This window comes from Malania oleifera, chromosome 4, assembly GCF_029873635.1.
Source record: "Malania oleifera isolate guangnan ecotype guangnan chromosome 4, ASM2987363v1, whole genome shotgun sequence".
Lineage (NCBI taxonomy): Eukaryota > Viridiplantae > Streptophyta > Magnoliopsida > Santalales > Ximeniaceae > Malania > Malania oleifera.
This window is the reverse complement of record NC_080420.1, coordinates 18033215-18105303: the sequence shown is the minus strand read 5'-3', so window position 1 is coordinate 18105303 and position 72089 is coordinate 18033215. Positions and strand designations below refer to the sequence as shown.

The following is a 72089-nucleotide window of genomic DNA, read 5'->3' as shown; positions in this document are numbered from 1 at the left end:
TGTTGCGTATTTAGGGTTTAAACTATTATGTGTTGTATTTAAGGTTTTAATGGTATATTTAGGGTTTTGTTCATCATATGCTTTATTTAGGGTTCAATTGGTCTCTTATATTGTCACGATATATTAATGGTAAGGTTTCAAAATTATTTCCATAATTATTGTCGCGTGTGTTATTTGTTAATTCTAGGGTTTAAATTGCTTCCCATAATATTGCTTGTGTAATAGTTTCCATTATTGTATATATTGCATGTATATTATAGGGTTTTAATTTGTTTCCACATTGTTATTGTATATTAATGGTAAGACTTCAATTGTTTCCATAACTATTATTGCATATATCCTATATTTATTCTAGGGATTAATTGTTTCCATAATGACTATTGTATATATCGTTATTTATCTTAGGAATTAATTGTTTCCATATGTGCATATATTGAGGGTTTTGATTATTCATAAGTGAGTATCATTATATTTATAGGATGTTAATATCTTACTATATGCTTGTGTATTATTATTATTATTATTACGTGTGATATATTATTATTATTATTATTATTATTATTATTATTATTATTATTATTATTATTGTTATCGTTATTGTTATAAGTTTAGTATTACATTATCATTCTTATTATTGTGTGTATATCATTACTATCTATTAGGTGGGTTTGTTATTACGATATGTCCTTAGGTATTGTAACAATTTATTATTATATAGTATATATAGCATATGTGTATCTCTATTATTATTACATGTATTATGGTAATTTAATTTCTTAGTTTATTATCTTATTAATATATATATTAAAACCTCCCATACTAAGTATTTTCCTATAAAAATTCTATATACAATTTCAAAATTTTGGGAGTATATTTTCTTACTCATAATCCCTATGATTTTATTGCGGGGGTATGAGCCTTCAGGCATCACGTACCCTAAGCTCTGAGGGAACATATATGTATATATTAGCTTTATTTATTTATTATTTTACTTATTTATTTATTTATTTTTTACATGTATTTATAAATTAATAAAAAGGAGTAATTTAAAGACTTATTAGATTAACTTAGGGATAATTTCAAATTAATTAGGTACCGTTCGTAAGAACGGGCGCGTAGGGGGTGCTCGTACCTTCCCCTCACGTAACCGAACTCCCGACCCCAACTCTGGTAATGTAGACCGATTCTACCCCTAACGGGGTAGTAATCATGTGTTCTAACCGCACTAAAGGTTAGTGGCGACTCCGATGTCCATGTTTTTCCATGAAAATATTAAATTGATTTTTACTTCGCCGCTCGGGCCACACGCACTCCCGGGACGTCGCGAGATCTGTATTTTAGGTTTCTATATATAATACTTTTATTATATATATATATATATATATATATATATATATACACATATATACATATATTCTCTAGTTTTGTGAAACTGTACATACATAATAATAATAACTGAAAACTTCTCTAGATGGATAACTGTATGTCATGATTTAACCCCTCATGACAGGGTTGTGCGGCCCATATGCGGGATCTATCCTGGCTGATCGACTAGGATAAACCACTATCATCTGTCAATTTGATCAGCCCTCCTCAACCCATATATGATGGGGAGTCTGTCCACACGTGGGAATGTGATTGACCTACCTACGACGTATTATCTAAATAGGTGGTTGCACTCTATTCTGTATATAGCAATGGTACCATGCTTTGTAAACTGTATCTGTAATGATCCATCAAGGTTTGATACTATATAATACATCTCTATATACAATTATCTATTTTACCATGATTCTATAATTACTGTATTAACCATGACACTGTAGTAAACTGTATCTATATCAACTATGTTTCTGAAATTAACTGTTAATTGTATAATCATGGTATTCTGTAATTGCTGTAAAATATATTCACTATCTGTATATTCTGTAAAACATAACTCTGAAAAATATTGTAAAGCATGTCTCTGTACTATATCTATATTCTCTAGCCACACAGTAATTTAAAACATATTATACATAATTGATGAACTGTATAAATTTCAACTGTGAATAATAGTCTGGTAAAAACGTATAATTTATACTAAACCATACTATAACCGCCTAGCATAGCATATTTCTCTTACCTGACTCCTAATAAAATCCCCTACTATGACGGGTCTTACACCTGTAGGGTTCTCCACTCAATACCTTGAAAACCATATATCTCATAACAAAATATCATTATTTCTACGTCTATTATATTTCTCACAACTGCTAGAAAGCCAAATTTTGCTTAAAAGACCTTACCTTGAATCTAGGATGAAATTCAACTTTGTTCCACCAACGATCCGCTCCAACAGACTTGGAGAAAACTTCCCCAAGAGCGTCGTGGTGGCCTCAGATCGTCGATCCGGCAACTAACGGGGCTGGAATCGAAGAGAGAAGGAGGAGGAACCGTAGAAGAGAAAAGAGAGAGAGTGTCGGTGAATTTTTCTACATAAAAATCTTTGTTTAACACTATTTATACTGCGAGATTCGTCGACGAGTCACGTCATCTCATCGACGAGGCCAAGAAGGAGGTTCGTCGATGAATGTCATCTTCTCGTCAACGAAATTCAGAGCTTAGGAACAACCTTTCGGCATTTTCTCATCGACGAAACTTGTCTTCGTCGACGAGGCCCTCTTGTATCCTCGTTGACGAATGCCGTGTATTCGTCGATGAGAGCCTTATATTTTCTTGGGTCATTACATTCCAAAGTGCAACATCATTAATGAACGTGAAGCGTTCATTGACAAAGTCTGCTACCTCCTTTTGTTTCTATTTCCATTTCCCTCCCTCTCTATTATTTAAATACCATTATTCTTCGGGTCGTTACATATAATGAATAAACAAAATAAAATAAAATAAATAATTTTGAAAGAACCAAACCAGTTCACCCCGTTTGGGCCAAGTTTAGCCCAATTGGAGGTCTCAATACTACCCTTCTTTTATAGCAGTCAATATTGGCATAGTGCGTAGTTAGTCAGTCCCTCCTCAAAATCACTTTGAACTCATGCATATCCAAAACCATCAGGTTAGCTAATAAAGACCTCCTCTGAATACAAACTGGGCAGTTCCTGAGTACCTTCTTACATATCCCTATAGCCCCAGTTGACGTAGTCACTAACAAACTAACATCCAACTATTGACTTTCTAGCCCACATAACTTAACAAATTCCTAGGCGATAAAGAATGAGTTGCCCCTAAATCAAACACATCGGTAGCTTTATATGATAGTATTAAAACAATACATGTCACAATATCTCTTGCCACCTCCGCATCTCCTGGTGTCAACGCATAAACTCGTGCCAGGGTGGTATTCCACTGTAGTCCGCCTTGAGGTGCTTGGTGACCTCTTATGTAAGGTCTAGGAATAGGCGTGACAGCTGGCGGTGCTCGCAGTCTCTTGCCATATACCCAGACTGATGGCATCGATAACAAACAATCTCCCTGACCCGACACTCCCTCGGGTGTCTCCGGTAACATATGGGACAAAGAGGGGGCATTCGTCTGCCATGTATTGCCCGATCTCCCACTCCCTGTCTCCGTCCTCCTCTGTTATTCTGCCTTCTCCAAAGCCCTTGACTTGACCTTGCCTAAAAATATGAAGGCATGATGTAGTGACCCAGAGGAATTATAGTATTTAAATAATAAAGAGGGAAAAAAGGAAATTAAAAAAGGGGCATAGCAAGTCTTCGTCGATGAAGGCTCCGCGTTCGTCGACGACATGGCATATTGGGCTCTTCAACGAGGGTGTGCTTCGTTGACGAGAAAATATTAAGAGGGGGTTTTGGGTGATTTTGAATTTCGTCGATGAGGAGAGAGTTCGTCTTTGGTTTCTCATCCTTCTCTCTAAGTTTCTGGGTCCATTCTTCATCGAATCGACAATTTGAAGCCACCATGACACTCCTAGGGAAGTTCTCTACATAACTTTTGGAGTGGATCATTGGTGGGGCAAGTTTGAAATTCATCCCAAATTTAGGGTAAAGTTTTTATTTAGTATTTGGCCTTCCCTGCAGTTACAGAAAATGTAGTACACGTAGAAATACTGAATTTCTGTTATGAGAAATATTATTTCCAGGGTGTTGAACAAGGAACCCAGCGGGAGTTGGATTGACTGTTTTAGGGGCTTTTCAAGACTCGGGTTAGGGGGGATAAACTGAGCTAGTTATTTTATGAACATATATGTATGTTATTACAACATCTGATTTCAGGAAAATAAATATATTTATATATGCTTTATGTTTGAGAAATACTGCTGTAAAAGATGATATGTTTAAATATGTATAAAACCTATTTCACGTGGTATGAGTGGAATTTATAATGAAATACTATTTTCTAGGAATATGATAAAAATATGGATTTTTATAATGAAAAAACAGCATACGGGCCGAGCTATGGATATGTTTTGCCGGCGTAGGGGCCAAGTTGTGGATATGTTTTGCTGGCGTACGGGCCGAGTTATGGATATGTTTTGCCAATGTATGGGCCGAACTATGAATATGTTTTGTCGGCGTACGGGCTGAGCTACAATAAAATATGAAATGCCGGCATACGAGCCGATGATTTTCATGATGTATATAAATGCAAAATGATGTGATGATTAACTTGGTAATTGTTAGTATGAAATATCCATGTATCACAGTTTGATTATATGTTATATGTTATCATAACCTGGTTGGCTTGGTCTAGGCTAGCACTTGCACGGTACCGCTGTTATATGTTCATGATCATCATGATATTATGTTAACGCTACTGTACGAAGTGGCGTGAGGACAGATAGTCGATATGGTTTTAAGAAGTGTGGACGCCCTTGGTGTACGTACCAGGTCTGGCAGACCCATCAGATTTACAGACTATACTTTTGACTTGACATTGGTCAGCCAACCATTGTTAGGTCCTGCCTTCGGGCCACACGATCCAGTCATATGGGGGTAATACATGAGAACAACCAGCTAACCAACCAGGGTTGTTTTCGTATTATATTTATATGAGATGAATTATGCTTATGAAAATCCTGTATGTTCTATCATGATATGAGAATATATGTTTCCTAGATATGATACAGACAGTTATACTGATATGTTTATGTATGATTTTGTATAGAACACGGAAATACTCATGTTGTCACACACTAGTATTAGTTTATTTCCCTTACCGAGAGGTGTTTTGCCCCAAAATTTCATAAACATTTCAAGAGCCCAAAATAGGAGAGTGGATAAAGCTCCACTGAGGTAGTTATGGCTAGTCTGCTCTTTCTGAAGGGTATGTATTTTGTGATAAGGTCAGATGGATTTTTGTGGAAAGTGACCCTAGGACTCTTTTGGGTGGTTTATATATGTAAATACAGTGGATATAGTAACTCTGGTGTTGTGATGGATGGTATTCTATATGGTATTATGAGTTATTTATGATTTTATGTTTCCTGCTGCTTAGGCTTCCGTATTGTATTTTTGATATATCCCTGGTACTCGTGGGTTCAAGTAGATTATGATTTGCTGGTTTATTATATGGGTTTTGTGTTTATTTATTTTTTTTTAAAAAAAATTATGGAAAATAAGCAGGTCGTTACACAAAAGCCTCTTTCCTTGGTTCTGTGTTACAGCGCCTCTCAGCAGGCCATTCTCAATCACTGCAGCTTTATCCATTACCTCTACAAAAGTCTGAACTTAGAAGCCTATAACCTGCTCAAACAAACTCTATCTCAAACCCTTCTCGAACTTCCTCGCCTTTTTTTCTTCATCAGGCACCAAGTGCGGGACAAATCGGGACAACTCGATAAATCTAGCTACATACTGCTATATCGTAATTGGCCCCTGCGTCAAGTGCAAAAACTCCGCTGCCGTCGCATTTCTAGCAGTAGCGGGGAAGTATCTTTTGAAAAAAATATCCCTGAAGCGGCTCCACGTCACCGCTACAAGGTCAGGTATCTACTCCTCCAATAATTTCACTGATCTCCACCAACATTTAGCTTCCCCAGCCAATATAAATGTCGCAAATAGTACCTTCTACTCATCTGTACATGGGAGAACTGCCAACATGTCCTCTATATCTTGGACCCAATTCTCAGCCACGAGTGGGTCAGCTCCTCCAGAGAATGACGGGGGGTCTCATACGCGTGAACTACTTAATCGTGTAGCTCCACTCCCCTGAACCTCTAGTCATCTCTGCCATCACTTGCTGGGTGACGCTACGTAGTACTACATTAGGGTCTCCGCCACCTATACTGGAAGGCCCTACATCATCACCTCCAGCATGTACACTACTACTCCCTGGATCCATTATGAAAATAATATAAAACAGTATTAAAATTCTATCATCTCAACATCACTAATATACTCAACAATCTAAACTCATAAAATATTCCTCTACAATCATCCATCTCTAATTTTCTTAATCCCAATTTAAGATCCAGTCCTACCACTTAGAAGTAAGAACTGATGATAGTATCCATAGTTTTCCTGAAATCCTCACCCTAAGAAAATCACAAAAATAACCACGGAACTCCTGCCTTTAGGTCGCAAGATAGAACCTTAAATTCCAATCTCATCCTCTAACAACAACTGATTCATATCGAAATCTACCCATCTCTTATTCTCCTTACAATCTATTCCTATACTCTGGTATTGTATTCCGCTGTTTACTAAAGTTTGCAAGACCTAGCAACCTAGGCTCTGATACGAAACTGTGACGCCCTAATTTTTATACCATTTTTTAAAAATATTATAAATCAATTATACTCAAACACTGGCCACGTTAGAATCTCTGATACCGTATCAACATAACCCGACCCTGAAATAGGTACTGGGTAATCAATCAAACTTACATAAACAACCCTAACAACGAAAGTCAATAATTACAAACCATCCGAAATACAAATACTCAGAGTAATATACATCCATATCTATATATACAGGTCTAACCCATTTCCAAAATAGCAAAACACCCTAGGGGTAACATACATCCCTAACTCAATACACTCACTCTATTTATCAGAGTGTAGGCTCCCCTCTATCTCGGAGCTCTATCTCCTGGTCTATCTTAATTTCCTGAAATATTAGATATTTGGGTGAGACACATTTCAGTAAGACGGAATAAATTATTTACAATGTGTGGCAGTACGAGTTTCGTTATATCGTAATATACTCATTTAAGTGATGATATCATCTGAGAAAATATACAAATTCGTATTCATAATCATAAATATATAAAACACAAACTTTTATAAGCTTTAATTCCTTTTTTCACATCATTCACATGCAATCCATATTTACCAGCGAAAGTTCTCGAGGATAAGGGAGATTACACGCCCATACGTGTAGCTCCCCTTTGTTATGATATCGTTTGTAACCTTGCCCAAATTCTTCGGGTGCAGCTACAACTGATACTTATCAGGGCACTCACCTTACTCAGTAAGCCCTCATATGGAGAGTTCTACTTCACCTTATTTATTTATGTTATTAAACTCATGCTCTTCCTTTTCTTATTTCCATTTCATCATCCAGCACATGAGTATCCTTGGTAACCATTACATGCGCTTTTGTAACTTATGGTTCCCTTGAGGATATTCTCCACGTCATGCTTCCCCCCATGGTTGAGGTTGTGCAGTTCGAAAGCTGGATCTAAACCGCGGTTGGCCTACCCAGTTAGATCAAAATAAACAATCCATATGCCCGTATGGCCTGCCTAACCCTGGTCCGGACTCTAGGGGGCAAAACTACCCTTCTCACTGGCTCATTCAACTATCACACCACACTCTCCATGAGACCATGTGGTTGCACTTATCATTCACTAGCATTGGTACCGTGCTTTCTTTCATAATCCATCCATCAGGGTTCTCATTTGCACATTTACACATTCACATTCCAGTATTCCCATTTCAACATTCACATTTCACAATTCCATATTCACATTGCAGTATTCGTATTGCAATATTTACATTTCAGTATCCACATTCCAACATTCACATTTTCATATTCTCATTTTAATATTCACATTGCAGTATTCACATTACAATATTCACATTTCAATATCCCTAATTTAGTATTCGCTAGGTTCTCATTTCACGTATTTTAACATTTCTCAGTATAAAACATATCATTATTTCATACTGCCACATTTATCATAGAAATCATTTCTATACAAATATTTCATATTCCATCATTTTTCCAGTAAACATATCCATGTTACATATTTCATTATTTTTCAGAAAATACTCTTCGATATGTCACTTTTTCATTGTTTCTCAATAAAATAATTCTCTTATCATTACAGTTCAATATATAAACATCATTGGGTTTCTCTTATATATTCTTTTCTGCACAAAGACATTTCAATATATGTTTATCTTATATTCTCATAATTGACTATGCAGTTCACACAACCCAGTTTCAAACATGTTCTCAGTATAACTCATATGCCATACAGTTTCGTCTATTATTCGTATCAATATATATACAGTTAAAATATCATATCACCACTTCACATATCTATCCAACCCATAATTTCTAAAATACTGTTATAATTTATTCCCATTACCTGGCTTACTGAGAGGTCCACTAACACCCTAAATCCTACGCTCCATGGCGTTTGCAGTTCAAAACCCTGAAATTCACATTTCCCCAAACTAATCAACTCAATTCCCAGAAAAAATCTCATTTAGCACTTCCTAGGTTCTGAATACTTCAAATAGCCTATTAAAACCTAAAATACTTCACTTACCCTGATTTTGGAGTAGTGTCCAAGAATTCCAAATCAACAATCTGCTGCAGTTAAGTTATAAAGAATCTCCCCACGAACCTCGTGGCGGTTCCAAATCGTCAAAACGGGCTTTAACGAAGCCAAAATCGAAGAGAGAGAGAGAGAGAGAGAGAGAGAGAGAGAGAGAGAGAGAAGGAGGGCCAAAACCCTTATGAGAGAGAGAGAGAGAGAGAGAGAAAATGAGAGAAATTACGCTGAAAATGGCCCAGGGTCTATTTATAGGCCATCATTCATCGACGAATTAAAGTGATTCGTCGATGAGCTTATGAAGAAACTTCGTCGACAAGGAGGCTGGTTCGTCAACGAACCTGAAATTCCCTGAAATTTCCTGATTCTCAGTATCTTCTCGCCAACGAGACCTAGAGGGACATTCGTTGATGAAGACCATTGATTCGTCAACGAACCCCTGTTGATCCCCCCATTTTCCTTTTCATTCTCTTTTGTTTCTTTTCTTTTATTACTTTCATTAATTAAATTTTTTGGGTCTCTACACGTACTCTCTATGTAGACACCCTATTTTGTTTGACTTTTATATAGTAAAATTTGGACCCTTTTACCCTATTTCAATTTCTTTTTTAACTTATTTTGTGTGGTCTTTGTGTTGGAGAGCAGGTGTCGTCTAAAATTTTTCCCTAAGCACAGTTCCTCATTTCACTCACCTCACCATATGTTTTTCCAATTGTATGCATTAGTATCTTTGATAAATTATAGAAGAGACCTTCCCCTCCATGTGTCTGTGCGTCTATTTCTTTAATGTTAGATATGTGACAAATTGTTCCTACATTCATTAATATCAAAGAGGGACCCATTTTCAATAAGTGTATAATTAATGAAATAGGTACACAGACACGTGAAGGGGGAGGTCCCCTATTTAATTTCTCAGTATCTTTTTACACTAGTGGGTGTTTCCATTAACACAATCGAGTAATAAAAAGAGGATATAAGTACAAACAACAAAAAGGAAACAAAAAAAACAACAAAATTTTTTCAGCTTCTCGGGATGGCTCCTTTAGCCTTGAACACCTGCACACACAAAAATAAGGGGGTCGAGTTAGTAAAGGCATCATGATGAGAATCATTATACATAAGGAGATTATACCAAAAAAAGAGAAAGAATCATTGTACAATCTAATCAAATCCTCGCAATCATTCCAATAATTAAGACTAACAAAAAATAAAGAGATGGAAATTTTGTAGAAATTGTGAAGAAGCGCATGCACGCATGCACACACATACATATATGACTTCACATTAAAGTCATTGTTTTATGAATGTAAATATTTAAGAAAAATAAAATAGATTGCAATAACTGATGGGTGGAGAGGAAACTCACTCAATCACTGGTTATGATTGAAACTTAGTGAGGATTGCATACAAATACACTCAATTGATTTCAATAATAAACTGGAAATAAATTACAGAGGAAACTCACAATACAAATCTCTCACTCACTGGTTATTCACTCGCTCTACACCACACCTTACATTACACACACACATCTATTTATAGCAAAGGATGAATGGTAGGTAGGATTAAATTCAAACAAGTAGGCTAGTTGGTGAAGTTGGTGGCCGACTCCTACACAAATTCAACAGAGGTGGGTGCCGTCCATCCCCAGTCAAGTTTAATTTTCAACATCTCCCCCTTAAACTTGACTCTCCTGGTTTTGTTATTCCGAGCAATGTCTTCAGTCTTGCAAAAATATTATGCTTGAGTGGCTTCGTGAAAATGTCAGCAATCTGATCATACTTTTGCAAGATATCAACTTCACTTCTTTCTTTTTGACATGCTCCCTGATAAAATGATACCGAGTATCAATATGCTTGCTTCTTTCATGGAATACTAGATTCTTCGCAAGTGCAATTGCTGATTGGTTGTCAATGTAGACTTCCGTGGGGTTATTTTGAAGAAATCCCAGATACTTTAGTACATTCCTAATTCATATACCATGACAAACAGCTGAGCTAGCGGCAACATACTTAGCTTCACATGATGACAACGTTACAATGGGTTGCCTCTTTGATGACCATGTAAACGCTGTATCTCCCATAAAGAATGTGAATCCAATCGTGCTTTTTATTTCATCAAGATATCTTCCCCAATTGCTATCTGAATAACCAATAAGTTTGCAATCACCTCTTGATGAATAAAACATACCATCAATGATGGTACCCTTGACATAGCGAAGTATCCTCTTCGCTGCATTCAGGTGGGACTGGTCAGGGGTCTCCATGTACCCGCTAACAAGTCCAACTCCATAGAGTATGTCTGGTTTAGCGCACGTCAAATACTTTAAGCTTCCAACTAGACTCTTGAAATATGTGGGGTCAATATCTCCTTGCTCATTCTTTCTCAACTCCAATCCCGTTTCAATTGGAGTTGTCACAGGATTGCATTTGTCCATTCCAAACTTCTTCGGTACTTCTTTTGCATAGTGGCTCTGGGAGATGAAGATTCCCTTCTTACTTTGCAAGACTTCTATGCCAAGGAAATGAACCATTTGGCCAATATCTGTCATTTCGAATTCTTTGACCATGCTCATCTTGAAAGTGGCAAACATCTCTGGATTGTTTCCAGTGAAAATTAGATCATCAACATATAGGCACGCTATCAACATGCTTCTGTCTATCTCCATTTTCATGTATAACGCATGCTCGTTGGGACACTTCTCAAATCCATTCTTTTATAAATAATCATCAATCCTCATGTTCTACGCACGAGGTGCCTGCTTCAAGTCATAGAGTGCTTTGTTCAGTTTGTACACTTTATCTTCTTTTCCCTTTTTCATATATCCAGGTGGTTGATAGATATAAATATCTTCTTTTAGAAAACCGTTTAGAAATGTTGATTTTACATCCAACTGGTAAATCTTTCATCTATTTTGTACTAATAGTGAAATTAGTAATCTGATGGTTTTAAGCCTGGAAACTAGGGCAAAGATTTCTCCATAATCAATCCCTTCTTTCTCCTTGTAGCCTTTGGCGACAAGTCTTACTTTGTATCTCTGAACTTCTCCTTGAGCGTTCTTCTTGGTCTCATAGACCCATTTCACACCAATAGTTTTACGGCCCTTCGGGAGATTTGTCAACTCCCAAGTATTGTTCTTCTCGATGGATTGAATCTCCTCATCTATCGCTTTTCCCCATTTGTTTTCTTAGTTAGCCTCATTAAAGCTAACCGAGTTGCTGGTCAACAATAGACAAGATAGTGTAACATACTCTTCTATTGGTTCTGTAGTTTCATACAGGTCAGCTAGATTTTGAGCTCCTCTAGTCCTTATACCTGAGATTTCACGTTCAATTGGTGATGGAGATTCATACCCTTGTGGTGAACCATGTTGAGGTGTCTGCAGCTCGAGAACTTGTGACTCGATAGCCACTTCTCTTGTTTGTGTGGGTTCTTCTCCTTCAAGCATCAATTCCGCATCTTTGGAAGATTCATCTTGGTCCCACTTCTAGGATTCATTTTCTTCAAAAATGACATCCCAACTATGAATAACTTTCTTGTTGATGGCATTGTATAGTTGATATCCCAGGGTGCTGTAGTCGTATCCAACAAGGACATATTTCTCTCTTTTATCTTCCAACTTTGTCCTTCTTGCCTCTCGGATCTTGGCGTAGGCAATGGAACCAAATACTCGAAGATGACTCACACTGAGCTTGTGAGTACTCTAGGATTTATGTGGTGTCTTTGTATCAAGACTCTTCATAGGACATCAGTTGAGCAGATAGACTGCACATGATACTGCTTCTACCCAAAACTCTTGGGCACATTCTTATCTTTTAACATGCTCCTGGCCATGTTAAGGATCGTGTGGTTCTTCCTCTCATTTACACTGTTCAACTGGGGATTGTAGGTCTGTGTGAACTATTTTTGAATCCCTTGTTGCTTAAGGAATTCCAGGAAAGCCTTATCCTTGTACTCTCCTCCTTGGTCTGATCATAGTGACTTGATGCGATAGCCACTCTGTTTCTTGACAATAGCTTTGAACTCTTTGAACTTGTCGAACATTTTTACTTCCTTTTCAAAAAGTAGACCCAAGTCTTCCTATTATAATTGTCAATGAAGGTGAGGAAGTATCAATTTTGTCCATTTGAAAACGACCTCAATGGACTACACACGTCTATGTGTACTAGCTGAAGTGACATGGTAGATCTCAAGTCGGCGTTTTCTAAAGCTATTTTTGTGTTGCATCCAGGTTTGTTGAAGCCTTTCACCATCTTTTTGCTTCCCAATTATTTCAAACTTTCAAAGTTAAGATGTCCGTACCTGAGATGCCATAGCTAGTCTTTGTCTTTGATTATAGTGCTCAAATACCTTGGCGTATCATGTTGAATAACAAGTAGAAACATTCGATCTTTGCCATTTGTACTCAAGTAACAAGCTTACCTCAAGTGTTTGTTATCGTCATCTGCTTATCTTTAAGGCTAATTTAGTAACCTTTCTCACAAGTTGTCTGAGACTCAATATATTAGTCTTCATGACTGACACATAGTATAAGTTGGAGATAAAAGCATGGTCTCCATCCTTCCTCTTGATTAGGACATTTTCGCTTCCTCGAATTGGGGCTTTCGAGAGATCACCAAATGATATCTCTCCCTAAAATTTCTCATCAAGTTCATTAAACAGGTTCTTTCTTCCAGTCATGTGATTGCTGGCTCCAGAGTCAACGTACCATACATTTTGGTCTTGGTGGGTTGAACTGTGTACCATCAACATCAACGATTCTCCTTCGGCTTTCTCCTTTTCTGTAAAGTTAACATTTTCATTTACTTCGTAATTTTAGGGATTACCTCTGCACTCATTACTGTAGTGTTCGTACTTGTAGCAGTTGTAGCACTGAATGTTTCTTTTGTCTATGTTTGGGCAATTATTGTATCCCCCTCTTCTTCCCTATCCTTTGCCTCGTGGGACATAGTTCTGTTGATTGTGTCCTTCTCTAGTGGGACCTCTTCCGTCTCTACCACCTTCTCTGGATTCAAAATTTCCATAATTTCTTCCACAAGATCCTCAGCCTCGTCTTCTTCCTCCCCGTGACGTTCTCCCTTTATCGTATCTATCTGTAGTGAGGGACAACTTCGTTTGGAGGGTTTGCTCCAATGCTTTATCATCACTCCTTTTGTTGACTTTCTGCTCATAGGCTTGGAGTGAGCCCACAAGTTCTTCTACAGACATGGTTTCCCAATCTTTTATTTCATCCATGGTCACAGCTATATAATTATATTTTAGATCCAAAGATTGCAAAAATTTCTCACAAATTCTCTCGTCGTTGAGAGTCTCTCCATTTCTTCTCAATTAATTTGATACAACCATAATTCATGTATAGTAATCAGTAATAGATTCAGTAGATTTCATTCTTAATGATTCAAAATCACCTCGCAATGTTTGAAGACGAATTTTCTTCACTTTGTCTGTACCTTTGTGTGTTCAATGGAGAGAGTCTCAAACTTCTTTGGATGTCTTGGCGGAGGCAATAATTTCAAACTTGGCCTCATCAAGGCCTTAGAAGATTATGGACTTCGCCTTGCAATCCTTCTTTCGATCAGCTCGCAAGATCATTCTTTGAGTATCAGACATAGATGCTTCATCTTCTTTTGATGGGGCTTGTCTGTACCCATCTTCAACAATGTCCATGACATCCTGAGAACCTAGTAGGGCTCTTATTTGAATAGTCCAATTGTCATAGTTCTCCCGTGTTAGTTTTGGAATAATAGCTTGTGTAGTACCATTGGCTATTAGATTTAATATATAAAAAAACAGAGTGATGGGGATAGATTTTGGCAAATCTGATGCCACCAATATGTTCAGAAGGTCGAAAAACTTTAGGAATCGATTTGAAAATCACTGAATCGGCTAAAAAATTATTCTTGACTGGTTTGATTTAGATTGGTTTTTCTTAACGGAGATAAACGACGTTAGTTCTTACTGTTAGTCCACGTGGCGGCTTCTGGGCGTGCCGCATGTCGGTGATTGGACGTGGGTCTGTTAGTTGGGTTAGGTTGTGCTCGCTGGTCTGGGTTGCTGGTTGCTGGGCCGGGTCGCGGATTGGGTGTCCGGGTCGGATCACACCAGCCGAGTGGAGAAGACGCGTATGGGCGTGTGAGGAGCATGACGTCGGTGGTCAGTGTCATTGCCGGTGCGTGTGGAGGACGTTGTTTCGTCTGTTGGTGCATGAGAGCGCGTGTGGGGTCTTCTCAACTCCGTTTGAAGCACACTTTTCACCTTTGGAATCGTCTCGACGTGAATTTCACAATGGTATGCTCAATTTTGAATTTTGAGCGACTTAAAATTTGGGGAAAAAAAATCGAATTTCCCTCTTTTCACCTCTGTTTGGCGAATTTCAGTGAACCTGGACACTCTGATACCACAGATGGGTGGAGGGGACTCATTCAATCATTGCTTATGATTGAAACTCAATGAGGATTGCATACAAATGCACTCAATTGATTTCAATAATAAACTGGAAATAAATTACAGAGGAAACTCTCAATACAAATCTCCCACTCACTGGTTATTCACCCATTTTACATCACACCTTACATTACACACATATCTATTTATAGTAAAGGATGAATGGTAGGTAGGATTAAATTCAAACAAGTAGGTTGGTTGGTGAAGTTGGTGGCCGACTCCTGTCCATATTTAACAGAGGTGTGCTGCCAGCCATCCCTAGTCAAGTTTAGTTTTCAACAGTGACCATGTAGCCAGATAACGAGTGGTGCATGTGTGAGTTATTGTAGTGCATGCATGAAGTGCAAGTATGGTTGTGGAAGTGAATGCCCGAAACCATGAATATTTGATGCATAGGCACTAGGATATCATGCATGCTTGGGGTGAGGGAATGCATGATTTACAGATATGCGTAATAGCTTGCAATAAGAGTGGGTATAATTCAAAGTGCAAATCCATGACCTGTTCATATGGGTGTACGAGGTGTGTGCACAGAGGAGGGGCATGGGTAAATGCATGTAATTACTCGTGGGTTCGTGCATGGTGAGGGAGTGCATGCATGCATAGGAAAAGAATATTTCCACATTAATGAGACCACAATGCCATGCATGCATGGCGAAGGCCAGCCAAGAAAATGGTAATGGAAATGACTACAACTGGTAAGCATAAAAATACTTGAAAGAACCAACTGTCAGTGTCGCAGGTCATAAATTTGCGATTAAAATAGTCTTCTACTGCATATCAGGGGGAGGAATAGAAACAGATAGAATTCTCCCAACAGCAACGAACGTGTTCATTTCAAATATTAGCCGTGGGATCATTACAAATTCCAAAACATTTGAAGGGCCAAGATGGTAGCTCAAGTTCTAGCAAACACAGCAGCTAGCTCAATAACAAAACAAAAGGATTTTCAAAGCCGCAATGGGCGAGGTTTGAAAACAAAAATGAATCATGTCGTTTTTAACAATAACACTAATACTTAAGGTGATGACAATAATGATCCGCGTAATTCAATAGTAAATTTTGATAAGCTTTGAATGCATAACCTATTTGCATTATAATCAAGGAATAAATTCAATTGGAACACTAATAAGGGTACTTAATGCCATAGCTAACTTGTTTTGTAGGAAAAAAAAAAATTGATCTTAAAAAGATCGTTACTGATATTTTTTCGCAATAGTTTGAGCGGAAAATCTCCTTGTAGTAATGAAAGTATTGGTGACGATTTCAATTTTGTCACTAAAAATACATTATTAGCGACGATTTTTAAAACTGTTACTAATACTTTGACTATTAGTGACGAATTTTATTTTTGTCACTAATGGCTTAGTATTAGTGATGATTTTAGCTCCGTCACTAATAATTTCATCACTAAAAACTTATTTTTTTATAGTGAACACACATATTGTTGTATATTTTATTGACATTTTTTATTTTTTTAAAAAATATTATTATCTTTTGTATAGATGCATGAATCTAGACGAAGTATTTGAGAAAAAAAGAATAAAGTCTTGATTTTTCAATTCTTAAAATTGACTATAGGCATCAAAAACCCAAAAATTTGTGTATAAAACATTTATACTAAAGGAAAATGGATATATAATAGATGATCTAAAGTTCCAAGAATTACAGACAAAATATGTATATGTCAATTATTTGCCAAAATTATGTTCAATACCTTAGTTAAGACAAAATAGAATTCAAAAGATACATTTCAATATCATATATTCAACTGTGCTCAAACATAAGGTAGGGAAAAAATTACACAACTTAGTAATCTAGAAGTTCAATTAATATATGATATGGATAGATTAAAAAAATTAACTTTCAAAATAGAATTTTAAGATCGATTTATTTTAAATAAGTGACATAGAACCCAACCAATTTAAAATCAATTAATTCATAAAATTTGTTTATATATATATATATATATATATATATATATATATATAACTTACTAATTAAATAATCAAAATATCAACTAATTTTTTTTAAAAAAAAATTTGAACATTCATTTTGCAATTTAATCAACATTGATGAACGATAACAATTAATTTTTTTTAAAAAATTATAGTTCTCTAAATCCATATTTTAACTTATAAGACCCTTAACATATGAATTTCTTTACAGGAAATATGGTTAAAGAGCAAATTTACAAAAGAAGAATGATTTTTTTTTTTGCATTTCAAAGGTAGTTCAAATTAATTAAATTTCACATACTTTCCTAAATATTTATTAGTGTATTTTAGTGTTGTTTTATTTGTAAAAAATTAATGATGAGACTGACGCAAATTTTTTTATTAGCAAGAAATAAAAAATTAAATATATATATATATATATTTTAAGTATTGAGCTCCACGTGCCCTCCTACTGGGTTTCGTAAAAAAACTCGAAATGGTTGTGAACATTTTAGACCGGTGGTCACTGGTCGGTTGGTCTCCATCGTTATTTCCCTCCGCCGCTGTCATGACTCAAAACAGAATGACGTCGTCTGGATGGATTATGTTGCGCAGTTTTTACCCCGTGGAGGCCAGATCAAGGGGTAGATGTTAGGACCCTGTGAGCAACCAGAAAATTATGAACACCAGAAATTTACGTGGTTCGGTCAATATCAACCTACGTCCATGGAGCACACCACAAGTTCACTAAAACCGAATAAAAAATACAACTCTCTTCTTCCTCTCACTCTCTTCCTCCTCTAATTCTTCTCTCTGCTCTCTGTGCCTCTCTTATACATTTTACAACTTCCACAGCTCCTTTATTTATAGGGCTTGGAATCAATTTACAATTAAATATAATAAGTAAAAAGGAGAAGTTTTATCCATTTAAATTAAATGATGGATAAATGTTGGATAACTGCTCCAGCTTGTAACGCGTCTCCAGCTTCTGGCTCCAGCTATATCTTCTTTCTCCAGCTACAACAATCTCCCACTTGGAGACGGAGACGCCTCTACAACCAGTATCATGAATAAATGATGTGGTCAAAATATATCTTCAGTCATGAAGACCAACTGAAGTTGAACACAACTTCGGCTTCTCTGTAGTCACCACCTTAGTTAACATATTTGTCAGATTTCTGCTACCTTAGATTTTTTCTAGTATCAACACGCCGTCCTCTATCAAAGATCTGACGAAGTGGTAACGTAATCCAATATGTTTAGTTCTGGAATGAAATGCTAAGTTTTTTGCCAGATGTATCGCACTCAGACTGTCACTGTACAAAACATTCCTTAAGCTCTATTAACAAACCCTGAAGTCAAATTATCTCTTTACTGGCTTCTGTCACTGCTACATATTCAGCTTCTGTAGTGGATAACAGCTGTTGTGCCAACAGTGATTATATACCTGGTCATGCTTCTATGACGATCAATTTCACCTGCAAAATCAACATCTACAAATCCTTGGATTTTCAAATTGCTTTTGCCGAAACATAGGCATTTATCAATAGTGCCACGTAGATATCTCAAAATCCATTTAACTGCTTCCTAGTGTGTCTTCCCTGGATTTGACATATACCTGCTGATAGCTCCCACTGCTTGACCAATATCTAGTCTGGTACCAACCATAGCATACATTAGACTTCCAACGGCTAAGGCATATGGTACCTTAGCCATGAAGTCTTTTTCTTCATTTGTATGAGGAAACTGATCCTTTGAGAGACGAAGTGACCTACCAATAGTGTATTTATAGCCTTGGCGCTGCTCATGTTGAACCTCTGTAAAACACAGCTGATGTACTCTGACTGAGATAACTGCAACGTTCCTTGTTGCTTATCTCTAGAGATCCGCATCCCAAGAATCAGCTTTGCAGGACCCAAGTCTTTCATATCAAATTTCTCCAACAATTGCTGCTTCAATTTTCTGATCTCTTCTATATTTGATCCTGCGACTAGCATATCATCAACATATAACAGTAGAATAATATAGCTAGCACGATACCTTTTGAAGTAGCAACAGTGGTCGGCATTACACTTCTGAAAATTGTTCCTTTGCATACAACTGTTGAATTTCTTGTACCACTGTTTAGGAGCTTGTTTGAGACCATACAAACTCTTTTTCAATTTGCATACAAGATTCTCTTTACCTTTTACTAAGAAACCTTCTGGCTGTTGCATATAAATTTCCTCATCAAGATCACCATGAAGAAATGTCGTCTTCACGTCCAACTACTCAAGATGTAAACCCTCTGAGACAACAATACATAAAAAAGATCTGATGGTTGTCAGTTTGACAACTGGTGCAAAAATATCAGTGTAGTCAATTCCTTCCTTCTGTTCGAAACCTTTGACTACTAACCGAACTTTATACCTCTTGGATCCATCATGCTCTTCTTTGATCCTATACACCCATTTGTTGTGAAAAGCCTTCTTACCATTGGGCAACTTAACTAGTTCCCATGTTTTGTTGGAGTTAAGAGACTTCATCTTGTATTTCATTGCAAGTTCCCACTTGCTCGAATCTCCTGCCTGACATACTTCAACATAGCATTCAAGTTCTCCTCCATCTGTAAGAAGTAAATGGTTCACATACCTCCTGTTTGGTACATGCTGTCGAGAAGATCTCGTAAGCTCTGGTGCTGGAGTAGGAGGTGGTGGTGCAACAATCTTCTCCACATATTCCTCTGCCTGAGGAATCTCGGTATTTTGCTGAGGATTCTCAGTGTTCTGCTGACGTGTCCTTACACCTTCTAAAACATCATCCACATCTACAAAGGTCGTTTCAGACTCTGTAGATTCTGTTGTGTGTCTATCTTTATACATCATATTTTCTTCAAAAATCACATCTCTGCTTTTGATCACCTTTTTGTTTTCATCATACTAAATGCGATATCCATATTCATCTCCACCATAACCAATGAAAGTGCATTTTCGGGATTTCGGATCTAGCTTATTCTTGACATGATCATTGATATGTACATATGCAGCACAACCAAAAACTTTCAAATATGAAAGTCTTACCTCTTTGTTACTCCAAACTTCTTCTGGTAAACTATAGTCCAATGGTACTGATGGACTCTTGTTAATCAAATAAGCTGCTGTGTTGACTACTTTTACCCAAACCATCTTTGGCAAGCCTGACTACATTCGCATGCTTTTGGCTTTTTCTGTCAACATTTTGTTCATCTGATCGGCTACGCCATTGTGTTGAGGCGTACCTGGCACAGTTCTTTCCATTTTGATACCATGCTCATAGCATAATTTCTTGAACTCGGTGTCAACATACTCACCACCGTTATTTGTTCTCAGATTCTTGATTTTCAAACCAGTTTCATTTTCTATCCTTGCTTTCCAATTTTTAAAAGCATAAAAAACATCAGATTTATACTTCAGGAAGTAAACCCATACCTTCCGTGAATGATTATCGATAAATGTGACGAAGTAATGCTTTCCACCTGTGGACGAAATGGTTGTTGGTCCTATACATCTGAATGGACTAGCTCAAGTCTCTCCTTCTTCGGGGTACTGATGTTTGTCTAGAACTAACTCTCTTATGTTTCCCAAATATGCAATCCTCACATATGTCAATCTTCACTGACTGTAAATCACTCAACTTACCTGTAAGAACCCGAAAAAATATAAAAATGGATTCCTGCAGATTTTGTCGACGAAGCTAGATTTTGTCGACGAAGCCAGTAGACCTTTTTATCGACGAAATTCAAAGGTTCGTCGACGAAGAGAAGCCGAGAGGTTTGGAAAAGTTTAAATATCAGACTTCGTCGATGAGGTTGCCGGCATCCGCGATGAAATCCTTGGCTTTTCGTCAACAAAGGTACTTTTCGTCGACGAAAACCGGGCGGGTCAAAGGCTTAAAAAGGGGATATTTGGTTTCTTCTTCAATAAGTTTCTCTCTCTCTAAACTCTCTCTCTCTAGATTTCCTCGCCGGTCGTTGATAGAATCGAAAATCTGAGGTTACCACGAGAATCGTGGAGGGATTCTCTACAACTTCTGTGGATCAGAATCTCGGTTCGAGCGTTTTCGGGTTTCAGGCCAAAATCGAGGTAAGACTCAATTTTTATTTCTGATTCAGTATATGTATAGTAGTATGGATTGTTAGCATGTTTAGTACTGTGGTTTGTAGATTTCGGAGTCTCGGTTCATAGTTTTGAGAGCCGTAGAGTTCGTGGTTTGGTTTCGGGTTGAGGTAAGGGGATTCTGTTTATATCAGTTTATTTTTGAAATCAGGATCGGTAGGCCGGTAGGCTATAATCGTATGTACGTTTTGACTACTTATTTGGGCAAATTTGTCAGGTAAAAACACGGGATTTTCGAGTTATAGTTTTCATGAAAATTGGGGATTTTGGGTATTATCTCTTATTTAATTGGAAAACCGTTTATGTTATTTAAACTGTATTATTGAGGTGACCGTAATCCATATTTGCATAAACTGTATACTTGAAATTGTAAACGATATGATTTGCCGTAAACCAAATAAGTGTGGTACGTCTGTTTGTATGTATGTTGTTCTAGATATTTGTGAAAAATAGTTATGTGGCGGCTTATTACCGTACATTGAAATGTATAGGGACGTGAGTTCCAAAGTGATTCAAGGTTTTGTGAAAATCGGCTAGGGGCGGCTAACTACCGTACGCCGAAACGGCTAGGGGTGGCTAACTACCGTATGCCGTAACAGCTAGGGGTGGCTAACTACTGTACGATGTAACAGCTAGAGGCGGCTAACTACCGTACGCTGTGCCTTGTAATGGTTAACTACCGTGGGCAAGAGTGGCCGACTTTATATCCGAGGTGCGAAATATCACCAAGAGTGGCCGACTCTATATCCGGGGTCTGAAATATCACCAGTATGATTCGGTTGGTCATCGAATGTAGCAACGTACCATAGTGGGCCTGGGTTGACGCAGCGTAGTTTGCAGGTTAGACCAGGTGACCTTGTGTAGTTGCATGTGTAGCAATGGATTCACTATTGGGCCTGAGTCAGAAACCTTCGTAGTTTAATGTGTTAGAATGTAATCGCTGTGAGACTAGGTGACCTTGTGCAGTTGTGAGTAGTGTGACGACACTGACCATATGTATGTATGTATGTATTTGAGTATCGTATGAACTGGAATGGATTTTTTGGAAGTAGTGGAACTGTATGGAATTGTATGGAAATGTATGGAACTTGTTTTGAAACTGTACGTATGTGTTTCAAACTATATCGTACGTATGTGTTTCAAACTGTATCGTATGTATGTGTTATGAAGTATGAAAATGACACTGGTATGCCACACACTGATATAACCTGTTTTCTCCCTTACTGAGAGGTGTCTCACCCCGAATATATACAAATATTTTTCAGGTCCTTCGGGTAGCCGAAACTAGCATCCTAGCATCCGGAAGCGGGGGGTGTGTTTAGCTACTGCTAGTACCTAATAGGTATGAGTTTTGTAATCGGGTTGTCGTGATGGATTTTGTAGACACCCGTAGTATGTATAGTATTGTGGGATGTATAACCTTGTATGGTATAGACTCTGGTATGGTACAATATTATGTATAGAAATACCGTATTCCGCTGCGTATATTGATGAGTATGGACTTGTAGTGTATGTATGTATATAGGGCTTCCGTTCACCCCACGGGGTCGGACCCTCTTATATGTGGTGTCATGTATGTTAAAATTGATACAAAGACAGGTTAGGTTACTTAAATTCACCCATGGGTCCCATTTCTGGGTTCGAGGCGTGACATTACCCTTTGAGTGCATCACCCTGAGTCCCTTCTCACTCAGGTGTCCGAGTCGTTGATGTCATATGTTCCCATCATCATTTCCTATAGCAACTGTAATAGACATGCATGCATCAGGAGTTATATAAAGAGTACCGCTTTTCTTACCTCGAGCACTTGTCAATGCACCCTTCGAAATCTTCCATTCATCACCAATGAAAAATGTGTTATATCCTTCATCTGCCAATTGACCGACTAAGATCAAATTCTTCATCAGGTCTGGAATATACCTAACATCTCTCAGTTTCCATACTGACCCATTCATTTTGATCTTCACTGTCCCCTTACCAGCAATGTGGCAAGGTTGATCATTGCTCATATGTACTTTACCGAAATTACCTGATGTATACTCCTCTAGGCAATCTCTGCTGCAAGCATGGAATGAAGCTCCAGAGTCTAACAGCCAAGACCCCTTTTTGCTCTCCAAAGAGCAGATCAACAAATCATTATTTTTCTGAAGCAACACTGGCTTCTGTCTTTGCCCTCGTCTCGTATTCTTTCTTTAGACTTCTACATTGGTTCTTGTAATGACCAATTTTTTCACAGTTCCAGCACTCAATTATTTTTGTGCTTTGGGAACCTGTATCCTGAGAACCTCTGAGATTTCTAGATTTAGACTGTCTGGGCCTAGATCTGCCGCGGTTATTTGATCGCCCATGCCTGTTTCCTCTGCCTCAACTTTCTATGTTCAAGGCTAAACTCGTAGTGGAGTCATGGTTTGACTGCATTCTGATTTCCTCCATCAAAATCATGTTGGCGACCTCATCATATAAAAGCTTTGATTTTCCTGCGGAGCTACTGATAACAGTAACAACACCATTCCAACTTTCGGGGAACTGACTAAAAATCAATAGGGCACGAATCTTATTATCAAATGTTATCTCGAATGAGGTGAGTTGATCCGACAACTCGTAGAAGTTATTCAAATGTTTGCTAAAACTTTCACCTATAGACATGCTCATAGTAAATAATCTTTTCATAAGGTGTACCTTGTTAGCGGCTGACGGATGCTCGTACATATTAGAGAGCGCGTCTATCAAAAACTTAGTGAATGATATATGCTTGATATTGAATGCCACAGACTTTTACAACATCATTCTGATGGCTCTGAGAGCTTTTCGATCTAGCAACTCCCACTCGTCCTCGTTCATAGATGCTGACTTTCAACGGTAAGTGCAACTCCTTTCCAAACAAATAATATTCTAACTGCATCTTCCAAAAACCGAAATTGTTGCCATTAAACATTTCGATTTTTGAGCTCTTTTCGTTTGACATCTCGATTCGCTGATCTAGAGATGAAATTAGCTCAAATGGATAGCACGGTTGGATCTGTAACGGTCGAAAACCTTAGAAATGGTTTAAGTTGTTCGAAAAATGGACCCAAAACAACTTTGAAAAGTTTAGTCAAACCTGGTCAAATTGGTCAACACTGACGTGGCACCATGGGCCCACAGCTGTCGTGGCACTGGCCTGGCGTGGCAGTGCGGGGGCCCACTTGTTGACGTGGTAGCTGACTCAGCGCCGCTGATGTGGCTGGATTCTGAGGCGGCGAGTTGGATACAGATCTGGGTCGGGGGTTTGGGTCAAGTTTATGGGTTGGTATCGGGTTTTCAGGTCGGACTGAGACGGTTTGGGCGAGGAAGACGCGTGGCCGCGCGTGTGGCGCGTGAGCGGCAGGTCACCGGGGCGTGGCGAGGCGTACTACTTTGACGAGGCGCGTGTAGATTTGTCTGAGCTCCTTTTGAGCTCCGGCTTGCACAGTTGGCTTCGTCTCAGCGAGATGAAGGTAATGATGGCCTCAAAGCTCAATTTCGAGCCACTGAACAGAACTCTGTTTTTGGTATACCACTCCAATTTGGCTTTTTGCTCCAATCGAGCTGTAATACCACTTGTTTTGACCCTGTGAGCAACCAGAAAATTATAAACACTAGAAATTTACGTGGTTCGATCAATATCGACCTACGTCCACGGAACACACCACAAATTCACTAAAACCACCGGAAAAATATAACTCTCTTCTTCACTCTCTTCTTCCTCTCTTTCTTCTCTCTGTTCTCTGTGCCTCTCTTGTACATTTTACAATTTTCACAGCTCCTGGGCTTGAAATCAATTTACAATGAAATATAATAATCAAAAGGAGAAGTTTTATTTATTTAAATTAAATCATAGACAAATGTTAAATAACTGTTCTAACTTGTAACACGTCTCCAGCCTTCCCTGTCATCAGGTCACCAACTTCCTTGATCTTCCGACGCTAGGCAAGCGTCCACCCCCCATACATGGTCTAACGACTTTGCGGAGACCTTTGTTTTTGGTAAACGGTCGTCTCTTGCGCTTCTCCAGCTCGTAACGCGTCTCGAGCTCTTTACGCGTCTCCAGCATCAAGGCTCCAGCTATATCTCCCGTCTCCAGCTACAGCAGTAGATAATATAGAGACCGAGACAGTGCAGTAGCTCGAAGAAGAGGATGACGGACGCGTGGATCCGAGCACTTGTCGAAGCCATTCACTCCACCCCAACCCAAGCCGTCTTCTACATCTCCGGCGGAGCCTCTCAGGTCTCTCTCTCTCTCTCTCTCTCTCTCTCTCTCTCTCTCTCTCTCTCTCTCTCTCGTTTTTTCGCTATTCTTGGAATTGCTAACCTCAATTAATCGACTCTTTGTAAAAAAATAAGCAGGCCTTGGGTTGGTTGATGTCAACTCCAGGAGCTTCAAACACGGTCCTTGAAGCAGTCGTCCCTTACTCCAAAATGTCCTTGATCCAACTGCTCGGCGAGGTTTTCTCGTCTTTTCTTCTCCTCTTACCGTTCCCTTTCACTAACATCTCTCTTTTTACATTTTTCCAATTATTTTTTTTTCTAAATTATCCAGTGAATTGTGATCCTTTGAGTTGTTTTTGTTGTCTGATTATCTTTAATTTCCCGCTATTGCTCTTGAATTTCATGAATTCTTGGGCGTATTTTCGTTGTACAGATTCCTACACATTTTGTCAGCCGGCAGACTGCCGAAGAAATGGCTTTATTGGCTTATAATCGCGCGCTCAAGCTATCTAAACCAGGTCTCTTTACTAATTCCTACACGAACTAGTCATTGATTCCATCTAGTCCATAGTAATGACTGTGAATTTGTATTGGTTGTTTTGGTGACTGCTGTAATTATCCCATGTTGTTGGAATTAAGGTTTTGTGAGTTGGGTTGAGTCGATGGATACAATTCTCAGTACTCAGTCATGATTTTTTGGTGTTTAAAATCTTAAGATGCTCCGATTAGTTTTAAATGCAACTGAACACTAGAATTGAATTTAGGTGGTTTGCTTGTCTGGAGCAAGTGGGTTGGATAAAGATGGTTTCTTGTTGAGTTGAGCATGTCCCCATGAATTCAAGCTGCTTACATTTTCTTCACACAATATGGTTAGTAAATTGTATACTGCACAAGCTGAGTTTCGGAAACCGGAGCTGAGTTTTTACTTTTGGAAACCACACAAGCTAGATTTGTGTTGTCTAAGAGTAGTCTATTCATGATACAGATACTAGGTAGCCAATGACTAACATGACAAAGAAATGAGCGAAGTTGAAATAGAAGATGACCAAGAAATGTTGAGATAGATGAATGGGAAGATGAGGAAAGATACAACTAGAATATGAAAGTAGGTGTCACAATCATGCTCTATGATAAGAGGGGAAGTTTTATCAGCCATCATGAAACTTGACAAGTCATCCAAATTGATAACCTCCCTAAAAAACAACTTTGCTATATCTGATGAATTAGAGGCCTTACAACAAGAACAAAAAAATGCAACATTTTGGATAACCGATCAACTACAAAAAAGATGGTATCATAATTAAGATGATTTTAGGGAAATCTATACTTAAGTCTCAATGAGGGATTTTTGGCAAAGGAAGAGGGGTCAAAACTCAAAAGACCAATATTTTGTTTCCTAGATTTAGCTAGTTACTAAGTATGACACAAGGAGATGATCCTAACCACATCCCTCTTGAAAGTAAGGCCAATATACCATACCCTCAACTAAGGCAATGGTCTCATCTCTACTCAAATGACCAGCTAACCCATGGCCAAGCAATTCCTCGGCCAGGAAATCCTAGGAGCATGTGGAATGCATAAAATAGGGCCCAAGTAATCCTCATGGATGAGTAAGTCTATGAACCCTGGATGATTACCCTCACTCCAAGAAAAATGTGTCCAAAATCAGGACAAGCTGAATATTTACCTTTCAAGGACTCAATTCCTATGATCTCAAATACTCATGGCATCTAGAACAAAGGCCACCAACTACCTTATTCTCAACACGAGAAATATGTTAGAGCAAAGTGGTACTCATTAGGGAACTCTACCCAACTAGTTTGCTTATCACTTAAAACTTTTCAAGTTACTCAAACATCACAAAGCAAGCTAGCTAGAAAAGAAACTCTAGGCGTAGAAGATAGTTTCTCCAATGTTGGAGGGATCTTGCCGTCGACCAACATTCTTAATCATATGTGCTGTGTTAGTCTCTGAGAGTTTCTGACTTAACAATGCTATAGGGTGTCTTTTCAAACTTAAAACTCCATTTATGCCTACTCGTAGGCACCAAAAGCAACCTTAAGGAGTCTATTAAAGTTTGGATTCATACGTGTAAGGTGGTCCTTGGGCAATCTGGTGCGTAACCTCTGTAAAAGCTTCCATGGCAGTCTCCATAAAACTTCTCTTTTCTAAAAGTTGTGAGCGGCGTAGTATTGCCAAAACCCCTAAGGAATTACATATAGGCAATAGCTAGATTGTGAAAGTTGAACCTTAAAAATAGCTCTCAACTTAGGCCACTCTCTAGTGGATGTAATTGTATCACAACCGATCTCTATACCTTATAGAAATCACAAACCAAGAACAAGCACAGTAGGCTAGAGAAATATGCTCTTCTTTAGGTTAGCATGCAACTTAGCTTCCTTTAGAGCGACGAAAATTTGATGAAGATGTGCCAAGTGCTCGTCCCTACTCCCACTACGAACTAGTATATCATCAAAATAGACCATTATCAATTTTCCTATGAATAACTGTAATACATGATCCATAACCCTTATAAAAGTGCCAGGGGCATTATAGAGTCTACAGGGCATGACTAACCACTCAAATAAACCATCCTGAGTCTTAAATGCATTATGCGCTTATCTTCTAGTAAAATTCTAGCCTAATTCAAATCTTATGGCATCCGGTGTAATTTAGAGTACAAACTAGAGCCAAGAACATATCAAGCTTATCCTCAAGTTTAGGCATGTATACTTGATGATAATCTTATTAATGGATGTGCCATCTATGCACATTTTTTGTGATCCATCTTTCTTAGAGCTTCAAAAGGTTTGTCACAACACAAGGATTAAGGCTATGCCTCACAATTTTTTTTTAATTAATTTTTAATTTTTTTTTGGATAGTGAGGAAGATTAGGTAACAGGAAGGTCAACATTTGAAAACTCAGTCAACAAATCTCCTACTATATGAAAAAATTGACGAATAGAACCAGCAACCTCCAAAGGGTTCTCTTTGACAACAACAACTAAAGGCACTCACTTTTTAAATTCTCTTTTTCAAATGTCTTGCAGTCTAGGACTGGACTCCTTTCCTAATTGGGGGTTGTGGCGCTAACTTCTTGTTCCTTGAGTCCTTGCATTTGAGCTTGGAAAGGTTAAGAATTATGATCTTTCCCTTGGCCCACTACACACATGGTTGTTCTCCCTAAATGATTGGTTACATTCAAATCATACAATGAAGGATGCCCTAACAAGATATGGGCTACACCCATAGGTAACTCATTCACACTCATGCACATGCAAATATAAAGAATACAACTAAGGACATGCTAAAGGAAGATACAATACTGAGGCTCAAGAAAAAGGTCCTAGAGGGCTAAATTATTTTTAGGGATTTTTTGAAATTTTCTAGTTTTTAAGAAAATTTTCACTATTTATGGCATTTAAAAAAATGGACTTTTATGACTTTTCTAATTTTTTTTTTATTTTTTTCACGTTATTATTTTTCAATTTTCTATTGGATTTTTCTAAAAAACAAATTAAAAAAGAATAAAAATGAAAAAAAATAGTAAAAGCTACTGGGTTTGAAACCTAAGGTGTAGTTCCAAGAGTGGGGGTAAATTGGGTTTATTAAAAATTTCTTTGATCCTCTTTATGAGCTCTTATCTCTTTTTACAATCTCTTAAGGTTTTCTCATATTTTCGTTAATTAGGCAATACATACCAACTCCTATTTCCTTTTAATCAATTAACAATCAATAAACTCAATCAATTAATTTACCATTCACACACAACAACCACAAGACAAGAAATCAATTCAGAATATGTAAAGATCCTACAAATGAATGTTCAATTCTTGTTGTTGATTTATATATTTGAATATTGCAATGACAACAAAACACCTTTTCAATATCAGAACTTAATTAAACCTTCAGCTAACAAGTTTTGGGTATTAACCAATCAACGTACTTCCTTTCGGATTCCGCAAGAGATCAATTAACCAACGTACTCTCTTTCCGTTTCCGCAAGCCCAAGAACAAATTAGGCCATTTTGGGTTTACTTAAATTCTAATAAGTATTACTTTATGATTTCAAGTATTAAAACATTCACACAAGTTATATTGTTACTGAAATTAAAAGGAGAGTAAGGAAAAGAGAATAACACCACCACTTTTTATGAGGTTTGGCTTACCCCAGCCTACGTCCTCGCCTTAGGTCAACCACCTAAGGAGTTAACTAAATCTTATTCCTTCTTGGTAAAACAAAAAACCTTACACAATTTACCTTCTTTTTCAGGAAGAGAAAAACCTCTCCAAGCACCAGCCTGTGCTTGGTCCAACGATCCAATCAATCATTTGAATCGTTCAAAGTACAAGAAGATGGAAAATAAATCTGTGTACAAAAAAATTACTCTCAAAATTTAGAGCAGGTTGAACAAATTGAGATCTAAATTGCACTTCTAAAAACCAAAGCAAAATAGAATATATGAAACTCTAAAGTTTTAGAAGTCACCGATGGTTCTTAAAAAAAATTGAATTTCAACCCAGAACTGAGTTTTAATATTTTCAATCTACCAAAATGGTATAATTCCTCTCCAGCAAAAGATGTGAGCAAATTGAACTCAAGGAGAATTTCTTTCTCTCCAACAAAATGATGTGGGCAGATGGAGCTCAAGGAGAATTTTAGCACAAGAAAAGTTTTAGCAAAAGACTTATTAATCTCTCTTCCTTTGTATTCTATCTTATGTGTATTTTTCATTACCTAAGGTGGTATTTGTAGGCTTTTTCAAAGATCAATGTCCTCATCAAGTTAGGTAATATTTGAAAAAAAAACTTAATTTTGAATTTCAAAATTTTTCATTACCAAAGGAGGTATTTATATGCTTTTTCAAATATCAATGTCCCCATCAAGTTAGGTAATATTTGAAAAAAAATTATTGACTTAATTTTAAAATTCAAAATTTTTCATTACCCAAGGAGGTATTTATATACTTTTTCAAAGATCAATATCCCAATCAAGTTAGGTAATATTTGAAAAAAAATTGTTGACTTAATTCAAAATTTTTTTTGCCCAAGGATGTATTTATATGTTTTTTCAAAGATCAATATCCTCATCAAGTTAGGTAATATTTGAAAAAAAAATTGTTGACCTAATTTTAAAATTCAAAATTTTAAAAGAGAACTTCTCGTTTGAGATCTGAAATCTGCTCCGCGTGGCAGTCGTCTGCGACGACATGGCAGTCATCTACCATGGTTAAATTTGAAACTCAGAATGCTGACAGTCGTCTGCCAGGACACAGGCAGTCGTTTGTCAAATTATTTCACCCATATATTTCAAATATAGTAGGGTGGCAGTCGTCTGGCCGTATGGTGACAGTCGTCTATCCATGAACAAATCAATTTTTTTAATATACACAAAAGATTGTAGTTGTTTGGCAAAACATTCACAGACGTCTCAATTTTCTCTGGCAGTCGTCTGTCAAAACCTTGACAGTCGTTTGTCAGGCTTCTGTCTTCAGTTTAAAACACTCAAATTTTGTTAGTCGTTTGTCCATAGACAGACAATCGTTTGTCAGGTGCCTGACTTCTTTTTATTTTTGAAAACTTTCTTTCCTTTAAGACCTTTGTTGCTTTAATTTTAAAAATATATTTTAAACTCTTTTAACAAGGTGTTTCTTAGTTTTTTTTTGTTTTTTATTTATTTATGAGAGTTTCACATATCTAAATGACATTTGATTTAGAAGTACTTACAACAGTCCTTCTAATTATGATCTCCTTAAATCACTAGGTCCTTCAGCCTCTTGAGGATCACTTTTGACTTTGGGTTTGCTTGCCCTTAACTTCTTCATTTGTCGTCCATTGCCTTTGATATTCTGAGGGGCTTCCATTAGATTAGCATTGAGCTTTTAGTTTATTATCAACCTTGAGAGTCCTTTTACCTAAAAACACATTACTCAACACCACATGTTAAAGCATCATTCATTTTGTTATCATCAAAACAAGATTGAAAAACCTAGTTAGGCTAACAATCTCTCCCTTTTTTGATGATGACAAATGAGAAGCAAAAAAAATATGAATACGCGTTAAAAAAATCTCCCCCTTACAAGTAGCATCATTCTACTCCCCCTTACAATAAGCATTACTTTAACAATTTGTAGATTCAAGACCGATCATGCTTATTGCTCAATGACGCTAAACATGCTCAAATACTACTCCCCCTTTTGACATCAATCAAAAAAGGGTAAACATTAAAATGTACATGTGACCACATACTCCTTACTCATGCCAAGATTTAACATCATATCTCAAACATCCACATGTAGCATGCTGCATCTCATTTATCATGAGCCTATGTTTCAAGAAACAAGGAAAGCAATTCAAGCTAAGTGTTGCATTATACAACACATCAAAGTACATGCCAAAATAAATTTTGATCACTCAAAAGAGACAAATCTTAGGTGATCCTAGAGACAGTTTATTCACAAGCCTTGTTCTTTTAGTTTACTTCTCTACTATGTAGTAGACCAAGTTCTCTTCTTATGGTTATAAATCTATCTTCTGAGAGTGGTTTAGTAAAGATATCAGCCCATTGGTCATTTGTATTGATGAATTCTAGATTTATGTCTTCTTTTTGTACATGATCTCGTAGGAAGTGGTGTCTTATGTCAATGTGCTTTGTTCTTGAGTGTGAAATAGGATTTGTAGATATGTTAATCGCACTCGTGTTATCACACTTAATTGGTACAGTTGTGTAGTTTAAATTGAAATCTTTTAATTGTTGTTTCATGTAAAGAGTTTGTGCACAACAGCTACTAGCTGCTACATATTCGGTCTCAGTAGTTGACAAAGCCACGAAATTTTGTTTCTTAGAAGACCAAGAAATTAAAGATCTTCCTAAGAAGTGGCATGTGCCACTTGTGTTTTTTCTATCTATCTTACAACTGACATAGTCCGCATCTAAATAACTGATCATTTCAAAACTGGGGTCTTTAGGATACCATTGTCCTAAAGTCCATTGTGCCTATTAAGTATCTTAGGATTCTTTTAATAGCAATTTGGTGTGATTCCTTAGGTGCTGATTGAAAACATGCACACATACACACACTAAACATTATATCGGGTCTATTGGCCGTTAGATATAATAGACTTTCAATCATGCCTCTATAGTGCTTTGTTGGCCTAATTAGGCTTTTCAATCTTGTTTTGATGATAACAAAATGAATGATGCTTTAACATGTGGTGTTGAGTAATGTGTTTTTAGGTAAAAGGACTCTCAAGGTTGATAATAAACTAAAAGCTCAATGCTAATCTAATGGAAGCCCCTCAGAATATCAAAGGCAATGAACGACAAATGAAGAAGTTAAGGGCAAGCAAACCCAAAGTCAAAAGTGAACCTCAAGAGGCTGAAGGACCTATTGATTTAAGGAGATCATAATTAGAAGGACTGTTGTAAGTACTTCTAAACCAAATGTCATTTAGATATGTGAAACTCTCATAAAAAAAAAAAAAAAACTAAGAAACACCTTGTTAAAAGAGTTTAAAATATATTTTTAAAATTAAAGCAACAAAGGTCTTAAAGGAAAGAGAGTTTTCAAAAATAAAAAGAAGTCAGACACCTGACAAACGATTGTCTCTTTATGGACAGACGACTAACAAAATTTGAGTTTTTTAAATTGAAGACAGAAGCCTGACAGATGACTGTCAAGGTTTTGACAGACGACTGCCAGAGAAAATTGAGACGTCTATGAATGTTCTGCCAAACGATTACAATCTTTTGTGTATATTAAAAAAATTGATTTGTTCATGGACAGACGACTGTCACCCTACTGTATTTGAAATATATGGGTGAAAAAATTTGACAGGCGACTGCCTGTGTCCTGGCAGATGACTGCCAGCATTCGGAGTTTCAAATTTAACCATGGTAGACGATTGCCATGTCGTGACAGACAACTGCCATGCGAAGCAGATTTCAGATCTAAAACGGGAAGTTCTCTTTTAAAATTTTGAATTTTAAAATTAAGTCAACAATTTTTTTTTTCAAATATTACCTAAGTTGATGGGGATATTGATCTTTGAAAAAGCATATAAATACATCCTTGGGTAATAAAAATTTTGAATTTTAAAATTAAGTCAACAATTTTTTTTCAAATATTACGTAATTTGATGGGGATATTGATCTTTGAAAAAGCATATAAATACCTCATTGGGTAATGAAAAATTTTGAATTTTAAAATTAAGTCAACAATTTTTTTTCAAATATTACCTAACTTGATGGGGACATTGATCTTTGAAAAAGCATATAAATACCTCCTTGAGTAATGACAAATTTTGAAATTCAAAATTAAGTCAACAATTTTTTTTCTAATATTACCTAACTTGATGGGGACATTGATCTTTGAAAAAGCCTATAAATACCACCTTAGGTAATGAAAAATACACATAAGATAGAATACCAAAGAAGAGAGATTAATAAGTCTTTTGTTGAAACTTTTGTTGTCCTAAAATTCTTCTTGAGCTCCATCTGCCCACATCATTTTGTTGGAGAGAAAGAAATTCTCCTTGAGTTCAATTTGCTCACATCTTTTGCTGGAGAGGAATTCTACCATTTTGGTAGATTAAAAATATCAAAACTCGGTTCCGGGTTACAATTCAATTTTTTTTAAGAACCATTAGTGACTTCTAAAATTTTAGAGCTTCATATATTTTATTTTGTTTTGGTTTTTAGAAGTACAATTTAGATTTCAATTTGTACAACCTGCTCTAAATTTTGAAAGTATTTTTTTTGTACGCAAATTTATTTTTCATCTTCTTGTACTTTGAACGGTTCAAAGGATTGATTGGATCGTTGGATCAAGCACAGGCTGGTGCTTGGAGAGGTTTTTCTCTTCCTGAAAAAGAGGGTAAATTGTGTAAGATTTTTTGTTTCACCCGGAAGGAACAAGATTTAGTTAACTCCTTAGGTGGTTGACCTAAGGTGAGGACGTAGGTTGGGGTAAGCCGAACCTCGTAAAAAGTGGTGGTGTTATTCTCTTCTCCTTACTCTCCTTTTAATTTCAGCAATAATATAACTTGCGTGAATGTTTTAATATTTGAAATCATAAAGTAATACTTATTAGAATTTAAGTAAACCCAAAAAGGCCTAATTTGTTCTTGGGCTTGCGGAAACCGAAAGGGAGTACGTTGGTTAATTGATCTCTTGTGGAAACCGAAAGGAAGTACGTTGATTGGTTAACACCCAAAACTTGCTAGCTGAAGGTTTAATTAAGTTCTGATATTGAAAAGGTGTTTGATTGTCATTGCAATATTTAAATTCATAAATCAACAATAAGAATTGAACATTCATTTGCAAGATCTTTAAATATTCCAAATTGATTTCTTGTCTTGTGGTTGTTGTGTATGAATGGTAAATTAATTGATTTTGTTTATTGATTGTGAATTGATTAAAAGGAAATAGGAGTTAGTGTGTATTGCCTAATTAACGAAAATACGAGAAAACCTTAAGAGATTGTAAAAAGAGACAAGAGCTCATAAAGAGGATCAAAGAAATTTTTAATAAACCCAATTCACCCCCCTCTTGGAACTACACCTTAGGTTTCAATTGGTATCAGAGTCAGGTTATAGCAAAACCTAATAAGTAGCTATATAAAGATCTAAATGACACACATAGGAGTAGCTCCCTTTGGTGAGGGTCAATCCTCAACTAGGCCACCTATTTTTTGTGGATTAAATTATACCTTCTGGAAGCGACGAATGAGAATCTATCTTCAAACTATGGACTGGAAGGCATGGAACGTTGTAACAAATGGAAATTTAATCCCCACTAAGCTAGTTGATGGAAAAGAAGTACCTAGAGAAGATAAAGAACTAAATGACTCAGATTATAAAATGTTGCAAATTAACTCAAGTGCAATAAATGCTTTATATTGTGCACTTGATGCAAATGAATTCAATAGAGTAATGACATGTAAAACAGCCAAAGAGATTTGGGATAAATTAGAAGTAACCTATGAAGGCACAGTAGATATTAGGGAAAGTAAAATCGATATGTTAATCGGTGAATATGAAGTCTTGAGGATGAACTTCGATGAAAGTATAACAAGCATGTACACTAGGTTCACTCATATCATAAATTCACTTAGTGCCTTAGGAAAAACTATTTCACCCATGAGATGATCCGTAAAATTCTAAGAGCACTCCCATCTAGTTGGGAACCAAAAGCCACAGCCATTATGAAAGGAAGAAATCTTAGAACAACTTCTTTAGATGAACTCATAGGATCTCTTCTGACCTATGAAATGATGTTGAAAGAAAGAAGCACAGAAAACAAAAATAAGAAGTCTATAGCTCTAAAAGCTTTGAGAATATTCAAGTGAGGAAGATAATGAATCTAGTGAATTAGAAGACGAGGACTTAGCTCTAATAACTAAAAGGCTTGGAAAATTCTTAAGAAGAAACAAAAAATTCACTAAAAAATTTAATGGATCAAAAGCTGAAAAAGGAGAAAGCAATAAAAAGGAATACAAAAATAAAAATGATCCTCCCACTTGCTATCACTGTAAAAAGGTCGGGCACATCAAACCGGAATGCTTACAACTCAAGAAGGAAAAGAAGAAAAAGAAGCCTACAATGAAGGCAACTTGGGATGACACTAGTTCGAGTGAATTGGAAAGTGAGCCAAGTGAGCGAGAAGTAGCGAACATGTGCTTCATGGCACATAACAAAGAGGTAAACTCTTATTATTCCCTCTCTGAAGATTCGTGTAATGAGTCTTGCAGTAATTCATGTGAAAGTATGTCATCTTATAAAATACTTCAAGCTGAATTACTCTTTCTACATAACAAGTTTATTAAAATCTCGTAGAGGAACACAAACTTGAAAGAACAAAACGAAGCTCTTAAAAATCAACTTGAATTTGCAAAACTTGTTGAAGAAGAAAAAGATTTAAAGATTGAAGAACTTGAGAAGAAAGTAGATAACTTATCTCAAAAATTAGCTGAGTCTCAAGTGAATGAAGATAGCAAGATTATGCAATAAATAAATAATCTCAAAAATCAAATTCAAGAGAAAGAAAAGGTCATCTATAACTTTACCAAAGGTAAGGATAACTTTGAAAAGATGGTAGGACAACAAAGGATGACAAACAACAAAGAAGGAATTGGTTATAATGGAGCCTCAAACAAAAAAAAGAAAAACTTATATATGAGATATTTTGTAAATCAATCTAAATATTATGCAAGTACTTCATCAACAAATATTCATGAGCACACCATGTGCTACATGTGCAAAAAGAAAGGACACATAATATTTAATTGTCTACTTAAGAAAAAGTATACAAAAGTAAAAGATGAGTGGAAGATAAAAGCTAAAAATAGGCAAAATCTAAAGAAAATTAAGAAGGTTTGGATTCCAAAAGTAACAACTTGAATCGTTTCTTGTAGGTTTGCTTTAGGACCACTCCGTCTAAGGATAAATGGTACTTGGACAGTGGATGTTCAAGGCATATGACGAGAGATAAATCTAAATTCACCTCTCTGACTCCAAAGGATGGAGGATTTGTAACCGTCAGTGACAATGTAAAAGGCAAGATCATCGGAATAGGTAAAATAGGTAAAGACTCCTCACTTTCTATAGATGATGTCTTGTTTGTGGATGGTCTAAAGCATAATCTATTAAGTATTAGTCAACTGAGCGATAAAGGATGTGAAATAATGTTTAAGAGAGACAAATGCATAATACGAGATTCTAAGAATCAAAATATATTATTCACTGCACTTAGGATGAACAATGTTTATTGCATAAATCTTAATAGTTTAATCCCTCGAGACATAACTTGCCTAACAGCCATGAGTGAAAATAGTTGGCTTTGGCATAGGAGGTTAGGACATGCTAGCATGGATCTTATATCCAAACTCTCCAAAAAGAATTTAGTTAAAGGCTTGCCTAAAATAAAATTTGTCAAAGATAAAGTGTGTGATGCTTGTCAATTAGGAAAACAAACCAAGAAAAGTTTCAAAAAGAAGAAACATATATCAACTAGTAGACCCCTAGAACTTATACACTTAGACTTGTTTGGTCCTACTAGAACCCAAAGTTTAGGAGGAAAACAATACGCCTTTGTAATTATTGATGATTACTCAAGATACACATGGGTGTTGTTCCTAGCTAACAAAGAAGAAGCTTGCAACTCATTGATCACTTTACGTAAGAAGCTTCAAAATGAGAAAGGGTATACTGTCTCAAATATTAGAAGTGACCAAGGAAGAGAATTTAAGAATCAAAATGTTGAAAATTTTTGTAATGAACATGGCATAAATCACAACTTTTTAGCACCTAGAACCCCACAATAAAATGGAGTTGTGGAAAGAAAAAATAGAACCTTCCAAGAACTAGCAAGAACCATGCTTAATGAAAATGACCTACCCAAATATTTTTGGGCTAAAGCTGTAAATACAGCTAGCTATATAGTTAATAGGGTCTCCATTAGATCAAACCTAAACAAGACACCCTATGAATTGTGGAAAGGAAGAAGGCCTAATATAAATTACTTTCATGTCTTTGGGTGTAAGTGTTTCGTTCTAAATAACAAAGACAACTTAGGAAAATTTGATGCTAAATCGGATGAAGGCATTTTCCTAGGATACCCCACAAATAGTAAAGCCTATAGAGTCTACAACAAAAGAACACTCACCATAGTTGAATCAATTCACGTAGACTTTGATGAATCTAGCTCTTTTTCAAGAGAAGTTAAAAATGAAGAAAAAGATGATATGTTTAAAAAGGAGGATGAGATAGAAATCAAGGAGGAAAATGACATAAACGAACAAAATTCAAAAGATGAATTCATAGAAAATATGGAATTACCAAAAGAATGGAAATATAAGAAAAGATCATCCTCAAGAACAAATTATAGGTGAACCATCTAGAGGTGTGACCACTAGATCTTCACTAAAGAAGCTTTGCAATCATTATGCATTCCTATCCCAAAATGAACCTAAAGATATTGAAAAAGCCCTTAAGGATGAATCTTGGATAGTTGCAATGCAAGAAGAATTAAACCAATTTGAAAGAAGTCAAGTATGGAAATTAGTACCCAAACCGGAAAATCATTTGATCATAGGAACTAAATGGGTATTTAGGAATAAAAAGGATGAAAATGGTATTATCACTAGAAACAAAGCTAGACTTGTAGCAAAGGGGTATAATCAAGAAGAAGGAATAAATTATGATGAAACCTTTGCCCCTGTAGCTAGAATGGAAACTATTAGAATGTTGTTAGCTTATGCTTCCTACAAAGAATTTAAGTTATATCAAATAGATGTCAAAAGTGCATTCTTGAATGGGTATATTAATGAAGAGGTATATGTTGAACAGGGTCCAGTTGGACTGGGTTAGACCTGACCCAGTTACTCTGCAGAGAGAAAGGGGGCCGAGTTGGGTCCACCTATTGACCCAACTGGGTCAAATCAGGTCAACCCAATCCGGTTTGGATCATCATGGCTGGACAAGTGTCAAAGAGAGGATTTTTCCCTCTCTTTTTCTCTCATTTGTCTTCCTTGTGTCCATCCCTGGCTACCATTGTCACTGCACCTATGCTGGCCAGTTGCTGTTGCGGCCTTGTGCTGCTGCTCCTAGTTGTCATTGCCACTGTTGGTGCTCTGACGCTCCAGTGCCCTTTATTAGTCCTCTCTCTAACTCTCCATGATTTCTCTATTTCATCCCTCTCTCTCTCTTGCTCACCTCCCTGCTCCCAACCGGTTCTCTCCTTTTCATCTCTCTCATTGTTCTTCTCTCACCAGTTGGTTTGGTTCTTGGGTTCTCTCTGACTCTCTCACTCCTCTAAACCTCTCTCTCGAACCCTCTCTCCCAGCCACCCTTTGTTTCCTTTCCTTCTCTCTGCTCACACCTATAGTTCTCTCTCCTTCACCTTACTTTATTAATTCAACATTCTCTCTCTAGATTCTCACCCTCTCTCTCTAATCTGCAGCTCTACGTTCTTATCTCTCTGCTTTTCTTCTCTAGTTTCCAGGCTTCCATTTGAACTCTAGCTGTCCAGCAGGCATCACAAAGCCCTTAGCCCAGATACCTGCATCTGTGCTACAAGTCAAATGAGACTACCTGCCAAATCTTCCTTCATTGTGAGGTAGTGAGGTATATGTGAAACAACTTACTTTTTTATTCCGGTGAGGATTGGTTTGCTCTGGAAACTATTCAGGATTTTTTGATGGTAAAGTTTTTGGGTTTTGGGAAGATGGAAAGTGGAAGGACCTTTTAGGACTCAGCAGTTTTTACAATTCTTTGGTTGCTTTGGCTCACAAGGAATGCTAGAATCTTCAAAGATCAGAAGACTTCTCCAAGATTCCTTTGGGTGGAAGTTAGTTTTTTTTACTTCTTTTTGGACAGAGTCTTTTTGGGTTTTTGGGTTGCTAGCTGTTCAAAATCAAGGGATTGGAAGGCAGCTTTGATGTAGTTTTTATTTTTCTCTCTTTTTTGCACATTTTTTCTAGGAGAATTTCTTATCCTCATTCCATTGTAACTCATTAATAGATTTGTTTGATATCCATTTTTTTTTTCCCATATGGTACAAGCATAAGTTTTATACCTCTCCATATTCCAGTCTGGGCTTGGATGTGAGAGGGGATATTGACACCATTTAGGAGTGAGATTTGTTGTGTTTATATATTAGTTTATATCTCAACCTAATGGTTAAGATTTTAGGTTGGATAGGCTCAAACGAGTAGAGGATATTTTTCGCAATTTTCTTGTAATTTATGGGATGTTTTTTCCCAGTTTAAAAGTGGGAGCCTTGTGCACTGGGTACGGCTTTTTTAAAAAAAAAAAAAAAATGAAAAAAAATGTAAAGAAACAAATTTGTCCTATCTTCTTATTGTGTAATTCCCTTAATATAACTTAAAGGTTAATAATAATATAAATTTAGTGCAATTCCTTTTGCCAACTGTGTCAAAAATCAGAATATGTGGTTAATCAAATCACATGCTTCCCAGTTTTTATTCCAGGGAAATGTAGCTGTTGCTTCTATACTCTAATGTAGCTGCCATTTTTCTGTTCACTAACTAGGTTTGCCTGCTGTGGGTGTGGGTTTTACTGGTGCTTTGGTTAGCATGCATCCAAAACGTGGGGACCACAGGTATATTAATCAACTTCAACTTAGATAAGGTGTGCAATTGTTCGTGTGTGCATGTGGCCGTTGCTTTACTTGCTCTTTTTGTTAATTAATTTTATCCAGGATGACGTATTGATTAGTCATCTATAGGGTAATGGGCTAGTATGGGGTAGGGAGACTGACAGTAGACACAGTTGCATAGAAAAGGGGAATGTATTCAAACTCCTTAGTTATTGAGCCCTAAAGGATCATGATACTGCAATGAAGTTAGCAAGGTTTTAGATTTCAGTCTCAACTAAAATTTCAAGGCTTATGGAAATCTCAATGAAAGTTTTGAGGTCAATTTTTTTTTCTTCTCTTTTTGGAACCTAAGAAATTGTTAGTAGGCACAATAATGCAAGATTTAGAACTGAAATATTATAGATAAAATTTTGCAATACTGTTTGTTCGTTTTTATCTGCTAACTGTAATTTATTTTGCTGTTTTTTTAGTGCAGTTTTATTTTTTTAGGAAAGAAGAAGGGTATTGGAGGAAATGTTTGTGTTAAAATTGAGCTTTGTGTGGGAAGGGAAAATTCAACCCCCCCTTCCCCCCAATCCCTGGTTTTTCTTTGTTTTGTCATAATGCACTTTGACGGAAGAAGGTGGAAGGAAGATGGATGTTGTTTAGTATGATAAGCTAAACTATATAAAGGGCATAACAGAGAGGCAGAGATACAGAACTTAAAACGAAAAATGAAAAAGAAAAAAAGGAAGAAACCTAGGATGACTGGTTTGCAGAGCCACTGCAGGTTGCCAGCATATGTGGTACATGGTGCATTTCTCAGTAACCTACAGCAACAATCATCAGGGTAATGGTGGATCATAAGTAAGGAACTCAACTGGACTGATGGTGTGTCCTGAAAACTCTGGAACGGGGGGCAACTGAAAGTGCTAGTTGTAAGAGGAGTATCTGGGAGGCATGGGACAGCATGTAGAGAATTTGGTTGGTCAGTAGTCTCTGATATTGATGGTGGTGTTGGTTTGCATTGTGGGAGCCTAGAAGTGGCAAAACTAGAAGGGGAGCTCCCATTGTGAGTTTCAAATGATTGTCTAAACCCTGAATGTTTCATTGATTATGGCAGGATTGGTCTGCAGGGTTTCTTTAGCACAATGGGAACAAATTGGGGAACTTTGAGAAAGAGACAAGGAAAAAGCTTGCAAGAAAGGAAGATGGAGTGTAAGTTTGTGCTCATGAGTAATGTCCCAACAAGTCCTTGACCCTAGTATTTGGAATTAGCTTTCAAATTAGGGTCATACTGATCCAACCAAGGGCTGGCTTCCGAACCTGTATCACTCCTTGTGGTGATCTTTTTGTTCCTAACCTCATTATTCTTGTGACACTTCTACTGTTGTTCTTGATGATACTTCTGCTACCCCAGATAAATCATTGAGAGTTGTAAAGGAACTATTACCAATACCACTACAGCCACCCATCCTACTCTTCATCCTTCTACTGCACCAGTTTCAGGTTCTAGAAATCCACCTCAATTAGCCTTGGGTTTGCCCATTGCTCAGTGGAAACGTATGAGAACTTGTATGGTTGTACTCAGAAGTCCTTTGTGTCTTATTTTATTGCTGATTATGTTTCTGCATTTTGGTGTCTTTTGGTAATATTAAGTTTTAAGTTCTAAGTTTGAATCTGGTTCTAAATTAATGATCCGGATTCAGGCCCAGACTGAACCATTGAACACTGATTTGCACAAAGTTGTTTGGTGTTGAACATCTAAATATACAAAAAGAAGCTTTACACGAAGGATTTCAGAAAAAAAGTTACGGATGTTTCATAAAAAAAAAAATGACAGATCCACATTTGCATCAAACAAATTTTCCAGTTATAATCGCATAAAAAATGTCTTAACACTAATTACACACAAATTGTCATCAAAATAATTAGAGAATAAAATTTGAGATCTTGCATAAAAAAATTCTTTGAAGAAAAAGTAGAGATCCAGCCACAAACTGAATTAAATGTTCAAACTAGAAAAAAAAAGTGGGGAAGAAAATTGATAATCCAATTGAATTTGTATGTACACTCTCCAAATTGGAGGAAAACAGAACCAAGTCAAGAGATTTAGCTGACCCAATCTCCAAATGAGGAAGCTCACATGAAGGGCTATGGGTCAAGGAAGAGAATGACATTCTCATTACTTTCATTCGAGTCCATGATAAGGGATGCTGCTGATTGCATCCCAAGGCTGCTATCCTTCTCCAAGCGGCAAGAGATGCTATCTCCAATGTATTAACTACCTTTGACAGTTTTGACTCGAACTCAAACATGACAACTTCATTGCAGAAGAATGGATGTTCTTCTCAAATTTCCCAACCTTCTCGATAATTTGGAAGTTAGGATTAACAATTACTGAATTGAACATTTTTTAGAAGTCTCTGTTCACTTGATCTAAATGGGTTTTGATGGATCTTGCCGTAGACGGTCTCTTATCTTCAGAACATTACCAGGAAGAACTGATAACTACTTTTAAGAATTTTGGGACAATGCCTACATATAAAGGAAGCTTCTGAACATGGGAATTAAACCTACTCCTCACCAGATCAAGGAATTGGCCACAGAGGTCATGACAATTTCTTTTTGACTTAGAAGCTTAAACAATTGAAAGAGATCCAACTGAACAATGGGTGTTTGGACCTTATTAGATGTGTTCTCTAACTTTAAATTGCTTGACTGATTGTTTGATGGTTCAGCAATTCAGGCTTAGCCTCTATTAAAAGAAAAATGGATGCAAACAAAAGTCCTTTCATCTTCCATCTGCTCTGCATTTGTTTGGCATGCATATTTCCTCTGTTTCTTTCCCTTCTTCATATTGAGGCTGGTGCTAGTCCTGGGTGGAAGCATGCAGTGGGTGTACAAATAAAAGGCCTTGACTCCTTAATGGATACGGTAATTGCTGGAGTGCCATGCTAATGTTTCTATTGAAAGGCTAAGGCCCAATTTGTGGCTGAGGGGTATAATGGTATTCCAAGATATATGGTGTTGATTACTTTTGAGACCTTCTCTTGCTCATATGAGTAATGTTGGGTTTGGTTTTTCTATGGTGGTTATTTTGATTGGCTAGTTAGATGTATAGAATGCTTTTTTGTACAGAGACTTGGAGGATAAGAAGAAGAAGTATATGTTGCTGAGAGTGACAAGGTTTTTAAGTTGCATAAGGCTATTTATAGGTTTAAGCAATCTCTGAGGACATGGTTTGCAATTCAGCTTAATGGTTTTTGATTTTAGCTTTATAGTGCTATTCTGGTAGATGCGGTGCTTTTGGTGGTTTGTGCATAAGGCTATTTATGGGTTTAGGCAATCTCTTAGGACATGGTTTGATAATTCAGCATAACGGTTTTTGATTTTGGCTTTATATAGTGCTACTCTGGCAAGGAGTGAGACAGATGTGGTGCTTCTGGTGGTTTGTTGATGATATCATCATGAGTGACTTTAGTGGATTGCGAATGTGGCTTCAAAAGCAGTTTCAAATCAAGGATTTTGGTATTATTTGGTATTCAGGCTGTTAGGTGACTTGTTTCGACAGAAGTATACTTGCTAAATGAGACTTGTATGTTAGGAGCTAAACTAGTTGATAGTCCTGTGGAATCAAAGGTAACCATTGGTAAGGGAAGACAACTGTCAGGATGAGGAAATTTTTGAAAATTGATTTATTTGATTGTCACTAAATTGGACATATCCTTTTTTGCTGTTGGGGTGGTAAATCATTTTATGGAGAATCCCTAGTGGTTTGTTGGTACACACTAGGATGCTGTTCATAGGATCCTTCTGCATACAGGACCCTTAATTTTGTGAGATACTTATGCAGACTCGGATTGTTTAATTGAAGATTGGAGGTTTACTATGGGCTATCGCACTTTTGTGGGCGGTTTGTTACCCGGAAATTGGTAATGGCATACAAAGAAACAAAGTGCCAGAAGTAGAGTACGGAACTGTGGTTCATATGTCAGTTAGTATGTTGAAGTCTCTTATTTCAGAGATGGTATTGTTCATGACCGGGCTTATGGATATGTTTTGTGCTAATCAGGCTGCCATCTTCAGTACTAACTATCTTGGCCCTCAAGACAAAACACATTGAAGTTGTTTGCAGCTTTGTGAGGACTGTTGTGATTAAGAACTTTGTGGTCATTGTATATTTGAATTTCTGTAATTTTCTGGGAAATTTATTTGCAAAGACCCTTTTTAGATAACTAAAGAATTATGTTAAGAGACATAAATTACAAGTAGTTAGAGAACTAGGGGTCTTCACCAAAATAAATAAATAAAAATAAAAATAAAAATAAAGGAAAGGAAAGAAAAGAAAGAAAAACTCAACAATATCTAATCCAGAAATCCCCTATTTAAACCTTTTCCATCATTATTATATCAAGCACTTCAAATTAGCTATTGCTAGCTGATCTTTATTCACCTCACTCTGGTCTCCATCTGCGAACAACTTGACCTGCTGGATCAGATAACAGTCCCATCTGATCCTCCATATTTTGAGCTTTAATGTTCTTTTCAGTAATCTCTACCACTCGTGAAATAGGTGTAGGCAAAATACCTCATCCCTAGTCTGAACAATATCTAGCTGGTCATCCAGTTCTTTATGCACAATATCTTCCATAAAAATAGGAACACCTTGTCGTAGCAAGCTGGGTTAGGTGATTTTTATATACTTCTTAGTTAAGGGGGAGTGTTAGTGGCGTCTGTCTTGTTTACGGTATTTATGTCCTATCAAGTTGGTGGTTATTTTTATCATTAGAAAATATTTAGATTCCATGCAACTAGTCTGGGAGAGTGTCCTCCTTTGGCCTACCATGTGCCAATCTTTATTCTCTTTTTTTTCATGTTCCCTCTTACTCTTCTGGTTAAATAAATCTAATCAATCTAGATCTTTCAGATTTGTAACAGTAATCTAGACTTCTTGGGACCTTGTATTTTATAATTGATCATTCTTTTTTCAAATTCAAATCTTTTGTTTTATTATTTATTTATTTTTGGGCTTGTAGGTTTTACCTGTCAACAAGAACATCTAATCGTCTTTGGGTGTCTACAGTTACCTTATCAAAGGTATATTTTGAAATTAATCTTTGTTTTGGCATTTGATTTTTAATTTTATCGTTGCATATTTGTATACACTCTTCAGTCTTTATATTGGATTATTTTTTTAGGGTTTGCGAACTCGTGAGCAAGAGGACAAAGTTTCAAGTCATTTGTTACTCAAGGTGTGTGATATGTCGAAGATGATGCTTTAATGGTTGCATATTTTGAAAAGCAACTTGGAAGAGCATTTGAAATTTTTTTGTTGATTTTATATATTGAAAAATGCTTTAATGATTACATTCTGATGGGCATGTCAAAAAGAAATTTGCCTACTATTTAGCATCTATATCTGGAAGAGTGTGCCCTTCAGTGTCAAAGCAAATGGTCACGTTCTGCCTCTGAACTTTTTGACGTGTTAAAGGCCCAGGGTTTGGAGAGTTTTTCCATATATCCGTATGTGCAAAAAAGGTTTTTTTGTTAGTAGCATGACTGGTTCCATATGATGTAGAGCATGTATTCTACAGGAATCCTGGCGTATATATGCCTTAATGAGATTAGATCTTATACATTGATGATGATGGGAAAAAGGCATTTTATTCTAATTATCATAATTAGAAAGGGATGCCCCATTTTACAGTGACACTTTAGCCTAGTTTCTTAAATTCCTAATCCCTCTGACAGTTCTGCTCTACCGTAATGAAGTATCCAACAAGGATACAGTTGTGAAAATAATAAAAACATGCAGTTACCTTTTAAAACTTAAAAATAGGGAGTCTGGTGCGTGCTTCATGGCTTGATATAATTACCCATGATCCTTGAAAACAAATTCTGATCTCTAAGATGTGATTATTATACTTAGGACTTCAAAAGAGGTGAATAATGGGGATGGGAACCAGGAAAAATTTGTGAGCCCCATCTGCCTCACCAACGATGTGTGAATGCTCACAGAGAGAGGATATCTGATATTGCAACTTTATTGGAACTTCTTTCAGTTATTATTCCTCCACATTTAAGTACATTTTTTTCCATAATCCCGACTGTTGGGTTGATTAAAGAAATTTAAAAAATATAACAGTTTTTCTTTACAGGGTCTGTTTCTTGGTTTGATATGAAATCATTTTCATTAACCTCCATATGTGAATTTGTGATGTCTTTTGAGTTTTATAATTTAATCCTGGGCTGCATTACCTTCTAACTTTTTCTTAGACCCTCCTTGATCATCACTTCTTTGTGGGGCTTGCATGATGGAAGCTAATGCAATTTAGTGGTTGGAATTTAAATTAGTTTTCCGTTAACTAAAGTATGAGAATTATGAAAATGAAAAGGAGATGCAAACAGGATTTCATTTTCTGAATAGTATAACAATTTGAGATTTGAAGTGGATGGTCGGATCAATTTGCAGCTAAATTTGACAAAACAAAATGAGAATCACAGTTTAAGGCTTAGCAACAAATTAGAAAAAAAAATTGTATTTGGAGTGGGTGGTTGAATTACATTGGAGTTATGGTTGTGTTTTTTGATTAGATGAGAATGAGATGTTGCAATCACGATTTCACATTCTTGGAGTTGTTTCTATATCACAATGCTATATGCATGCTTTTTTATTATCCTTCAGTGTGAAGTATCAATTGTATTGAATCCCTTCTTTGTGAGGGTTCTTCTCATTACATAGCAACGTTTGAGCTAATTACATGGCAGTTACATGGCTGCAGCTAATTTCATGGCAGTTACATGGCAGCTAATTACATGGCTGCAGCTAATTACATGGTATTTACAGCTATAATACAAGAATCATGCCATAAATAGATAGGCTAATTATAGGATAATTATGGCTTGATATAATCTGATTGACATCCCCCCTCAAATTGATGCGGGTTGATCAAGAAGCATCAATTTGCCCACGAGAAACTGATGGCGCTGACGAGTCGTGGCTTTCGTAAAGATGTCAGCAATCTGGAGGTCAGTGGAAATGTGAGGAAGAGAAATGACATGAGTGTCTAGTGCTTCCCAAATAGAGTGACAATCTACCTCAATATGCTTCGTGCACTCATGATAAACGGGATTAACAACAATCTGAATAGCACTAGTGTTATCAGCATGGAGAGGAGTGGGATTAGGCTGAGAGAAACCTAGCTCAGCAAGAAGCCCACGAAGCCAACTAATCTTGGAACAAGCAGCAGACATCGCACGGTATTCAGATTCAGTTGAAGATTTCGAAACACGAGCCTGCCTTTTACTCTTCCAAGAAATCAAAGAATCTCCAAGGAAGAGGCACCAGCCCGTGATAGAACGGTGAGTATCAGGACAACTGGCCCAATCAGCATCACTATAAGCAACAACACGAAGAGGAGTGCCAGCAGGAAAGAACAATCCAAGGCTATGGGACCCCCGGAGATATCGAATGATACAACGAACGACAGCTAAGTGTAAATGGCGTGGAGTCTGCATAAACTAGCTAACCTGTTGGACAGCAAAGGAAATATCAGGCCGAGTAATAGTCAAATAGTTCAAGCTACCCACCAGTTGGAGATACACGGTAGGATCAGAAAGGAGATCACCCTCCTCTCGACGATACTTCGTGTTAATTTCTAGAGGATTATCCACAGAAGATGTACCCTGAAGACCAACCAAAGTAATTAAATCCTGTTTATACTTATGTTGATTTAGAAAGATGCCCGAAGGAGTAGTGTGAACTTCCAATCCAAAGAAGTACGTTAGAGGACCAAGATCCTTCATATGAAAAGAGGCGTAAAGATGCTGCTGTTGACGATCAATCAAAGCAGGATCGGTCCCGGTGGGCTTTGCTGGTTGGACTGGTTTTGACCTGCTTCTAGTGTATTAAGCAAGAGGGGTTATTTTAAGTCAATTGTTTTTGGGCTGTATTGGGCTTTGTGGGTTGGGCTGCTTTGTGCTTTGCTGGTTGGTGTTTTTCGCATTTTCTATTTTGTCTTTTATTGTTGTGTTACGGGCATCATGACTACCAACTCGGATTCTTGTGGTGTGCGCTTCACAGGTAAAAATTATGGTACTTGGGAATTTCAATTCTGCGTATTTGTTATGGGGAAGGAGTTATGAGGCCATATTAATGGTAGTGCCTCGGCTCCAACTGAGCTTCCTAATTTGGCTCAGTGGAAGGTCAAAGCTGTTAGAGTAATGTCATGGATCTTAGGATCTGTTGATCCTCAGATTGTTCTATATCTGAGGCCGTACAAGACTGCTAAAAGTATGTGGGAATTTTTGAAGAAAGTTTATAATCAGGACAACACAGCCCGACGTTTTTAGTTGGAATATGAGATTGCCAATTACACTCTGGGTGATCTCTCCATTCAAGATTATTTTTCTGGGTTTCAAAACTTATTGGGTGAATTTGACTGACATGTTACATGACAGCTTATACATGGCAGTTACATGGCTGCAGAATTACATGGTATTTATAGCTATAATACAAGAATCATGCCATAAATAGATAGGCTAATTATAGGCTAATTATGGCTTGATATAATCTGACTGACATGAAGGAGTTCCAAAACTGTGTGAAATCCCACTGATGGAACCACACACAAGAGATGGAGAGAGGTGTTAGCCTAATAGGTGATTACTCTTCTTCAAGCATAATAATGCTAATAGGTTTCCAAAATTACTTATTGGCACCCTACTGATTGTATAATTCTCAGCACATGACTTTCAGATTTGCCAACAAGTTGGACATGTTCAAATTTTTAAGTGCATCAAATGATTCAAATCAAGCTTCTGGGTGAGGAAAACTTGACCATTATACACCCATGGGCACACACATGAAATTGGGTGAAAAGATTGGAAATTGGAGATAGCAGTTCCCAGCATGATAAATTTTAGGTTGCTATGTTGAAGTTAAGTGAATCACACATATTTCCACTTGCAAATTTACAATATGTTCATTAGGTGATACTATTAAGGGGCCGGCCATGTTTTTTAAAGGTGGAGAGAACTATACAATTTTGAAGTAATCAAATATTGGCAATTAACTATTTACAAATTTGAGGATTGTTGGGAGATCAATTATTGACTTTTCCAAAATCGTAGTAAAATCTAGGAGTAGAATTCTATTTTTTTGACAAATTTTGTGGGGATTTTTAGGTATGTTGGGAGATCAATTATTGACTTTTTCCAAATTGTAATAAAATCTAACAGTAGAATTCTATTTTTTTGAAAAAAAATTGTGGGGATCCTCAGGTACGTTTCCCTTTTTTTTTTTTTTTCAAATTTTTACTAAGATGTAGGGGTGGAAGTGTGGAACTATATTTTCACACAGCTTGGAGGGGCCACAGCACCCCATCAGCAAATGTAGTTCCATCCTTAGCTGTATGATACACAGTACAGCTGGTGCTTTTCAAGGTCCAGCCCTTTGAATTATGTTTCTAAAGCTATTCTCTATAATTTTTTTTTTCATTTTTTTTATTTGTATGTGTAGCAGGTGAAAATGTTGGTTGGATAGTTTTTCACCTTATTTTTCCCCCCTTTTTCTTTTGGATGATTAGGTTGATTATGTTGTGGGCTTGCTGGCTTATTAATTGAATAGATGGGAGGTCTAACCAAAGATCAGTTTTGGGGGTGTTCATGATTGACCACCTGGTTTGATCAACCCTTATAACTTGCTGCTGAGAATTTGTAATATTACTGTTGATGTTCATTAATTTCTGTGGTATTGAGTTAAAATTTCTAAATTGGAGAATGTGATCTATATTCTCTTGATGATTGAGGAAAAAGAATTTACCAAAAAAGAAGAAAGATGATGCCTCCTCCCCCAAAAAAATAAAAATAAAAAATAAAAAAAAGGAAACGTCCAGCAAAAGCTCCTGTATCCAATGACCAAAGTGAGAGAAATATCACCACTCTTGCCATAACAAATGATGATGGAGATAGTCATCTAAAGTTTGTGGTAGTTCTTTCCAACCAAACACACACTACTTAACCTTAACCTTAACCTTAACCTTACTTTAAAATCAATATTGTTTTTTATTGTTTAATTTGGCTTCTCTCTCTCTGGGTTACAGGCAATTGCAGACTCATGCAAAGTTCCAGCAACATTTGTTTCGGAGTTGACTGAAACTGAATTGCCGGATGAATGTGAAAAGCAGTTCAGTGAAGATCAAGAATTGGAGCAACTTATAAATGGGCAAATATGTTTTAAGGTTTATCCTTTTTCAAGTGGTAATGGTTTAACCTTTGGGTTGTATCAACCTCAATAATGATGAAAACTTTATTTAAAAAAATATCTACTACTTATTATGAACTGCTTTGCAGATAAAGATACAAATGCTGACAGAAAAATAATATTATCTGGTTCTTTTAATCCTTTACATGATGGTCATCTCAAGCTCCTTGAAGTTGCTACCAGGTACATGAATCTGTCTAGAAAATGATGAAGCTAAATTTTGAAATGTTTGACTCATTTCTGAGGCATTATTTATATTAGTATGTTTTAGACCTATAGTTTCCAGAAGGTTACATTTTTATTATCTATGAGAGAGGTAGATCTTGATCGTTTGTATTCATTTTACTTGAATTGGTAAATAATTTTATGTATGAATTGGAATATGAATATTGCAAACAATTTGATTGGAGAAGGATACTCTTAAAATTTTCTAATATGTCATCAAGTTGGTCTGCATTCAATCCATGAAATAATAAATACAATTCAATCCTTTAAAAATTTATATGTTTACCACGACCAATGTAGAAATGTTTTTATCATTATTGACAATAATTCAATAGTGAGTTCAATATATTAACGAAAGATCATTCAGAGTTATTGACTATATTTTGTGCCTTTTGCTTGAGATTAGAACTCTTTAATTTACTTGTTCTCATTTGTCATTGTGACGATGCTATATAATATTTCACTAACAATTCCCTATCATTATGACTCACTTAGGAATGATCAACCATTCATCTTGTGCTCACACAATACAATAAAATGACATTACTCAAGTGAATAATTGGCATGGTTTGGAACTCACTCATACCTTGTTATTTCAAATGAATGTGCCTTGAAGTCATGCAGTACTTACAACATGTTATCTTATCAGCGGAAGGTATGTCGATGGATCCATTAGCTGTTTGAAGGTTAGATTAGTGGCTAAAGGCTACAATCATGGATATGCCTGGATTAAAGGCTACAGCCATGGATATGCTTGGATTATTTAGACACATTCTCACCAGTGGCTAAAATTTGCATTTTTGCGCTCTTTTATCTTTTTGGCTTTCATTCTTCATTAACCTTTGCACCAATTAGATGTTAACAATGCCTTATTTCATGGCAACCTTCATGAAGAAATTTACATGGAGGAACCTCCAGGGTTTGTTTCTAAGGGGGAGTCAAAGTTGGTCTTTCATTTGAAAATGTGGATACATAGATTAAAAGATCTCCTAGACCATTGTCTGGTTAGTGAAGTTGTTATTGGTTTTGGTCTTTGTTGATGTGAAATAGATCAGCTAATGAGTAAATTTTTACTGGTTTTTTCATGTGGATGATTTTGTAATGGTAGGTGGTGATAGTTAGGGCATACAACATCTAAAACAGTTCTTGCAAAAAAATCTCCAAACTAAATATTTGGGACCATTGAAGTGCTTGGAATTGAGGTAGCCAAATCTCATTTAGGAATATTTTGTTGCAGGGGAAGCATGTCGTTCATATGTTGGCTTATACATGCTTTTTGGGATATGGATATATATTGATACCCTTTGGGATCCTAAGAGTAAATTAATGCTGGATGATGGTGAAATGTTAGCTACACCTATATGATATTGGAGACTAGTTGCAAACTTGAATTATCTTAATGTCATCGGGCCAGATATTTCTTCTGCAACTATTGTTAGTTCTTGGACTCTCCCCAAACTAGTCATTGGGATGCTATTCCGCATCTTATGATATCTCAGAAGGTGCAGCTAGTTAAGGTATTTTTTATCAGGATCTTAGACATACTTCTGCTCAAGGATGTATAGTTGCAGACTGGCTAGGTCATCTTACAAGCTCTAGGATATATAGATGTAGACTGGGCTAGGTCATCTTACAAGATCTTGACTCTAAGTTTGTTGGTGGAAACTTGTTATCTTGGAAGAGTATAAAGGTCCTCTAGCTCTTTGTCCATAAAATATTTTTTCTCTCAGCTTATGAAATCCTCGAGACCTTGCCCTTTCCCTTTGAATAATTTCATCTGGAAGGAAAAGCCTCCCTTCAAATATGGGCTTTCATGTGGACTTTAGTCATTTATTGGCTTAATACCAATGATTTGTTGCGATGAGGGGGGCTTATAAAGTAATAAGCCTAGATAAATGTTTCATGCGCTGAGTCAAGTGAAACTATCAGTAGTTGTTCCTACACTGTTGGATGGATAAGTGGCTTTGGCTCTCTTGTTTTCAGTCTTTGGTTAGGCTGTGATACTTCCATGAACAGTTGATGCCTTCTTGAAGGTGCATTGCAGAAGCTTGGGAGACGTAAGGAAGTGCTGGCCCTCTGGAGATGTGCTATCTTTGCCCTCATTTGGACTCTTTGGATGGAATGGAATGCCAGGTCTTTTAATGACAAGTCAACCTGACCTTGTCTCCTTTGGGATAGAGTGGTTTTCCTTGTGTCCTTATGGGCTCACACTTATGGGCATTTTTTTTTTTTGGGAACTGTTATTGTCTTATCTTTAGAGGGACTGGGGGTGGGGGAGCATTATTGTAATTTATTTTGTTTTAGGACCTCTTATCCTCTGCCCCTTGTAAATTCTTCTCTCCCCTGTTAATGAATTTCTTTTTCTATAAAAAACAAACTAAAAAAAGGAAGAATAAAATTGTAGTTGTAAGGTCAAGTGCAGAATCATGGTACAAAGCCATGGCTCATACAGTCATACTAATTTTGAATTGATTTGGTGAAGAACATGCCAAAAGAGCTTGATTTTTTTACATTCCCAGCCTATCGAGTTGATGTGTGATAATCAAGCTTCAATTTCAGTTTTTTCATGAGAGGACAAAGTACATTGAAGTTGATTGTGAGTCTGTGACTTTGTTCGAGGAAAACTTTTGCTTATCATAAACTCATGTGAAGTCAGTTTAAGCCTTTGGAGGTTCTCAGGTTTAGTTCACTTGTAACAAGCTAGCTACACAGGATATATATGCTATACATGTGCTCTAGCTTGAGGGGTAGGTTGCAGTGTTAATATGCATTACTATCTTTTTAAGGATGAGATGTAGTGTAAATATAGTGGGGAGACATAATCGTTAATAGGTTTTCCGATTCCTGAAACTTGTATTGTTTCCTCCCTCTTCATTCTTGGGCAATTTTTAAGTGATATAGAACACTTGTTTAGATAAGAATATTTTATCAGGTAGATACTCCCTCGAACTTTATCTAATCGGCATCTAGCATACAAGATAATGAAATTACTTTAATCCTAACCTACTGTTTTCATATTCTGAATGTTTGGCTAATTTGATTTCTTCTACTATAAGGAGTCGCATGCAATAAAATGTTGGTAGAATATTATTGTCTTTAATATATGGAAATCTAAATTTCACACTAAGGGTTAACATTTTTATATACCTATTTCAAAATTATTTATCAAACTTCATTTAGTCCACATTTATCATATAAAATCATAAAATAGTAAAAAAAAAAAATGATCTTAAGCAAACTCTCATAATCATGGTCTTAAATTTACACTAAACTGTTGAAATTTCCACTTACCACGACCCTTGAAATCAATGGCAATTAATTTCTATTTGATGAAGTTTCTGTTGAAATTTCCATGAATCATCCAAAATTGATTGAAATCTTGAATATCCGCTAAATTTGTTAAAATTTTAACTTTATTTCCTTGAAATTCAAAATTGAGATTCAAAACCGAATTGAAATTTCTCTTGTAATTTGTATTTTTTTTTAAACTAAAATTATTTCAAAAAGGATATGAAAAATTATATTTTCTTACTTCTAAAATTATATGAAAAATTAAACTTGGATCTTAATTACAACATTCTATTGATCATTTATGCCAGAAGTATCTTTATTTATGTAGTAAATAAGTTGAATCAATTTATAGATTTTATTTATATTAATTGAATTTGCTTAGCTTGAGAGGAATGTGTAGATATTCAAAGATCACTCGACGACTTCTCTGTTGTGGGATAGGGTTAACTTTTTTGCTTCTTTTTGGGTACATTCATTTGAAATTTTTGGGGAGAGGGCGCTATTTGATCGTCAAAATGATTGGAGGGCAATGTTGTTGTAATTAGCTGATTTGAGGAGGATGCCTTATCCTCCATCTACTGTACTTTTTGTTTAGTTAATGGCTTTTTGTTATAAGAAAAGGTATGATTATTCTACTACAATTATTGCACCTTATACAACACATACCTGTTCTTTATATATTTTATTTTTAATGTTTTATTTCAAAATCTCACATTATTATGTCTATTTTTAGTTTCTAAAAGAATTTGATGTCTTTTTTAATGTTTATCATTTTTAAAATCGAAATTGAAATTTACATTGACCTCGAAATTTCCATCCAAATTTCATGTACTTTTTGTGAGTTCCTCACTCCAACTCTAACAAAAAAAAAAAAAATGAACAAGTAGTTTTTTTTTTTGGGGTTTCAGTCTCTCCTTGTGATTTCCCTTATGGGAACTCATTCAAGAGTGACTTAGTTACTGTGGAGGGTAGTAGAAGGGGTAGGGGTAGACTAAAATAATTTGGGAAGAGATAGTGAGTAAGGATTATTAATCCTTGAATCTATAAAAAAAAATGGTTTATGATCGCATAAATTGGCGGAAAAGGATTCATACAACTGACCCCACCTAGTGGGACTAAGACTTGGTTTTGTTTGTTTGTTTGTATGTTTGTTGTAGGTCTTTTGATTGCAATCATGACTGATAAAAATATTTCATCATTGATCCACTTTGGTTATTTTCTTTGGGTTTAGTGGGCATTGGTCTATAGCTTGCATAGCTCTTTATATAACATTCTAGGCATGTGCAATGTAGGCCAAATAGTGCACAAGTGAGGAGTGAGCTAGTTACTACTAGTAGTAGCAAAAGAAGTAGAGATAGACCTAAAATAATTTGGAATGAGAAAATGAGTAAGGATTTAATAGTCCTTAAATTGTCAAAAGGAATTGTCGACGATTGTGTAGATTGGCAGTGAAGGATTTATGTTGCTAACCCCGCCTAGTGGAGCTTAAGGTTTGGTTTGTTGTTGTTGGTAGACTATGCACACTCATGTACTATTGGTATGTTATTGCTGTTCATTAATGTAAAAATCCTGAGTATCTTGGAGTGATTTAGGGGATATTTATGTAGAGAATTGTATATTATTAGGAGAGATTATTCTAGGAAATTGTTTGCATTTTTAGCATACCCGATTGTATTATAAGTAGTGTATTAGCTTGTACAAAGATTTATTCAAGAAATACAAAAATTATTCATTTTGATTTCATGGTATTAGAGCTAGGAGATTAAACCTAGCTATCAATGGCAGAAACCGCCAGCCAAAGTAGAGGTTCGATGACCTTTGAATCTCACGAGGGTGAGAACGAAGCTATCTCCACCATGGGCTCAACAGGACTCGACAACTCGTCCTTCCAGCTCATGGTGGAGAAGATGAATGCTAAGAATTTTCGAGAATGGGCACAATCGATCAAACTTGTGATCAATGGCAAGGGAAAGTTGGGATTTCTTACCGGAGAGACATGGAGACCTGCCCCAACTGAAGTTGCCGCCCTTCAGAAAAAGAAAACGGAGAACTCCATGGTTACAGCATGGCTGGTGAACTCCATGAAGCCATCAATCAGGAGGACTTATCTTTTTCTACTGTCAGCGAAGGAAGTATGGGATGCCGTCCATGAGACCTACCTCGTCGCCGAGAACTCCTCCATCACTCTATATAACATTTCACACAGGCAGTTGCTCAAACCAACCGCACCCATCCTCATGGATTCCTCTTCGTCACCGACATTGTCGCTGCATCTAGCCATGGCTGCCTTGATTGGTGCCTCCATCATGGCCATCTCTGCCTTCTACATTCACAAGTGCAACATCGACCAGGTCCTCCGCCGCTTCACTGACATCCGACGCAAGCTTCCCCCCGATAACGTTGACCGTGGCTTCACGTTGCATTGCCGAGAGGAGGAAGAAGAAGAAGATCAAACGAAATGGTTTGTTACTTTTATTGATGATCACACTCGTATTTGTTGGGTTTACCTGTTGAAAGACAAAACTGAAATCCGTTCTATTTTTATCAATTTCCACTCCATGATTCAAACACAATTCCGATCACACTCGTATTTGTTGGGTTTACCTATTGAAAGATAAAACTGAAATCCGTTCTATTTTTTTCAATTTCCACTCCATGATTCAAACACAATTCCAAACTCACATTCAAATCCTGTGTACTGGTAATGGTACAGAATATTTCAATACTATCTTGGGAAATTATCTTCAAGAAAATAGAATTATCCATCAAAGTTCCTGTGTGGATACCCCTTAACAAAATAAGGTTGCCGAACGCAAAAATAGGCATATTCTTGAAGTAGCTCGGGCATTGATGCTCACTACAAATATGAAAAAATATTTTTGGGGCGATGCCATTTTAACAGCTACATATCTCGTTAATAGAATGCCTAGTGGGGTTCTTTCTTTTGCCTTTCCTCTCCAAAAATTCCAAAAGTGTTTTCCCAACTCTCGGCTCAACTCCAGTCTCTCCCTAAAAATTTTTGGGTGTTCTGCATTTGTACATGTTTATGCTCACAATAGGGATAAATTGGAACCTCGTGCCATTTAGTGCGTTTTTATTGGTTACTCTCCTACTCAGAAAGGCTACAAGTGTTTTTGTCCTGTCACAAAAAAATTGTTTATTAGCCTTGATGTCACGCTCTTTGAAATCACTCCTTACTTCCAAAAGACCTCTCTTCAGGGGGAGAATTGGAGTGAAGATCGGTTCTTTGATTTCTCTGTTGATGAATCTGTGTCATACACTGAGTCTGTCAACACCACTACACCATTCCTTGATCTGTCACCTGATCTATCATGTACAAAAGACCACTTAAACTTAGGGGGAGATGCAGAAAAACAAAATAACAAGGAGATACTTGTTTACTCAAGGAAGCCAAAATCAAAGAACAGGGAGTCATACCTGAGGCACCAAGAGAGTTGGAACCGGTGATAACTCCGAGCAACCATGAGTCCACGCCCAATCCCGATCAGGTAATATATCCAAATGGCCATGAGCTTCCTTCTGATAAGTCTGCACCTAATAACATCAATTTACCCATTGCTCTCAGAAAACAAATTAGGTCATGTACTGTCTATCCCTGGTGAAAATACATGTCTCATAAAACTCTGTCTATAGGGTATCGTGCTTTTACCTCTAACCTTGATAGGATAAAAATTCCAAAGAATATCCAGGAAGCCTTGGAGATTCTTGAATGGAGGGAAGCCGTCATGAAGGAAATGCGGGCCCTAGAAAAGAATGGAACTTGGGATGTTATGAATTTGATGAGAGGGAAGAAGCCAGTAGACAGAAAATTGGTCTTCACGGTGAAATATAAAGCTGATGGGATAGTTGAACGGTATAAGGCTCATCTTGTTGCAAAAGGGTTTACACAGACCTATGACATTGACTATACAGAGACGTTTGCACCGATGGCAAAATTGAATACAATTCGGGTCCTCCTGTCCTTGGCAGCCAACTTGGATTGGGCACTTCAGGAGCTTGACATTAAGAATGCATTTCTAAATGGCGAGTTAGAAGAAGTCTACATGACGATACCAAGAGGTTTTAGTAAGAAAGGTGAAGAAGACGGAGTATGTAAACTCAAGAAGTCCTTGTATGGACTCAAGCAATCTCCTAGAGCATGGTTCGACAGATTTGCGAAGGGTGATAAAGAACCAAGGATATCGACAAGGGCAATCAGATCACACTATGTTTTTCCAATAGTCTGAAAATGGGAAGAAAACAATTATGATTGTGTATGTTGATGATATATTCCTAATTGGAGATGATACAGTGGAGATGAAAAGATTGAAGGAAGCCGCTAAGTTTGAAGTTAAAGACTTGGGACAAATGCGGTACTTCTTGGGAATGGAAGTTGCTAGATCAAAAAAGGGTATCAGTGTCTCTCAGCGAAAGTATATCCTTGATCTCCTAATCGAAACTGACATGCTTGGATGCAAACCTAGTGAAACCTCAATTGAAGCAGTAAAGAGAGTTGAAGACTGCGGAATATCGGTTGAAAAGAAGAGGTATCAGAGATTGGTTGGTAAACTAATCTATCTATCACATACCAGACTCGACATCGCATTTTGCAGTAAGTATGGTAAGCCAACACATGCATTCATCAAAGAAGACACACCTAGAGGCTGTGTACAAGATTCTCAGGTATCTCAGGGGTTCTCCGGGCAAAGGACTCTTCTTCAATAAGTGTGAAAGTAAGGAAGTAGAAGTTTTCACAGATGCTGATTGGGTAGGATCAGCGGAAGATAGAAGGTCTACCACCGGATATTGCACCTTTCTATGGGGAAATTTGGTGACTTGGAGGAGTGAAAAATAGAATGTAGTGGCTCAAAGTAGTGCTGAAGCTAGGTTCAAGGCAGTTGCACAAGGGATATGTAAAGGACTGTGATCACAGAAACTTTTGGAAGAACTACAGATCACGGTGAAATTCTCTATCAAACTCTACTGTGATAACAAAGCAGCCATCAGTATCTCTCTCTATCTAGTTCAACATGACAGGACTAAGCATTTAGAAGTGGATCATTACTTTATCAAAGAAAATGTTGAAGAAGGAATTATTTGTATGACTTATGTGCCTACCAAGGAACAAACAGCAGACATCTTTACCAAAGGGTTTGCCCGACAGAGTTTTGATGATTTCATCTGCAAGTTGGATATGATGCAGATGGATATGATCAATATCTTTGATCCAACTTAAGGGGGAGTGTAGAAATCCTGAGTATCTTGGAGTGATTTAGGGGATATTTATGTAGAGAATTGTATATTATTAAGAGAGATTATTCTAGGAGATTGTTTTCATTTTTAGCATACCCGATTGTATTATAAGTAGTGTATTAGCTTGTACAAAGATTTATTCAAGAAATACAGAAATTATTCATTCTGATTTCAATTAACGTCCAACATTTAATTTGCATGTCATTGTCTTTTAGCATTTACTAGTATCTTTGTGTGAAATGATTGTGTAAATAAAATTTTGGATTTTAAAAGCACAAAATGTCTTGAGTGCAATTTATTAGAAACAATACCAATTTTTCTTATATCGATAATGCACTTAGTCTATAATGAGGTATGCTAACCGTATGCTTCTATGGATATATGGAACTTAAAATGTAAGAGATGATGTTGAGGTCTTCCTCATGCTGCTGCACAACTTAGAAAACTAAGCTGGAATGGTGTTGTGTTGGATTTAAAAACAAAGAGGTGGGGAAGGGGATTGGGGTAAATTTATTTGAGATGTGCAAGGCTTAAGGTTAAAAGAAGTCGCTGTTCTGTGGCTGATAGCAAAGAGACAGATCAAAGGAAGCTCAGAATGAAGAATATTAGGTTTTAATTGATGCAGTTGATGGGTTTAATTAGAATAGATCTGGAGTATGCTCGAGGTTTAGTGTGTGAAGGATATAAGAATGGGTTTTGGTCAGGCCAGCAAAGGGAGGGACAAATCAGATTAAAGGTTGTTTTACTTTGCTGCAGACCGGCAATGTCAAACAAACTTGGAGCCCAAGCGCTGACTCTTTATTTCTTGAGACCATCTAATCTTAAAAATGCAACTGCTATGACCCATATTTAAAACTTTACACTGACTTGACTCAAGTAAGACCCATGAGTCACAACTATGACCATACCTAGCAACACCAAAACTTACCAAAATATCCTTGGATATAAAACTCAGTTAAATCCACAATTTATTGCATTAATGTTTTAATAGCTACCAAGGAACTTCCCACAAAGGATTCCCTGGTTGAATAACCAATGACTTTTAGCCCTTGCCGTCCATGGTCTATTAACATGGTACATAATAATCCATTTGCATTGAACATGTGTTTAAAAGATATTGGTCTTCTGCTGATCCTCTTTCACAATATTTTTCTTGTGCAGTAAGTTAAGGCATGATATACATTATTGGTCCAAAACCTCACAATGTGTTTGAAAAATTTTGGTCTTCTGCTGATCCTCTTCCGCAATATTTTTTTTGTGCGGTAAGTTAAGGCTTGATATACATTGTTGGCCCAAAAGTTAGCAACTTAAGCTTTATATATTGTGGTGTTTAAGCTGTTAGGTAAAGTGATTTCTTAACGTGGTATCAAGGTATTAGAACCATGGTTGCTAGGAGGTCCTAGGCTCTAATCTTGTTGCTCTCATTTATTGCTAGTTTTTTAAAAATTAATTTATTCCCATAATAATCATTATTCATCATTTGTTTACCTCCCCACTTGCATTTGGGCTGCATGTGGAGGGGGGAATGTTTAGGGCTAGATACACATTGTTGGCTGACAACCTGACAACTTTGCTTTAAGATAAGTGATTTAATACGGTAAAAAGTGGATGAGTGATTAAAAAGTATTGTTCATCATCACTTTCAGTTCTAGATCCAACACAACTTCCTTAGCCTTTTGTTCAAGAGTAGTGGAAGCAATAAGAGCATCCTTGTTCACAAAGGTCACTAATCAATTGGCAAATTGGGTTGAAAAGCCACCAATTCTTTGCATGTGAAATGTTAAATCTCTTTTTTTGCCTTAGAGCTTGAAATCTCTAGAAGGCCTGATGATGTTGAACCGGCTGGTCAATAGTTGGAAGCAATGGAACTGCCTTGAGGCTTGAGAATTGTCAGTTTCTTGTACTTGCATTCTTAGTAGTTCTTTCACTCTTTAGTGATGCTCTCATTTGGAAGCCTCATAAAGCTCTTTTTCTGTTCAACTCATCTTCCATTTGGTATGCGACTTGCACTGTTTCAGCCATGTTGTACAGGCCGGTAATAGCCAATCCTGAAGATTTATATGTTGGTCCTTCGCAACACCTAGAAATCATCAAATTTCCATTCCATGGAAATTCTGATTATGTAGCCATCCTACCAAATTTATTAGTGTACTTTTCTCTTGAAAAAATCCATTGAACTAGCAGGCTTTAATGCAATTGTACTTGTCCCTGGCAATTAGGAAGTTAAAAGTAATGAGTCATGGAAATTTTCTTGTCTTCCTAACTTCTAATGGTTGTTGGAATTTTGTTAGTGAAACTTTTAGGGCCTGTTTAGTTGTGGACAACATTCCCCATTTTTTCCATTTTTTAGTTTTCCTGAGAATTTTAAAATTTTCAGCTTATTTTTAATTTTCCAAGATTTGTACTAAAAATGTAGAAAATATAGAGTTTGTTTATTGTGCAAAACAGTTAATCATTTTTTATTTCTAAATTTCAAAATAATTACCAAAAAGACAGCTTGTTTTTCAGTTTTTTCCAAAAATTATATAACATAGTATTTGGAATTATGGACTCTGGGTCTTGGATTTGGATTTGGATTTGAGTGTATATGGAAGTAGCTCAATACATACACCATACAGATCAAAGTCTAAGAACTGAATTCCATGCTCCCATAAGCAAAGTAAGAAGTGAAAGTTTTAGAAAATAATAAAAAGATGGTTTCCAACTTTTCTATATAAATTACTAATTAGAGAATTAAAAAAAAAAGGTGGCATTTTTGTAATTATTTGAAAAATCATAAATGGAAAATAAAACTATTTCCACAAGAAAATAGAGTAAAAAAATTTTATTTTTTATTTTTTTTATACAAATATTGTAAAACTGAAAAATTGGGTAACTTTTTTGTAATTCTTTGGAAAAATAAAAACGAAAATAAAAACTGTTTCGACAACTAAACGGGCCCTAGCTGTCCCCTTTAATTCAGCTTCTATGAATAGACTTTCCTCTCACCCATCAATTGATGCCACATAAAGAAGCTTTCTACACATTATGCACCCAATCAAGAAATACCTGTGTTGCCTTGCTTGTGAAAAGCATAAACTTCTAGTTTAGCTCTTTTATTTACATTATTCAATTTGGATTCTCCCTGAGTTTAACTTGTGCTGGAAGATAGTGTTGAGGTTTTACCTTTTGCTTTGCACCTGGATTCATTGAATCAGTACTCAATTGAAGCTGCCAAGACTGTGAGGGAAAGAGGTTGGTTTCATCTTCTGACTTCTTGCCCAGAGCAGAAGAGTTCAAACTTTGATCAAACTTGGCTTCCAATTGAGCTTCTAGGGAGCCTATCTTCTTATTTTAGTTTTAAATTTCAATAAAATTGTTGAAATGTCAATACAAATTTCTGCTAAATTCCTGCTTACACAATTATTTTGAAATTTCCACTAATCATGTGAAATTTATTGAAATCTATGAAGTCCATTGAAATTTGTCAAAAATTTGACTGTGGAACAAAGTTTCCCTGATAGCAAAAAATTAAGATTCAAAACCGTTAATATTGAACTTGCCATCTTAATATATATATTGCAATTGAATATAAAGCTTTTAACAAGAAAGATATCAATGGTAGCTTTAAGCTATGAAGCATGGATACGGACATGGGTGTCCAACATGTCGACACGTGAACTCTTAAAAAAAGGACATGACACGGCAAGGATACAAGAATTAATATTATATTTTTAAATATATAATTTTGTTATTAAAAGTTTTTTTTAATCTAATTGTGACCCTTTTAGGAAAAAAAACAACGTTCAAACATTAAGCCAATTATAGGAAAAAATTGAATTTTTAACCTAAAAGATAATAATTTGATAAATATTTCCTTTATTTTGGTCCAAATTTCAAATTTTAAATTTTTTCTTTTTTGATAAATTGATCAGAATATTACTTGATAGGGAAGTATATCCATTTTAAAAAGATTTTTCTTAAATTTTGAATCTTTGATATTATTTCAACTTGGCCCTTTCCTTTCTATTTTGAGATTTCATTATGTAATATTGACAACCGTGTCTGACACGTGTCGGATTTTCTTAAAAATTAAAAGTTCCTTGACATGCCTCTTTGTGTTTGACACATGTTGGCTATGTCAAAGCTGAGTGTCAGTGTTTTACAAGCTTTAAGACTTGAAAATTTACATAAATTGAGTATAGATATTAATTGCATTATTTTATTTGATGTCAAAATTATTAGTTATATTTGCACAAAAACTATTATTTAATCGATTTGTGAATTTCATTTATATTAATTGAAGATGTTTAATATTATGCCTTGCATACTTTCATTACCTATTTTATTTGAAATATTTCAGCTCTAAATCTTGCATTATTATGTAATACTTTCTAAAGTTTCATAAAATAGTCCTTTTTTACTACTAATTACCATTTTTTTTTCCAAAGTCAAAGTCAACTTCAATATTTCCGTCCAAATTTCCTTATTTTTGAAGTCTAAAAAATTCAGAAATTCCAGTGAAATGGCTTTGGAGACCTAGGCCTGAGGGGTGTTTGGGAATCAGGAATGTGGTAACTATAAACATCGCCCTTATAGTCAAATGGTTTTGAGGGTTCCCTTCAGAAGTGGACTCCTGATACATAAGGTGATTAAGAGCAAGTATGGGATCGAATAGAATGGGTGAGAGACGAGAGAGACAGTGGCATTACCTATCATGTGTGTCCTTGAAAATTTGTGTCCCAAGTAGTTTGTTTGTTCTTTCCTCTTATTTAGTTTAAAGTGGGTGATGGAAAAAAAGTTCGCTTCTAGAAGGACGTGTGGGTGGGGAAGACTTTGTTGGAGTTGAAGTTTTCTTGTTTATTCAAGCTTTCATTGCTTCACAATGCTCCCATCAACTCTTTCATTTCTTCTGAGGGGGTTCCTTTTGGGATTTCCATTTCTTTAGGAATCTCAATGAAAGAGAGGTTGAACTGTTGAAAAGCTCACTATCCTTCTTTTTTATTGGACCATCATGTTTTTACCATTCATGAGGATGGAAGAGCGTGGGAGTGTGATTCCTCAGATACATTCACTTCTAAATCCTCTCCATCTCACCTTTTAAAACTTCCCTTACCCTACCCAACTTATTCCTTGGAACCACTTTCTTTGGAGAGCTAAGGTCCTTGGGAAAATTCAGGTTTTTGATTGGACCCTGATCCAAGAAAGAATTAACACATAAAATTTGCTTCATAGAAGGCCCCATAAAGCTCTTAGTCTTAACATATGCTTCATTTGTTATGCAAGCAATGAAATGAACGCCCATTTTTTTGTGCATTGCAGTGTAGCATCAGATCTTTGGAATGCCCTTTTTTCTTTTGCAGGGGAACAGTGGGTGGCCCCGAGAAAGTTGGGAGACTTGTTATAGGCGCCAACTTCTGGGTTTTTGGAAAGAATAAAATTGGAAGAGCTCTTTGGTTTGCAGCTGTCTTAGACTGTTCTCCATCCTTTGGACCCTGTGGATTGAGAGGAATGCTAGGATTTTTAAAGGTTGCTCAGTCTGTCCACAGTTACTTTGTGTAGAATGACTTTCCTTGCATCCTTTTGGGTGCACTCTCTTGGATCTTTTTGGGGATTGCCACTGTCCGACCTCACGAGAAATTGGAGGACAGCGCTCCCATAATTAATACTTGTATTGTTTTTCCTGGTTCTTTTAGTAGTTTATATATATATGCTGTAAATCTGAGAAGCATAATCCTTTAAAACAACCAGCTGCAACAGACCTAATTGATGCCAAGTACTGTATCCTATCCCAGACGAATCTTCTTCCCCTTAAAGCACATGGGTTCCAGCCAAATATCCCGCTGGACTGCAAAGAAGCTACATCTCCATAATGCTGATCTATCTCTACTTACAAAACCAGTAAAATCAAGCTAGAAGATGGTTTGAAGACTAAGATGCTATTGGAGATGCTGGTTGGAAGCTTTTTGAGAGATCAAAGGCTGGAACCGGCCCGGCAGACTATGCCACTCTTTGAGGTTACGAGATGATGACATAGATTTACAATGGCTTTCACCCGCTGTTACTTGGGCTCATCATGCTATACTTGCGGGGAAGGAAAAATGAGCAGTAAAGGAAATAGCCACCAAATCCTCCACCGATTCTAGACGAACTCCCTCTCCAAACACACCAAGCAACTTGTTCCACATCCTCCAAGAGAAGAGCAATCAAAGAAAGACGAGACACAGATAACGAATTGTCAGAAGGGACACACCCTGAAATAATGCCTTTGAAAGCCTTCTACTTTGCAGCAGATTGTTGATGTTAACTCTATTAAGAACAACCAGCCGAATAAAAACCTTAATTGTTGAAGCAGAAAATTATAATGTGATAATGCTTATTTACTTAAAAAGTGTCGCTTGGAACATATGAAATCAGAACTTCAGATTGCTAGATTTAGTGTTCCAGAATGCAATACCGTGTGTCTGATTTTTCTACCAATTCACAATTCACCAAGGATTAGCGTTCTTGGGTGACTCTGAGCAATAACTCAAAATAACATCAATTAATTTTGTTGAGTTTGTAATCTAAAGGCTTTAGCTGTGAGATTGTCGACCACCAATGCATATCAAGCATTCAAATCTTCACTCAACTCCCCCACAGATAGCCTAATTTGCATAAGGGGAGTGAAAAAATCAATGAGTGACACACTTATCAAGAATAATATATTTTGACAATTTGACGGTGAATGTGGGCAACACAAATATAACCTTAGGGATCTCTTGGCAACCATGGCTATGATACCGTGTTAAGTGTAACAGTCTTGGACCCAACTTCGGTGAGGTATTGTCCACTTTGGTCCACTAGCCTCACGAGCTTGTCCTATAAAAGGCACTTCACATGATTGGAGCCCAAACCATCAATATAAGCTCAAGATCTCCCTAGTACACATCCGATGTGGGACCATGATAAGCTCTCACGTCCAACCTCTAATATCCTTGTGAATTGGTCTCCCTTGTACACATCCGATGTGATGCTTTGTGGGACCATTGAATAAGTTGGTTAAGTCAGTTTTAGATTCTTGGGGTTTGATTTTGTTTTCCCCAAGTCTCAAGGTTGGAACCACGGTATTCCTCTGCCATAAGTGAGGGGTTTTCTAATAAAGATAAGAGGTGCCGCCCTCTTTTTTCGAAAAAAATAAAAAATAAATTAAAAATAAAAAATAAAAATAAAGTTGTGAGACCATGACAAGTTCTCCCGTCCGAACTCTGACGTGATGTCTTTATTAGAGTGGCTTACACTTCAGTGTAGGATCCACTTCACATAACAATACCCCTAGAGAGGATCCACTCACATGATAGTACCACCAGGGCGGCTCTGATACCAAATGTTGCAGTCTTGGGCCCATCTCCGGTGAGGTATTGCTTGTTTTGGTCCACCGACCTCACGGGTTTGTCCTATGAAAAGCGCCTCACATTGTTGGAGCCCAAACAATCCTTATAAGCCCAAGATCTCCCTAGTACACATGATGTGGGATTGTGATATTAAGTCACGACATTGCCTAAAAGTTTAAGTTGTTTGTGGGCTGACAATGTATATAAAATCTTAACAAAATTGAAATAAATTAATCAAATATCCCAATATATACATTTGATGAAAATTATCCCCCTAATTCCCTAAATAGAGTTGGTCTTTGTGTAGTACAACCATATTGAAAATAAAACAGTTGTTTAGTGTAAGTTAACCCACTAAATGAGTTTCTTCAAGTACATGCAGTTTTCCCATATTAAGAGTGTTAAGCCTAAACTAGAAGGCCACAAGCTCCTTGAAACAGTCTCTCCAAATGCAGAAATAAGGCACACATCATGCCTCATATAAAAAACAGACATGGTGCGGGAGCTTGGCATTATTTTTCTTGTGTATATGGTACGGTTTTATAGCTGACTGCATCAGCATCAACAAAATGTTAGTTGTATGGGCAGTCTTGTAAAGTAACCCTTGCAATTATGAAATTTCTCTGGTGTCTCGTGTTTTGATATTAACTGGATGCTGATCCAAAATGATTGGTCATTTTCAGTTGTTCCATTTTATTTGGTCATCTGTGCACCATTTTGTGATAGCTGTTGTTGAGAATTGTGGGCTAAAGCATTCAACATTCTTTGCACTCACAGTTCATCCTTTAACATGGTGATTTTACCCCCTTTGCATCTTAGAGCATCTGAAAATGTGGAAAGGTATACATTGTTAATATTTGATTCCCTTGCAAGAGGCATTTGGATGAAAATATTTATTATAGACTAAAATTTTTTATGTTTTAGGTGAGTTAAACATGCTTTTTTAAAAATGGAAGAATCAATTTTTTAATGAATTAACGACTAAAATTATCTTCAAACTCAACTGGACAACCAGTATTTGTTGCGTATGGAGAGCTAGGAACACTAATTTTTGAACATCTTGTTGAAAATTCAAAGATATTGTGCATAGAATTGTGGTCGATGTTTGTTGCAGAATAGGAGTTAGGAAATTTGCTAATTTCTGTAGACCGGAGTGTCTCTTGTAATTGTTCTGGTATCCCCTTCAACCAATATATTCCTCCTTGCTTGCTTCTAAAGAATAAATTAAAATTAATTTTTGGAAGAATCATTTCTAAGAATAAGCTTGAGGCAAGAATTTGGAGGACTCTTTAGAAATCTGATGAAGTCAAAATGTTTGACAAGAATTCGGGGATCTCATTGTGCTGTTAGGAGTTTTATTTCTTTGCATTTTGTATATTTTTTTTTTCTTACACTCGTATCTGTGTTTCTTTTCTTTTGAATGAGGTTTTTTATAAAGAAATACAAAAATTTACATTCATGATTCTGATAAGTGATAAATCTGGCAATATTTTGCAAATTAAAGACCATATTTTATGTATTAGTAAATGGCTACTCTATAATATTTGATAAAAATTAAGCTACACTGTCCTCACCATGATGATGTTGGTATCAGAGCTTTTTATAATCCATGGCTTGATTTTTGCAAATTACCATTTTCCTCATTGTGCTTATATAAGTACTGTTTTAATACCCTGGCGAGTGATGAAATTGTCAACCAAGAATTTGATTTAGGTGTATTGATATTTTATACCATAGGTTTAAAGTAGATGAAGTGGAAGATAGGACTAGGATCACGAGGGGAAAGACTTATGTACAAATATCCTCCAAAGGAACTCTTATCTTCTTTGCAACAATCCTTCAATTAATGCGTTTGAATAATGCAGAGAGATTGAAGTTTTATTTGAAAAGAGGGTTAGACATTATAGAAACATGCTACCTGTTCCAATGAAAATGCACATAAAATGCTCCCTCATCCGCAGTTTTTTTTTCTATGCAGCATATGTGGGCATGGATATCCATGCTTTGAAATAGCTGCAGTCAATGCAGACAAGCCTCCACTGACAGTATCTCAAATCAAAGATCGTGTCAAACAATTTGAAAAATTTGGTGAGGCTAAAGTATTTATTTTGTTTTCTGATGTTATATTTTTCACATGTGCTCTGTAAAGGTGATGTTTTTAACAGTGGCTGTTCTGGGTATATTATATATCATATGTTTGGCTGCTTGTAGGTGCTCAGTTATGATTTTATATGATGATATTTACAGTTGGAATTATATGAGAATTATTTTTTATGTGCTAGTTTACAAATGTAACTTGGAAAAAAAAAAAGTTGGTAATAATTGGTGTACTCAAATCTGGGTTTTGGACAACTGATGCCAATGCTTGATTCATTTCACTTAACTATTTAATAAGTTAAAAAAAAATGTTGCCCCTTCTAATATTTTAATTATTTAAGTAGAGCAAAGCATAACCAAAACGCACCATTTCTTGTCAAAGGGATATAAATTAATTTCACCCTTAGGAGCAATTTTCATGTTAGACTTATGCATAGAATATCGATGCTTATGCCCCTGATTGACTTGTGGGTCTTTGAATGGCAGGGAAAACAGTAATTATTTCCAACCAACCTTATTTTTATAAGAAAGCAGAACTTTTTCCTGGCAGTGCTTTTGTGATTGGTGCTGACACCGCAGCAAGGCTTATTAATGTATGGAATTTCCAACTGTTTTAAATTGAATTTTGCCTTAGTTGTTTTATGTCTTGTACTATGCAATACATTTTGGTGCATACGTAAATACATACATTCATAAGGGCAGGCACTCTTATATAAATTTATATAGAAGGCTTTTATAATTTTTGTTTCACCAGTGTCACTGTTCAATTTATGGGCATAATACTCATCCATGAATTACTGAAGCAAAAGAACTTTTCCTTGGATCTTCTTGGAGAGATAGGTCTTGTTAATGCTGTTTAATTATCATGCCAAACATATTTTTGATTTGTTAGTATAAAGATTGCCAGAGAATCTACGGGAGCTCAGTCCTCTCTTTTCCCTGATTGTTATGTCAAATGGTACAATGAAGGAAGTTTGTATTGTCATTTTATGGATTTCATACCTGATTAATAATTTGAGATGCATGAGCAATTAGCAGAAAACTGATATCAGATTGCCTGATCTTTGGAAGTTGTTTCTATTGCCTTTCCAGCCTATATACTACGATGGGGATCCTGGGAGGATGCTAGAGATACTTCTTGGGTGCAGAAGTACAGGATGCACGTTTATTGTGGCTGGTCGAAATGTGGATGGTGTCTTTAAGGTGTGTACATGTATATAGAAGAAGCTTGTAAGATTATTTTGCTCGTTTATCAATGCCATCGTATGATATTTCTACAGGTTCTTGAGGATTTTGACATTCCAGAGAAAATACGAGACATGTTTGTTTCAATACCAGTGGATAAATTCCGCATGGATATATCCTCTACCGAAATAAGGAAACGCCAAGAAATGCTATAGAACTTCTTGTGTTCAATTTTCAGCATGACGTGATCGTAAATGCCAAAAACCGTAACAAGGAAAAGGAGGGAAGCACCTTGCTCATGATTAAGCACAAACTGAGATGTGAATGATCCAGCATAATATTGGACTTCAGAGTTTAGAGTGTACATGTAAATTGTTATTGTAATTTAATGCTACCATATATTCAAAACCAAAGCTATTGAACAAGTTTCAAGAAAGGTTAGTTCATCTCATCCTTCTTTGTTCATGTTCTTCTTTTTACTTGTATACTTGTGGGTGCTCAGCAAACGAAAATGATTTACTTCCTGAAAATTATATTCTTCCAAAATGATACAGGGGTGGATTCCCATCGAGTTTTTTTTTACAGAAATATTAAACTTTTAACTGAAAAAAAAAATATATGTATGATTGTCGGGAGAGTATTTACAAAATTGTGCTAAAGCAAAATCAATTTATGTAAAGTCAGTTTTAAGTGTATATCGACCGACTTATGAAAAGTTGGTTCTTATTGCATAAATCGACTTTTGAAAAATCAGTTTATGCAGTAAAAATTAATTATCCAAAAGTCAATTTTGATTTAGCATGCATACAAATTTCATGTACAATTAATATAACACACAAAATTATGTAAGACAAAATCGGCTTTTGGAAATTCAGTTTATGTAGTGAAAATTGATTATCCAAAAGTTAGTTTGTATAACATGCGCAAATTTCACGTACAACGCATGCAATTTACATAGGAGAGAATAACTTTTGGAAAGTTGGTTTATGCAGTGAAATTTAACCATCCAAAAGTCGGTTTGTCTAACATGCATACAAGTTTCATGTACACCCATGCAGATTTACGTAAGACAGTTGATTTTTGGAAAATTAATTTATTCAATGAAAATTGATTATTATAAAGTCGATTTTTTTAGCATGCATGCTTCCACGTCCCTCCATGCATAATTATTATGTATGGTTTATGTAGGAGCGACTATTCGAAACTAGGTCTTATGCTCAAAACTATGAGGCTACAACTAGGACAAATGTTGATGTTGTCATATTCGCAATGTAAAAAATAAATATGCTTATTATGGCAAATAATTTTCGAAACAGTATAATTATTTCCAAAATAATAAAAAATAAATTTTCAAAGCAATCTCAGATATATGAAATATGAAATAATTATATCAGTGGATTCAAGATGTATACTCTACATCTCATTGCAAGAGTCTTAAAAATTCCGCAACATTGAGGAAAGGCTTCTATCCTTTTTCCTCTTTTTGTGTGGCTTGATGGGCAATCACACAAAATTAGGGTAAAAAATTCTGCAACATCTAAGGAAAGGTTTCTGTCCTTCTTAGGGTAAGGGCAGAACCTCTCCTTATTCTTTAAATGCTAACATGTATAAGAAAAATAAAATTTTAAAAATTAGAAATATAGAATAAGAAATAAAAAATTTACAAATTAATAAAATGATATTTTTCAACTTTTCTATATAAAATTAGAAAACTTAAAATATAGTGGCAATTTTGTAATTATGTAAAAATAGGAATGAAAAGTAAAACTATTTTTGGGAGCAAATAGCGTCTAAAATTTTTGTTCTTGTTCATTTTGTTATACAAATGTTGT

At 36.3% G+C, this 72089-nt stretch overlaps 1 protein-coding gene across 2 annotated transcripts; it reads left to right on the top strand.

The window, feature by feature from the left end:
- Positions 1–25144: 25144 nt before the first annotated feature.
- Positions 25145–70708, top strand: LOC131153412 (uncharacterized). 2 transcript variants are annotated; one of them, XM_058105697.1, is made up of 12 exons: positions 25145–25508; positions 25628–25726; positions 25923–26007; positions 40542–40611; positions 45627–45687; positions 45789–45842; positions 50694–50850; positions 50944–51037; positions 68954–69063; positions 69559–69665; positions 70165–70275; positions 70353–70708. In XM_058105697.1, exons 1-12 carry the CDS (start codon positions 25419–25421, stop codon positions 70470–70472), a joined length of 1158 nt encoding a protein of 385 aa, XP_057961680.1. In that variant the 5' UTR covers positions 25145–25418; the 3' UTR covers positions 70473–70708. The 2 variants fall into 2 exon arrangements, with proteins under 2 accessions (XP_057961680.1, XP_057961681.1); XM_058105698.1 differs by lacking the exons at positions 69559–69665; positions 70353–70708 and having other exon boundaries at positions 25183–25508.
- The last annotated feature ends 1381 nt before the right edge of the window (positions 70709–72089 follow it).

Coding starts and splice junctions, on each gene's coding strand:
- LOC131153412 (XM_058105697.1), top strand. CDS start 25,419: ATGACGGACGCGTGGATCCGAGCACTTGTCGAAGCCATTCACTCCACC. Junction 45,688..45,788: donor CTACAGTTACCTTATCAAAG/GTATATTTTGAA, acceptor TTATTTTTTTAG/GGTTTGCGAACTCGTGAGCA. Junction 69,064..69,558: donor CAAACAATTTGAAAAATTTG/GTGAGGCTAAAG, acceptor TTTGAATGGCAG/GGAAAACAGTAATTATTTCC.